General features: G+C 38.0%; 2 protein-coding genes across 6 annotated transcripts in view; both read right to left on the bottom strand.

The window, feature by feature from the left end:
* Positions 1–12707, bottom strand: part of slc71a1-2 (solute carrier family 71 member 1-2) — a 17722-nt gene extending 5015 nt beyond the window's left edge. The window contains exons 1-7 of the mRNA XM_087811154.1: positions 12460–12707; positions 8299–8394; positions 4525–4587; positions 2911–3038; positions 1220–1334; positions 939–1157; positions 588–701 (exon numbers count right to left, since the gene is read on the bottom strand). Coding sequence (XP_087667280.1) covers positions 588–701; positions 939–1157; positions 1220–1334; positions 2911–3038; positions 4525–4587; positions 8299–8394; positions 12460–12543 — 819 coding nt within the window. The 5' untranslated portion in view covers positions 12544–12707. The remainder of the gene's footprint in view (positions 1–587; positions 702–938; positions 1158–1219; positions 1335–2910; positions 3039–4524; positions 4588–8298; positions 8395–12459) is intronic.
* Positions 12708–14381: 1674 nt separating this feature from the next.
* Positions 14382–56059, bottom strand: LOC148064134 (unconventional myosin-IXb-like). 5 transcript variants are annotated; one of them, XM_087810295.1, is made up of 42 exons: positions 55977–56059; positions 55689–55942; positions 54012–54794; positions 48962–49056; positions 48837–48899; positions 48674–48773; positions 47567–47667; positions 44271–44388; positions 43438–43527; positions 43268–43384; positions 43074–43208; positions 42903–43024; positions 41426–41561; positions 41060–41249; positions 40905–40983; positions 37264–37357; positions 37145–37180; positions 36963–37076; positions 36826–36906; positions 35522–35632; positions 35333–35458; positions 35127–35276; positions 33010–33155; positions 31312–31659; positions 28187–28268; positions 27878–28057; positions 26236–26345; positions 26092–26174; positions 25851–26029; positions 24390–24497; positions 21998–22168; positions 21872–21913; positions 20960–21071; positions 20796–20869; positions 20544–20736; positions 19318–19446; positions 17742–17847; positions 17528–17659; positions 17344–17467; positions 16136–16230; positions 15955–16079; positions 14382–14948 (listed from the first exon to the last, which is right to left on the bottom strand). In XM_087810295.1, exons 3-42 carry the CDS (start codon positions 54753–54755, stop codon positions 14689–14691), a joined length of 5601 nt encoding a protein of 1866 aa, XP_087666421.1. In that variant the 5' UTR covers positions 54756–54794; positions 55689–55942; positions 55977–56059; the 3' UTR covers positions 14382–14688. The 5 variants fall into 5 exon arrangements, with proteins under 5 accessions (XP_087666421.1, XP_087666422.1, XP_087666420.1 ...); XM_087810296.1 differs by lacking the exon at positions 55977–56059 and having other exon boundaries at positions 55689–55746; positions 55800–55963; XM_087810294.1 differs by lacking the exon at positions 55977–56059 and having other exon boundaries at positions 55689–55963.
* Between the last annotated feature and the right edge of the window lie 16030 nt (positions 56060–72089).

The raw sequence follows: 72089 nt of genomic DNA, 5'->3' as shown, positions 1-72089 counted from the left end.
TGAGGACGAGAGGATACAGTGAGTCCAGCAGCTTTTGAAGCTGATGTTTGGACATATTTTGGTTTGAAAACAGATGAAAGCAGTTACGACTGAGGACGAGAGGATACAGTGAGTCCAGCAGCTTTTGAAGCTGATGTTTGGACATATTTTGGTTTGAAAACAGATGAAAGCAGTTACAACTGAGGACGAGAGGATACAGCGAGTCCAGCAGCTTTTAAAGCTGATGTTTGGACATATTTTGGTTTGAAAACAAATGAAAGCAGTTACGACTTCGTCAAGAGTCATGTGGTCTGTAAATACTGCAACACCAGAGTCAAGTACTGGACAATACTACACATATATACTTGTTACTACAGTATCATAATATATAGTATCGTTGACACTGTATCGTGAAACATATTATTCTTGACGATACACACTTTTACTAGTTGATAAATCTTCTGATTTCTTGTCGTTACTCATTTGGTTTTATCCGTCAAACATCCACGAAAATGTCGTCAAATCAACCAGGAGATGAAAACACTGATGATCGTGGGATGAAGAACACATGTGGGGTTTGACGAGTGAGTGACAGGTGGAGCACAAACCTGTCTGAGATAGAGGAAGAAGCTGGAGTACTGGCCGGCCTCTGGGAGGTAGGAGAGAAACACCGTGATACAGATGAGCAGCACCGTCGAGTCCTGACCCACTTTACGCAGCGACTGGAGGAGACGCACAAGACACACACAGACACACACAGACACACACAGACACACACAAGTCGTCACTTTGTTGGACTCTTTAAAACAAGAGTCAAACTATACAAGAGACGCAAAGTCTTTCATTTATTTTTTAACAGGAAGTACAAGTTTAATATTGACTTTGAGGCTAAAACCCAGAGAACTTCCTGTCCAACATTCCCCGCCCACGACTAAAGGTCGCCCGTCGGGGTCACTCACGGCGAAGGGGTCGGCCTGCTCCCAGGAGATGGGGGCGCCCCACGACGCCGGCCTCATCTTCTCCGGCAGCGACTCGGGCACGGCCACCAGGATGAAGCAGATGTCCAGCAGCGCGATGGCCGTGGCCAGGATGACCACCAGCGTGTCGCCGTAGGTCACCGACAGGTAGGCGCCGATGGCCGGGCTGGTGACCAGGCTGGCGGCGAAGGTGGCCGACACCTGAGGAGCGAGAGAGGATGACCGAGGAGCTCTTCGGGGCCAGAAGCTCTTGAGATACTCACCAAACCGTACGCCGTGCTGCGCTCGTGCTCCTGCGTGATGTCGGCCACGTACGCGAAGATCACGGAGAAGGTGACGGCGAAGACGCCGGACATGGATATGACTGCGAAGTACCACCTGGAGGAGAGAAATACTTGAATATTTCCACAGCAGATCAGAGGAGTTTAACCTTTTTAACGCCAGATTAATGCGGGTTATATTAGTTCAGATAAAATAAGCCATGAAGAGTTTGAGTTCCGTAACTAGTTTTGCTCAAAGGTAACTAGCTACGCTCAAAGGTAACTAGTTACGCTCAAAGGTAACTAGTTACGCTCAAAGGTAACTAGCTACGCTCAAAGGTAACTAGCTACGCTCAAAGGTAACTAGTTACGCTCAAAGGTAACTAGCTACGCTCAAAGGTAACTAGCTACGCTCAAAGGTAACTAGCTACGCTCAAAGGTAACTAGCTACGCTCAAAGGTAACTAGCTACGCTCAAAGGTAACTAGCTACGCTCAAAGGTAACTAGCTACGCTCAAAGGTAACTAGCTACGCTCAAAGGTAACTAGCTACGCTCAAAGGTAACTAGTTACTCTCAAAGGTAACTAGTTACGCTCAAAGGTAACTAGTTACGCTCAAAGGTAACTAGTTACGCTCAAAGGTAACTAGTTACATTTGAATAGTTACGCTCAAAGGTAACTAGCTACGCTCAAAGGTAACTAGTTCCACACAAATGTAACTAGTTCCACTCCAATGTAACTAGTTCCACTCCAATGTAACTAGTTCCACTCCAATGTAACTAGTTCCACTCCAATGTAACTAGTTCCACTCAAATGTAACTAGTTCCACTCAAATGTGACTAGTTACATGCAACTAGTACAGGTTTATTTCTCGACTAAAACGAGCGTCTTGACGTGACACGAGTCACAGACGTCAGAGAAAATCCAATCTTTTATCAAAACAAAACACACTCGGTCAGAAATGATCAATAGAAGAGAAGCCGAGTCAACTTTTCTGTGTGTAGTTAGTATGTTCTCCCCGTGTTGCGTGGGTTTACTCCGGACACTCCGGTTTCCTCCCACAGTCCAGAAACATACAGAGGTTGATTAAGAACTTGGGGAAATTGTCTATAGGTATGAGTGTGTCTGTGAATGGTTGTCTGTCTTTGTGTGTCCTGAGACAGACTGGCGTCCTGTCCAGGGTGTCCCCTGCCTCTCACCCTATGATACTGGGATAGACTCCAGTCTCCCCGCGACCCCCACAAGGGATAAAGCGGTAGAAAATGAATGAATGTTTTCCTTCTGTGCAGTTACAAATGTGTCAATCACAATAAATAGATTAAACTTTGTTGTTTAATGTTTAATTGATTTTTGTTTAGTTTCTCTGTTCATTTGGGCAAATTAATGTCTAATATTACATGTTTGTTTATATCACTGTAACTAAATAATCAAAGCTGTATAAATAACATTTGATGGCTTTTATCTCTGAACCATCTGATGTGGAACCAAAATGACTCGTTTGTCCTCAAACAAACTTCTGTTCCTAAAAGACAACGACAACACTTTCGCACAAAAAACACGCATCAAGTCATGTTTGATCAAAGCTCACAAACAAAGGGTTCAGAGAGTCGAACAACCTTTGAGCAACACGGGAGGAGCTGGAACCAACATGCTCTCCACACTTCAACTTATGTATCAAGATGATGGGTTTGCTCACCAGGGGCTGATCTTCATGAGTGGAATGGGCGCACAGGTGAAGAAGACGGTGAGCAGCAGGAAGGACTTGCGCCCCCACACGTCCGACAGCGCCCCGATGAGGGGAGCGCTGAGGAACGACAACAGACCCTGGAACAGGAAGTGACATCGTCAGACGGCGACGTACGAATGCGGCTTAAAAACATGATGTTCACGAGCGTTTGGATCAAAAGAAACACGATGAAAAATAATGAAAACCCTTCAAGTAAACACGTGCAAAACTAAACTTTAAACAAGACAGTTTAAGATATTTAAAGTTAAAGTCTCTCTTCTCCCTTCCTGGGTCTGGTTCTGCTCGAGGTTTCTGCCCGTTACAAGGACTTTTCCTTTCTCACCACCGTCGCTCATTCAGTTTGTCCGTGACCCGTTTAAATAAAATATAAAATGTCCTTTAAAACTGTTTTGAAGTAACTATATTACTCTTTTAACGCTTAAACCTTGATTTTACGTCTTGAGCAGGAAACAGGATGTCGAGTTAAGACGACCCGTTTCCTGCTAAAAGTGACACATGACACGTCAGTACTAGAATGTCCTCTGTTCACTGGTTTCCTTTGAATTCTCACAGTTCTTACAAATGTCGCACGATTTAACGGTTTTAAATTATAATTTAAAACTAGGAATTTGTTTTATTTAAATGTTGTTTTTAAGGCATTTAACCATGTTTTGAAGAAATTAATTAAATTGTGTGTGTATTAAAAGGTTGAATTCGTTTTTCTTAATATATTTTCCTAAAAAAAAAAGAAAAAAGAAATCAATATACATTCAAGCACTATTATGCCAACATTTTATATTATATTTAAAAGGCTACAGATCTAAAAAAAAAAAAAAGAGTATTCTTTTTAATCATTGGAATGATTATCTATAAATGTTATGAATTTTTTTAAACATACTCAACCTTTAAAACAAAAATAACTGAATTGAACTATAATTATTTGAATAATAAAATACATAAAAATAACAAGATTTCAATGAAGAGAATTCCAACTTCATTCAACGATTTAACTATTAATTTAATATTCTGGTGGCACTGATAAACTTTCATTCTTTGTCGCTCCTTGTGTGAGAATCACAAGATATTGGTGAGAATCGCTGGATTAGTTTTGCAGACGATCTTTTAGATATAAATCTGGTTTAAACGGCACAGTTTATATTTAGACTGTACATAGACGTGCATGCCTCTTATGTCTCCATCTTGTAACATATTCTGGAGCTGCTGAACTGTGAATTTCTCTGTGAGATGAATAAAGTATCTATCCATCTATCTATCTATTTGTCAAACTTCTATTTCACTGTTGAGCTCGACATCATGTCTTCGTGTGTGAAACACATTTGAATCACTGCCTCCACCTGCAGCCGTAGATGAACCGGAGTCGCTGCAGGAGTCAGTCGAGCGTAAATCATTTGAGAAGAAACCATATGGCAGCAGGGAAGGGCGTGGCCGGACAGGAGCACACATGCCCGGAGAATCGTCCGCAGGCAAATACAAACTAGTCAGACGTGCAGCTCTGCAGCAGGACTCCATCCCACAGAGACTAGTTTAAACTGACAGACTCTGGAGCAGATGTGTTGGACTCACCTTGACTCCATGGATCAGCCCGTTCATCAGGAATGTGTGCTGGGGGAATGTCTGATGTAGAACCTGGAGAACAGACGAGAGAAAACACCTGATCAAGCAGTTCTTTGGAAACGGCTGCATTCCTGACAAACGCCGGCGTGCGCCGCGGATTCAAACTCATGATCGCACACTTTGTTACCTTCACCACTTCAGAACTAAAGTGAAACTTTGGGCGTTTCTGTGTCGCCGCTGTGAACAATATTTCAGTGAGTAACTAATGTGTAACAGCAGCCACGCAGACTCACTTCAGTCCCTGAAACTTCACATCCAAACAAGAACATTCCTGGACCAAGACCAGGTGGAACATCTTTGTAGTCAACTACAGTATTTCAATAATAATAATAACACACTTATAAAACTCTTCACTGGCTTCCAGTTTCTTTCAGGATCAACTTTAAAATTCTGGTTCTTACTTTCAGATCTATTCATGGTCAGGCTGCTCCTTACATCACTGATCTGATCCAGACTTACACCCCAGCTCGGGCTCTGAGGTCTGTGGATCAGAATCTACTTATGGTTCCACGCACACGGTTCAGGACCAGAGGAGAGAAATCTTTTCAGGCTGTTGCTCCTAAGCTTTGGAACGATCTTCTCTCTCTTTGCTCTTGATGATCTACTGACTCCTTTAAGAAACATCTTAAGACGTTTCTATTTGTTCAGGCTTTTCCTTGATTTTCTGGAACTCCTGTGTTGTTCTCAGTATTATCTTGATCTTTAAAGTATGTACTTTTTTGAGTATTGTTTTGTTTGTTAAAGCGCTTTGTGACCCTGGTCTGGAAAAGCACTATATAAATAAATATTACTTACTTACAAAAAGTATTTGGTGTGTTTACTCATCATCACGTAACTGTCTCAGGGACGATCACTAAATTGAAGGACAATTTAAACGAGTGCGAATAAAAGTAATAATAAAGAGGCTTTTAACAGTAGATGTTCATTTTTTGCTTGGATTTATTAATATTAAATGATATTTTTTTGACAAACATTTTAAAAACTAGCTCACTTACTTTGGTCAGTACGATTAGACCAGGAAGGTTTTTATTTCTACAACCTTTATTGGACTGAAAGTCAATAAAGAGCAAAAGTATTAGTCAAACTTACACAAACTTCTGGTAAGAAAGCAGCTACAAATGAACATTATCGAGTCACTCGTTGTGTTTTTAATCAACTTCCGCAGTCAGGTGACATGAAACGCTCCGAAACATTGATCGTAAAGGTCAGTTTCGACTGACCCCACATGTTGTCATAGTGACGAGAATCATTGTTTTTGGTCGGAGGGAAGAGACCGGACTTTGTCCTCGTGTCTGCTACACTGACTCTCATTCCGCTCCGATGACAGAACACACTTCCTCTCAGTGACGGTGAGCTTCAGTCGAGCCTCGTCTTTGTTCCGATGTTCTGCGGCTGATAAGTTTGACAAAGTTTGAATTTCTCCTCCTAGGAAGAGAAATAAAATCATATTTTTACGATCATTAACGTCCACACGAGCAGGTGCGTCTCACTATTGTCATAGTTCTGCCGTGAAAACATCAACAATCACCGACTAATTCAGCTCTAAACTACACAATGAAAACAATAATTATAATAATTGCTGGATTATAATGACAAAGTGATGTCATCACACATCTACACAACTAAGAAGTATTCTTTGCATGTCGATCGTTCGGCTGAAGACGCTCCGGGCCATAGATCCTCGGGGATCACGTTAATAACCAGCAGACTGCGGTGCCGTGGCGACTGTTGCCGCGGGAGACCGACCAGTCCAAGCGCTTCCTCTCGTCCGCCGATGAGTCCGAGATGCAAATCCTGCCGCCGCCCAGAGATTTGCGTTGCAAAAACACCCGGTAATCAATACACAACACACACAAGCATCTCCTCGACCGCTGGTGTTACACAAGTGTGTGTGTGTGTGTGTGTGTGTGTGTGTCTCGTCATGAGGAGCAGATGTTGCTCGTCTTGTGTCTGAGATCACAGGTGTGAGGACGAGCAGGTAGTCGAGCAAACGCTGGTTTAACTGTAACGACTGGAGGAGTTTATTGTCAAGAATCTGTTGATATGATACGTATTATAATACAGGGTCAACGATACGATATATTGTGATAGTGTAGTAACAATATATATATGTGTAGTATTGTCCAGTACTTGACTCTGGTGTTGTGATAGTGTAGTAACAAGTATATATGTGTAGTATGGTCCAGTATTGACTCTGGTGTTGTGATAGTGTAGTAACAAGTATATATGTGTAGTATTGTCCAGTACTTGACTCTGGTGTTGTGATAGTGTAGTAACAAGTATATACGTGTAGTATGGTCCAGTACTTGACTCTGGTGTTGTGATAGTGTAGTAACAATATATATATGTGTAGTATTGTCCAGTACTTGACTCTGGTGTTGTGATAGTGTAGTAACAAGTATATATGTGTAGTATGGTCCAGTACTCGACTCTGGTGTTGTGATAGTGTAGTAACAAGTATATATGTGTAGTATTGTCCAGTACTTGACTCTGGTGTTGTGATAGTGTAGTAACAAGTATATATGTGTAGTATTGTCCAGTACTTGACTCTGGTGTTGTGATAGTGTAGTAACAAGTATATATGTGTAGTATTGTCCAGTACTTGACTCTGGTGTTGTGATAGTGTAGTAACAAGTATATATGTGTAGTATTGTACAGTACTTGACTCTGGTGTTGTGATAGTGTAGTAACAAGTATATATGTGTAGTATTGTCCAGTACTTGACTCTGGTGTTGTGATAGTGTAGTAACAAGTATATATGTGTAGTATTGTCCAGTACTTGACTCTGGTGTTGTGATAGTGTAGTAACAAGTATATATGTGTAGTATTGTACAGTACTTGACTCTGGTGTTGTGATAAATAAAAGATAAAAATTTGATATTCAAGTGTATCGACATTACCTTACACGGCTAATCTTAATCTACCGCCAAGTGACACCATTCTTCGGTATCGTCTATCTTGTTTGCATAAATAGCTCTTATAACGCTTTTAGGTCACAGAAAAAGTAGACTGTATCCTCTCGTCCTCAGTCTTGAAGGGATCTCATGGGCTTTCATTGTTCCTTTAGCTGCGAAAGACGTAATGACTGCTGCCATCCAATGGCCGGAAGTTTATTTGCAACACAAACGCTGCGAATATTTGCAAGTTAATTTCAAATTAATCCAATTATTTTATTACAGAACCATCAGTTTATAAACTGGCATTACAGTAATTAATTTCTAATACAGTTCATTGAAAGAACCTTTAATACATTTGAAAGCCAAAAATATACATAATCATTTTATAAGTATTTTTTGTTTAAAACGACACAGAATTGTACAAAAAAGAATCTACGTTAAAGTGTTTCGATGTTTTCTGGTATTTACTGCATGATCAGATACACACGACAATCTTGTCCACACACACACACACACACACACACACACACACACACACACACACACACACACACACACACACACACACACACACACACACACACACACACACACACACACACGAACACACACGAACACACACGAACACACACGAACACGAACACAGACCACCTGGCATTGAAGCGTCTGACAAATTAAGTGACGCTCATTACTACTTCCTGTCTAATTAGTGCCTCGTAACACAACACTCGACAACTACACACTCAGCCAAGTGCGTCACCTGACGACCAGAGACACCGAAGCGTCTCGATGCCGGTCAAACGTACACATGTGTGCGGAGACTCACCGTGAGCATGGGGGTGGTGAGGAGACCCCATGCGAAGAACTCCAGGAAGATGACCACCACAGCATGGTAGACGCTGGGCTCGCCGATCCCCTGAGGCTGGAGGGAGACGAGAAGAAGAAGCGATGTTAGAGAGAGAAGTCGAGGGGAAACTGATGGATGGAAGTCATTAATGTTTCATAAACAAATCGTGAGATCGATTCAAAGACGATCAGAACCTTGAGCTGCCAAAGGTTGAGCTGGAATTGAAAAGTATGTTCATGATCACGGTTCTTTTAAATACACTTTATGAAGCAGAGGTCAGGAACAGAAAATCTCCTCTTCTTTGTCCACACGCTTACAAACATGTGATTTATTTGAACGGCAGATAAACTTCAACACAAACACCTTGTTATGTTGCTAACAAACCAGTCCCATGATGCCTTTCTCAGGACTGATTGGTAACTCAAACATTGCACTCGGGTTATACGTCCATGTTGCTACGTCAAAAGTGATCTACAGCGCCGATTGTTGGGCTGGGCGGCAAAGCATTATAGGAGTTCTTCAGGTCACCGTTACTGAAAGGGATGGCACCACTGATGCAATATTGAGTCTAGATTTAATAAATGACGAAATGTTCACCATCTCTCTGGGGAATTGTTTAATGCGTTTTAGAAGTTTTTATACATTATTCTGAAATATTCACATTCGTTTCTACATTTCTAACGGCAACTAATGTAAAACTACAACATCCTCCTGACATGTGGTAAATGTTAAAGTCTTCTTCAAGATGCAGTTCCTCATCATGACCATGTTTTAAACCCATTACTATATAAAGGTTGCTCTGAAATCTGGGCTAATGAGAGGTTACGAGAGTCCATGATGACGTAATAATGGCTTCACTCCTCCTCCACTCCTGTAATCACGGCCTGCTTTGTTTATACAACGAGTCCCTCGGAGGGGGAAGACTTCCGGGGTTGGTGACCCGCGGTGACAGACCTCCAAGCTTGACCAATCACAGTAGAGTGGTTGAGGTTATGGTCGACAAGATTTCATCTCCAGAACAACAAAGTGCTTTCAGTGGGCGGAGCTTAAGATCATTTTCTAACGTCAATATTTCCATGAAAAGAGAGTTTTGTACAAACACACACTGATGACACAATATAGTCACACATCACACACACTCATGATATTATAGAGACACACAACACAACAACACACTCATGCAATCATCATCACAGTGAGCGTGGGGTCGCACAGAGGGTCGTCCTGAATGCACGAGACAAATAGACGTTTATCCTGCAAACTACTCTCAGGGGACGTCGTTGTCACTATGGATCCATAAAGGTGCAGGAGAGTGAGACGGAGCAGGAGCGACTGCTGAGCGAGACGTTCGGCTGGACGTGTGTCAAGCGGGCCTGGATCAGCACCAGGACCAGGACGACAAGTCGTGCTTCAACTAATCACACTTCCTGATCACCTTCTTAAATCAGGCAGACGTTCTGTGACTTAATCCAGGAAGGACGGACCAGATGTGCCCGGACTGAGTTAAAGATGGCGACAGATTAGCTTCATCACACACTTTTGTTTTGACCTTTATAAAAAAGAGAACTTAAGACACTTCCTTCGTCACACATGTTCCCTTTTTGAATGAAACCGTTAAACTCACACACGACTTGTAGATCTGTTTTCCACGTGTGATTTAACGAGCGACGCGTTTGATAAAAGACGATTCTACTCGACAACGAGAGGGAAATCCAGACGATAGATTAACTCGGTTATAGTTCCGGTGTTGCAGCAGCACAGCATAGGTTTTATACACGTTTGATGCTGTTGTGCAATATAATCAAGACATTGCAACTTCAGTTAAAAGTTGACTCTTTATGGGAAACTAGTAAGTGGATGATAAATCTAAGTAGTAGTTCAGGGGAAATGTATTGGATCACTTTTTTGTGACTAACTTCCTTGTTTACAATTACAACTGCAGGGAGCATAAAACCACTTACTACACAAAGAACTACAGCAGTTGAATGTGATAAAAGGATTACAAGGATCACATGACAATCATGACAGATAAAAGGTTCCATTAAAGTTGCCCTCGTGTCTGGCACAAGTTTCAAGAAACACAACGAAAAAGGGAGAAAACAATGCTGGGCAAACAGCCCGTGGTTCAGGGAAGGAAAGTCAAACAACATTCCATTTTGATCCAAATTGGAAATAAGACGTGTTCTTCAGAGAAAGGATATTCAAGTCATGCACGTTTTAAGAACACATTTCTGTGGATTCTGGATCCGGGTACATAAAGTTCCACTGGAGAAATATTTGCCGGCTCCATACAGTATGAGCGAATGGAACATTGTGTGCGACTATATAAACTACACACAATAGCGACGATAAACGTACGGGAGTTTACATAAACAAACAATGGAGTTTGACAGACGTGCAACAACGTTTCATTCAAGTCATATAAACTTGTCATGAGACTTTTATCACTCGGATTAAAAAGACAAACGCCAAAAAAAGGGAACTACACAATCGACACCCTTTGTGTGACACACATCGAGGATGACTGACAGATAAGAAAAGGCAGGTGGCACATGTTTGCGAAACCACGTGTGGAGACTTGACAGATGAAGTGATGCTTGCTGGGAGATTAGCAAAGAAAAACAAAAGCAAACGGACTGAATAGACGGGATTGTTTGCAGGAGCCAGAGGGCCAAACTGTAGTCCAGATCGAGAGTCGGGTCAGGGAAGACGGAGCGGTCTGCGGGGTAGACCGGGTCTGAACCGCTTTAACTCCAGCTCATCGTATATTCCACGGTCTTTGATGACCGGATGTTTATTAACTGGTTTCAGTCTTTACTCAAAGCTTTTTATATTTGTATACAGTAAAGAATGTTCTTTAAAGCTCTTTATTCTTCAGATACACATCTTTACCTTTAGCACGAGCTGTTTGTACTTGAACTAAGATTGTTTACTTAAAACATACAACAAAACGTTTGTTTGTTTTTTAAAAAACATCTCAGAATCACCAGCCGATCGATCGTAAGCACGAACCACGTGTCGGACTCTTCAGAGAGTAACAAGTGACGGATGCAGGAAATGCAAGAGTGTGAACCTGCTGGAGCACTTGTTGACATAAACTCACCTCAGCTAGTCCAGGACAGGAATGTTACACAACTGAGGGCCACTTGGAAACACACAACTTACACTGACACTCACAAAATAAAAACACATTTTGTCCAGTAATTATTGTGTAACTGCGATTGATGGTTTTGATTTTAGTGACATCAGTGAACTAGTAACATTTTTTAAATATCGTAGAGCTTAAAATAATCGATATATAAAGTAAAGTTAGTTATAACGTAAAAGGATTAACATTACAATAAGATAATGATATAAAGCTATTATAATATGAATTAACAATATAATTAGTAATGAGACAATAATAAAGTAACACAATATAAACATTAGTACAGAAGTGGGGGGGCATCATATACACACACTAAAAGCACATTTTGTCCAGTTATTATTGTGTAACAGCGATTGATGGTTTAATTTTGGTGTTATCAGTGAACTAGTTACCTTTATTTAAATAACGTAGAGCTTAAAATAATGGATATAATAGGTAAATACATAATATATATTAGGTAAATATATAAGACATATTGGGTCAATTTAGTCAACGTAAAAAGATTACGTTAATAAGTTAATGATATATGAAGCTATTTGAATATGAATAAAGAATATAATAAGTAGTAAAACAATATTAAAGTACCATAATATAAACATTAGTACAGGAGTGGGGGGGGCATCATAAACACTCACTGAAAACGTATTTCTAACGATATATTGTGAGCGCAGTGATCCTTATTTAACGTTGAATCTCAAAGCGACAGTTGTGTGTGTTTCAGCGGCAGGTTTGTGTGTTTCAGCGGCAGGTTTGTGTGTTTTTCTTCTGTCACTCTTGTCAATACCTGAGCTGACGTGTAAACGACGATGCTAGCTCTAGGCCGCTAACGCTAGCAGCTAGCTTAGCCCAACACCCGAGCTAACGGTGACCATCATGCACCGGGACAAACACACGAACCGAACCCGAAACACGGCTCGGAAAATGAGAATAAAATGCGACGGAAGCAGGCGCCAGGTGAGCAAGGAGGACACGGATATAAATATTTAACTCACACTTCCTCCATCTTTTATGATAATTTTCTTGGCCAGAAGAATGCTGCGGTTCAGCCGCTTCTTCTTCTTCTTCTCCCCCGTCATCGTTAACTGATGTCCATCCTTGAGGTCAGCGGGTCATCGTGGCCGGGAGGCGAGACTCGACGAGCGGCTTGTTTTGGCCACAACAACACGGGAGGCTAACGGACGAGCTAACAGACGAGCTAACAGACGAGCTAACAGACGAGCTAACTGTGCTGCTCGTTCATCTGCGCGTCGAGCCTTCTTCCTCAACCCGAGCCAGGCCCCGCCCACCGGAGCCAGGCCCCGCCCACCGGAGGGGGAGTGCGACGCTGCCATTGGTGCGCGCGCTGCTGGTGACACGACCACGTGGTGCTGCCGCTCGCGCTGATGGGGGAAGTCCCTTATATGGCGTTTGTCGGAACGTAAACAAATATGAGAATTTGAGTTTATGAAGTTTATGAAGTTAAAAAGTGGTCGATTAATTAAGTGTATTTAATTAAAATCTAGTCAAAAGGGAATCACTTTCTTGTAACTACAAATGTAAATAAACAAGCTAAAATATTTTTTGTTTTATTTATTATTCGATTGTTTCTTATTGCTATTTAATTATTATTATGTATGTTGTTATTATATTTCATGTGTACTGCATGTCTTAATAGTATGAATATATAATACAATCTTTAATCTTTTTGTTTTTGTTGTAACAACTTAAATTTCTTCAATGTAGGAAAAAATAAATGTGTATCAATCAATCAATAATTCCGAAGTTTACAATTAAAAATATATTTGATTAATTTTAATAGAAATCTTTGTAGAAAATCATCACTTTCTCACTTTTTCTACCTTGATTTTTCCTGAATACTTTGATAAATTAAATCAGCAAGATTTTTTATTTTATTCCATCATTATGGTACTATTATATATTGTTATTTATTATTACTATTGTGTATTTGTGTTATTATTTTCACACGTGTACTGCATGTCTTAATATAATATGAACGTGTAGTTGATCTTTTCTCTTACAAAGAACATTCAAATATTCACGACGTTTGTTCATTTTAGTGTTGTAACTAAAGTTCCGGCCATTAGATGGCAGCAGTCATTTCCTCCTCTGATGAACAATAGATCCAGTAAGATCCCGTTGATGACTGAGGACAAGAGGATACAGCGGACTCTAGCAGCTTTCAAAGATGATGTCTATAAAGTTCTTGTATGGAATATAATTCAATAAAGTTTTCATAGAAAAAATAGTGGATTTTGTTTTTAACAATTAACATGCAAATATTTACTGCGTTTGTTAATTTTGGTGTTGCAATTATACTTTCGGTCATATAGTTAATCTTTTTTTCTAAATTGCTGTAACAACTTGAATTTTTCTTTATTGTGTGAATAGTTTATAACTCAAGACTTTACCATCTAAATATCTATAAAATACTTTATCATTTTTTTCCTGGATATGATGAGCATTGATCGCTGATCCCTTTGGTAAACATTTATTTAGTTTAATTGTGTCAAAACTCAAGAGGCTGAAATATTTTAGCACAATTAGTTCTGCATCCAAACGAAAGGTGTGTAACAGGAAGTTTGAATCTAATTGTAAATAATTCCTCTTTTATTCTTACAATCTATTTTAATTGTCTTTGTCTTTCAACAAATACAACTATTTACTCACCTGGTGAGTCACATAAAACGGGCCTGACTTTTAGGTCCAAGTCTCTTATAAAGATTTTGTCTCCGCCCTGTCTGCACTCTCTTCTTCACCCATGTTCCTCTCCGCTCATGAAAGATACAACAATCCTTGAGCGAGTATAAATGTTTTAAACATCATTATTATCATTATTTACACATTTTTATATCCAGTTACTTCATGACTTCCGCGGATGCTCCGCCACTAGGGGGCGCCACTGGTCACAAACTCATTTTCTCCCTCAGACAAGAACGACTTTTATTTTCCACAAAAGAACATTCATCCCGAAGCCAAACATGCAGACGAATGAAAAACTTTCAGTCACTGTGTGAGGCAGCAACACCCGTATGTACAACACATTCAGTCACAGAGTTGTATTTGTGTATTTGGCCTAAAAACACAGTAATAAGAAATAAAGTATCGTCGTTAAGACTCTTGTTACTCGTCGAGATCAAATAAAAAAAGTTAAAATCTGAAGGTTTGCCGTTAAATCCTCTGGACTCTATAGCAGCAGCGGCAAAGGTAGAGTTCTTTCTGGGTCAAGACTCTTGGTCCTCATCGATGTAAGGGATGTCCAGGTGGTCCAGGTGGTCCGGGTGTTCCAGGTGTTCCAGGTGGTCCGAGCACGCCGTGACTGACTCCCCGGCGCTGGATTCTTCTGGACTGGCCTGGAATCCCGCGATTTCTTCTGGTGTCTTTGGTGCCGGCGGCGTCTCCTCGGGGTCGGCCAGACCCAGCAGACGTCGGATCCTGTGGGCCAGGTCTGAAGGTTTGTGAGGTCGATCCGGCTTCACCTTGACTGAGGAAGAAAAGTCAAGACTAGTCAATTGATCAATTATCGATCAATTATTAACTACATCAGCGAAGAAAATACAGTATTGATCAAAATGTATAAATACATTGGTTTATTTTTTTGGGTTTCAAATCATATTCAATTCATATGGTTATTATATTGTTGTTAAATTGTGTATAAAATATAATAATTACATTTTTATTCATTTACAAAGACCATTTAAATATTCAAGGCATTTGTTCATTTTTGTGTTGCAACTAAACTTCCGGCCATTAGATGGCAGCAGTCCTTACCTCCCTAGATCCAGTAAGATTCCGTTGATGACTGAGGACAAGAGGATACAGTGGACTCTACAGCTTTAAAACTGTTAGAGTCTAACAGCTCTAAAGCTTTTTTTTTTACAATTAACATTCAAATATTATTATATTATAATATTATTTTTTTATGTTGCAATTATATTTCCAGTCCCTAGATGGTAGCAGTCATTACGTCCTCTACAGCTAAAGGAACAATTAAATTAATGGGGAATGACTGAGGACGAGAGGATACACTGACTCCAGAAGCTTTTAAAGCTGATGTTTGGAGATATTTTGGTTTGAAAACAAATGAAAGTAGTTACGACTGAGGACAAGAGGATACAGTGAGTCCAGCAGCTTTTAAAGCTGATGTTTGGACATATTTTGGTTTGAAAACAAATAAAAGCAGTTACGACTGAGGACGAGAGGATACAGTGAGTCCAGCAGCTTTTAAAGCTGATGTTTGGACATATTTTGGTTTGAAAACAAATAAAAGCAGTTACGACTGAGGACGAGAGGATACAGTGAGTCCAGCAGCTTTTAAAGTATCAAATATACTTGTTACTACACTCACTATCACAGTATATCATATCATGACATGTATCGTATCAACAGATCCAACATTGTCGCCCCCTAGTGTCCCACAGGTGTATCTACAGGTGAGGAGGAGCTGGTGGACTCTCAGCAGCTGAGATGTTCTTACCTGTTCTACTGACCTTCAGAGTCCAAACTACACAGTCGATCGTCCAGACTGTCGGAGCTCATGGACGACACAGAGTCCATGTTGTCGTTGTCAGAGTTCTCCTGCTCAAGGTCGGGTAACGTGCAGGCCAGGTCCACTCTGAACAAACACACATGTTCACACACATGAACACACACCTGTGGAGAGACACTCACTTCTCCTGCTTGATGGACTTGATCCTCTCCATGAGGGTCCTCTCATCAGAGTCCACCTGGTCCATCACGTCCAGCTCGCAGGGTTTCTCAACCACCTGCAGGAGAGAAGATGAACTACATCAGTGTCATCAGAGTATTGCTTTTACTTAACATTTGACATTTTTATTAATGAAATGTTGTTTTAAAATTAAATACTGTTTTTATTGTTTAGTTAAATAATAAATAAATAAATTGTATTGAACATTTTGAATATTTTCAACTTTAAAATGTATATTTAAATTGTATTGAACATTTTGAATAATTTAAAATGTATGTTTAAAATGTATTAAATATTTTCAAATTTATATTGTAATTGTATTGAACATTTTGATTAATTAAAAAAATATATTTAAATTGTATTGAACATTTTGAATAATTTAAAATGTATGTATAAATTGTATCGATATATTTTGATTATTTTTCTAATTCAAATTTAGATTTAAATTTGATTAAATATTTTAAAATGTATATTTTAATTGTATTGAACATTTTGAACATTTTGAATAATTAAAAATTAAAATTGTATTGAATAATTTGAATTTAATATTTAAATTGTATTAGATATTTTAAAATGTACATTTTAATTGTATTGAACATTTTAATTAATTCAAAATTAAAATGTATATTTAAATTGTATTGAATATTTTTGAATAATTTAAATTAATGTCGTATTGGACATTTTGACACATTGAGCTTGATGATATTATATATTATATATATTGATATTCTAATTCCAATAGTTGAAACATAAGTTTTCTAAACATAATATTTATTGATTTGTCACCTTTTAAATTCAACAGAAAAATAATACTTCACCAGACGAGTAACAAAATACTCGATTGAACTTTCAGCGAATTAAGTCGCACTATTATAACAACATTTTTATATGGAATTAAAAAAATGAATAATTGTCTCTAGAATATCAAACTCTGTGTGTAAAAAATATATAAATAAAAATAAAATAATACTTAAAATATTTGATATATTGGAATATTTGAACTTAATTATTAAAAGAAAAAAATAATTCACTCGATATAGAAATGATTAAATAAAGTAATTAAACCTTCAATAACATTTCCAAAAGAAAATGAATAGTTTACACGTTATATTCAATATTCTAATCATATACGTATAATTTACGATGTATATGTTCTTCCGATCAAACTCACCGTGTTCTGCCGCCTCAGCCTCAGTTGATTGACAGCCAGCGCCTCGGCGTACTCCAGCTCCTGGATGTTCTGCATCTTCTCGTTGTAGCGCCTCAGCTGCTCCGAGATCAGGATCTCCACGCACCTGTGCACCCAACACACCTTAGACACCCGTGATCTGCGGGTCAAAGGTCGCCGTCCTCACGTGGTGGTCTTGCCCACGTCCCTCATGCCCAGGAAGGGGTCGTCGACGTGGGGCGAGCGCAGGATGCAGGGGGCGAAGATGATGGCGAGCGAGCTGGTGGACATCTTGTTGTGCGTCTCTTCTTTGGTGACTCTGGAGGAAGAACTCGATGATAATCCCGGGATCCGTTGATATACGTTGATATAATATTATAATATAACGCGCCGGACGTCACCTGACGAGGTGGAAGACCAGGCGCTCCAGAGTGTTGTAGTTGGACGGAGGAAGCTCGTCCACCTTCTGGTAGACGGCGCGGATCCTCTCCGGTCGCTCCGGCAGCTCTGAGGGGAAAAAACACGCCGGGAGGTTTGATCACATGATCACGTTATGATTGACAGCGCCCCCCCGGGGGCCACATGTGGACGTTCGCCTGCATTCATGAGGCCATGATGATGAAAGTTAATTCACGAACACATATCAATAATAATAATAAAACAGCATTAGATGGCAGCAGTCATTACCTCTGCAGAACAATAGATCCAGTAAGATCCCGCTGATGACTGAGGACAAGAGGATACAGTGGACTCTAGAAGTTTTTAAAAAGGACATAAGTAATGTTCTAATTATAGTTATTGTATTGTATATAATTCAATAAAGTTTCCTTTAAAAAATTGAGAATTTATTTTATAATGAACATGCAAATTTTTACTGCGTTTGTTCATTTTTGTGATGTATTATTATATGTTATATATATATATGTTGTATTATTATATATTATATATTACATGGATTGTAGCTCAATCGCATATTTCATTCATGTGGTTTATATTTCAATAAATTGTGTATAAAATATAATAATGACATTTTTATTAATATACAAAGAACATAAAATTCACAGCGTTTGTTTATTTTAGTGTTGCAACTAAAGTTTCGGCCATTAGATGGCAGCAGTCATTACGTCCTCCGCAGCTAGAGGGACAATTAAATGAATGGGCAATGACTGAGGACGAGAGGATACAGTTACTCCAGCAGCATTTAAATCTGATGTTTGGACATATTTTGGCCATAAAGATCGACGGGGGCCCGGGGGCCAAATGCGGACACTCGCCTGCATTCATGAGGCCATGATGATCAAAATTCATTTAATTTCCGAACACATGTCTTTTTAGGATTTAAATGATACATTTATCTTTCATATTGTGTACTTCTTTAGATACTGTAATGAATACTTCATTTTTAATATAATTTAATATTGAATAAAGTGTCGAAATCAAGTCAAAATTAACATTTATTTTTTAATACAAATAAAAACAAGGGGAAAATCTAATAAAAGTGTTTTTTAAAATAATAAAATGATCTATATTTTAACATAATTTCCATAACGCCAAAATATATTACACTTGTTAATACAGTAATTTCTTTCTTTTTTTTGTCATCATTTATTATTTTAAAAAAGTTTTTCCTAAAGATAATAAGATAAAACAGGGAACTCTTATTTTTCTCATGTGTCAGCAGATCACAGAACTATCTAAACACAGTATGTATATAATATTTACATCAATAATAATAAAAAAGCATGTATTGACAGGTGGCAGGAAGGAACAACTATTATTTATTTATTTTTCTTATCTTTGTTTAGACTTGACAGCCTCAAAACATATGAATATATTTTTTAACTTAAATCTTTAAAAACAATCAAATAATGAAACATCATTTTTAAACTGGTGGCGCCACCTACTGACCTCTGAACAACATGACACTGTTTCGTGAAGCTTCATCAACACATCACTAGTTTAATAACTCAAGCTCACCTGCCGCGTGCAGGAAGTCGCTGTAGAGGGCAAAGGTCATCAAGGGGTCGGGCAGCTCCCTGAGCCAGCGCTTGACCAGACCTGTGATGGTGTGGATGGGATAGTTGTCCAGACACACGGACTCAGGGTCTGAGGTCAGAGGGGAAGATGGATGTGTGACCTTCAGGATCTTATTAGATCAGAACTGATGCTTCAAAATGACAAGTGACTTGAACTGCTGCTTCAACAACGTTACACACAAAGTAAATATATTTCAAATAATACATGTGTATCAAAGACTGAAACTTGTTTACGAAGAAAAAATAATATATACTTTTTATTTTTATTTCCTTTAAATTTTGAAAAAAAAATATTTATAAAAAAACCTGTATTTTTTTTTATGTTTCAAAAAGTATTGTCATTTAACTGGTACTACAAAATCTACACATAATGTAATTTTTTCATTTTGAATTACTTTTCTCATCCTAACCCACAAAACAATGTATTATTTATTTATTTAATTTATTTGTTTAGATGTATTTGAAATTAAAAAAACTTGAAAAATGACATTCATTCTTTATTTTCTTTTTAATGACTTTTCCGATCCTAACTCTAACAGACGCATATATATATTAATTTATTTTCTATATTCATATTTAAAAACAGTTTTATTTAAGAAAAAAACTTTCTTAGGTTTTTGAAAAATAAATGTAATGTAGTTACTCTAACTATATAAATACAAATTACTAACCTACTTACTTACAACAGGAAAAATATATATTTTACTTTTAGTGTATTTTGGTAAAAATTATTTACTATAAAGTATGAGTTGATTGTCATTTAATTTGAATTTATTTTATTTTAATCTCATATTTTTGTAACATATTTGAAGAAGTTTCATTAAAAAACAAGTGTATTTTTGTGAAATGTATGAATTATACAGTATTTGAATATCATTACATTTTTCTTTTTTTTAAATTGTATATTTTTGTAACATATTTGAAAACGTTTAATAAAAAACAACTGCATTTTGGTAAAATGTATGAATTATACAGTATTTGATTGTCATTTAATTTCAATTCTTTTTTTAAATCTTACATTTTTGTAACATATTTGAAGAAGTTTCATTAAAAAAAAGTATATTTTGGTAAAATTATCCAACATTTGATTTGTTGTCTAATTTAAATTGTCACTAATAAAAGTTTATAAATAAAACCATCAGCATCTGCTGATAAAAACTCTCGTACTGGTCTCCAGGATCTGGTGCAGCTCCCGGGCTCGGGTGGTGGACCCGGACTTCCTGTAGATCCCCTCGGTGTAGAGTCCGTTCAGCTCCACGTGCATCAGCAGCAGCTCCACCACTTTGGGCACCGGGTTGGCCTTGCTGGTGAGAACACACACCTGGACCCCGAAGTGCAGTGACCCCGGCGTGTTCTCGTCCTGGAGGATCAGATCCAGACCGTGAACTTCAGCCGGACCTTCACACCTGAGGCTCTCACCTGTCGGGCGCGGCGCGTGGAGCAGTCGGTGATGATGTTGTTGAGACACTTCTTGTGGCAGATCAGCTTGCAGGCTGGAAGGAAAACACACCGCGGGTCACACACACACACACACACACACACACACACACACACGGGTATAGAAGTGTGTGTGACGCTCGTACCGCTGCACATGTAGGCCTTCTCCATGCCCCAGATGTAGGAGCCGCACAGGTCGCAGGACTGCATGATGTTCACCTGGGAGGTGCTGAACAGGTGGTCCAGGGGGCCGTCGGGCTGCAGAGAAACACTTGGACCAGTTAAAGTGAATCAGTGGCTTCAGAATATTCATTTAATTTGACATTTCAAATGTTGAAACTTTGAATTTCTTATTGAAAGGATGTCGTTTTTAAGCGTTTTCCTCCATTGGTTTTATTTGTTTATTAAATTATTTTAATTAATCATGTCTATATGTGAGTTTTCTTTAATAATTAAGAACAAAAATATTAATATTTTTAAATTGAATACATATATTTTAACATGTGGCGTTTTATCTTCTTATTCATATCATTAAAAAACAAATTAAATTTAAAAGTTTAAATCCTATCTTATCATATTAAATATTGCTATAAAATTTGCGACCAGACCGAACCAACAGAGAACCGAGTTAACTGATCGAATTCTGGGCCAATCATGTGACGCGCATTCGATCATGTGACTCAGCTCGGTGTGAATTTAAACGTTAGATCGAGTGACTCTGTGTTCGATTGGATTGTTCTGGTGAAATTATGGCACATTTTAACATTGAATTTAAAAGACTAGGAATTAAAAAATATATATATATTGAACTTGGATCATTTATTTTTGAATTATTGGAAACAGAAGATCAAACTGTATGTGTACATTTAAAAGAATGTTCCAATATTTGAATTAAAGTATATATAAAATAGTAATCTTTCAATATATAAATGATTTAATACATTATTTAAAAAAAAAGAAGCTTAAAAATACCATAACATTTCAATAAAACATATTTTAAAGTTGAATATAAACATTCAAATATTGTGATGTCACTGAAAAAAACTTCATTTTCGTACACATTTGTCTTTTTTCCGTCTCTTCTTGGTCGTCTTTGTCGCCTGAAACAACAACAACAACAACAACGATGAGTCGACTGAGACACGACAACATAAATTAATAACATAAACAAAAAACCCTCCGACCTTGACCGGCTCCGACTCGGTTCTCTTGAGCTCGCCCCGGATGAACCCGTCCAGCACCGACTGGAACAGATTCACCACCAGAGACACCTCGTTCCTCTGCTTGGGTCCGGCCAGAGAGTGGACCTTGTTCTGGTACCCCTTCATCAGGTCCTTGTAGCCGATCTTTGGCTTCTTCAGGGAGAGAGAGAAGATCCACCTTTGACCTCATGACTTCATGACTTCATGACTTCATGACTTCATGACTTCAAGACTTCATGACTTCATGACTTCAAGACTTCAAGACTTCAAGACTTCAAGACTTCATGACTTCATGACTTCATGACTTCAAGACTTCAAGACTTCATGACTTCATGACTTCATGACTTCAAGACTTCATGACTTCATGACTTCATGACTTCAAGACTTCAAGACTTCAAGACTTCAAGACTTCATGACTTCATGACTTCATGACTTCATGACTTCAAGACTTCATGACTTCATGACTTCAAGACTTCAAGACTTCATGACTTCATGACTTCAGGACTTCATGACTTCAAGACTTCATGACTTCATGACTTCAAGACTTCAAGACTTCAAGACTTCAAGACTTCAAGACTTCATGACTTCAAGACTTCAAGACTTCAAGACTTCATGACTTCAAGACTTCAAGACTTCATGACTTCATGACTTCATGACTTCAAGACTTCATGACTTCATGACTTCATGACTTCATGACTTCATGACTTCATGACTTCAAGACTTCATGACTTCATGACTTCATGACTTCATGACTTCAAGACTTCATGACTTCAAGACTTCAAGACTTCAAGACTTCATGACTTCATGACTTCATGACTTCAAGACTTCAAGACTTCAAGACTTCAAGACTTCATGACTTCAAGACTTCAAGACTTCATGACTTCATGACTTCATGACTTCAAGACTTCATGACTTCATGACTTCATGACTTCATGACTTCAAGACTTCATGACTTCATGACTTCATGACTTCATGACTTCAAGACTTCATGACTTCATGACTTCATGACTTCATGACTTCAAGACTTCATGACTTCAAGACTTCAAGACTTCAAGACTTCATGACTTCATGACTTCATGACTTCAAGACTTCAAGACTTCAAGACTTCAAGACGTCATGACTTCATGACTTCAAGACTTCAAGACTTCAAGACTTCATGACTTCATGACTTCATGACTTCATGACTTCAAGACTTCATGACTTCAAGACTTCAAGACTTCAAGACTTCAAGACTTCATGACTTCATGACTTCAAGACTTCATGACTTCAAGACTTCATGACTTCATGACTTCAAGACTTCAAGACTTCAAGACTTCAAGACTTCATGACTTCATGACTTCAAGACTTCATGACTTCAAGACTTCAAGACTTCAAGACTTCAAGACTTCAAGACGTCATGACTTCATGACTTCAAGACTTCAAGACTTCATGACTTCATGACTTCAAGACTTCAAGACTTCAAGACTTCATGACTTCATGACTTCATGACTTCATGACTTCAAGACTTCGAGACTTCGAGACTTCGAGACTTCATGACTTCATGATCCATCAGTCACAGCTGAAGACGTCGAGAAGAACCTGATCAACGCTTTCCAACAATTTCCCCAAACATGTCAAGGGCCAGAAGGAACTGAACAAGCCCGCCGGAATTAATGAATCGCTTCGTTTATCTCCTCGATTCCTCGTCCATTTCTTTAAACTGCTTATCCGGGTCACGGGGGCAGCAGTGGACGCAAAGAGGCCCAGACTTTACCTTCACCAGAAAAACCTCCTTTGACCAAGCAAAAAACCTCAAAGTTTTCCCAGATCTACGGAGAGTGATATCCCTCAGTTATTTTCTAGGTCTGCCCAGGACCTCCACCCAAAAATTAAAACTGATTTACACTGTTGAGGAGAAATCTTCATATTTACGACGAGCAAGTTATTGTTTTTTAGTAAAAAGGAAGAAGGTTCCAGTCCCTGAAGAACATCATACAATCCTGAGATGATCCGACTTTACTTCTCAGAGTTCTCTAGACGTCTGCGATCACTGCTCTACTTTGAGTCCCTCACGGATGGCTCAGCTCTTCTTTCTCTCCGACTCTTGTAACCACAATCAGGTCACTTTAGCCTTTTGGCTCAGCTCTTTCTTTATCATGCCTTTAGCATTATTTTAAAGGATCCTTTTTGAAGTTTTTATTTACGTTCATGGAGCCACAAACATGAAGACAAAGAGCCAGAACTATTATGACTAAAACTTAACATCAGTAATTAAAGTAGGATAAGAAGTTTGATTGACTGACAGGATAAGAAGATGATTGACAGCGAGAAGCAGAGGCGAAGACACAGATTAAACCCTGAGTTTCCTCAGAGGATCGAGCGCCTGGACACTGACCTGCACCGAGTACATGCCTTTGATGGTGTGACGGAACTCTCTGGTCGCCGTGAGGAAGATGCTCTCGGTCGCCGACAGCTGCTTGATCCTGGTGTGCAGGTCGTTCACCTGCGGGTCAAAGGTCACCATCACATCGTCAGACAAAGATCTTTAATGACGAACATGTTCAGCCTCTCGTTATAGACGATGTTGAGTTGAATTCTTTTGAAAACCTTTCAATAATTTACATTTCAATGCCTGTGAAATGTTTCTGCATCAAGACGGTTCTTGTCGATCAGATAAATAGAACTTTTTAGATCCTTGAGGAAAGAAAATATTTGGGAAATTATTAGATTATTATATAAATAAAAAGAATATTGATTTGCTATTTTTGGGTAGTTTTAACATTGTTTTTATAATTAAAACTTGCATTTATAACATTTGACTTTTTATTTTACAACTGCAAAATTGTGAAAACAAAAGTAAAATGTTAAACTTTTTAAAATACATAACATACAGAATATCATGATATGGATTTAAATCATCTTCATCTTAATATTTTTACAAGCAGATACATGTTAGAAAGAAAACCAGAAAAACAACCTAAAAATACAATTATTCCAATAATCTGGATACCCCTTTTCAGGGTGACCCCTCGCCTCTTGCCCGGAGTAGCTGGGATCGACCTCTCGTCCTCCCTGAGACCGCGACGCAACATAAAAAAACTGATATATATCCGACATATATTTTTTCACAATACTCATACTGATATTCAACAGCAACATTTTTTTGTAAATGTTTTATTTTTGGCTTTGAAATAATATATTCCTTTAATCAAAGTACTTTTATTGTATATATTTCAATAAAGTTCTATTAAATCATTCAATATTTTATTATCATGTAAATATTCACAGCGTTTGTTCATTTTTGTTGCAACTAAACTTTTGGCCACTAGAGGGCAGCAGTCATTACGCTCTTTGTACCTAAAAGGAACAATGAAGGCCTGCCGATGACTGAGGACTAGAGGATACAGCTCAGAGTCCATTTGCTTTTACAGCTGATGTTTGGATACTTTATTTCTAATAAATCAACCAAAAGAAAGCGGAAAAATCACAAGACGTGACGAATATTCAACATCAACGAAAATAATTCAGAAAATTATGCAAGTTTATCGAAATACATCGTTTTTTAATTCAGCTCCAAGAGTTATTAAACTAAGAAGCCAGTGTTAAACTTGACGCAGGTGCATCTGTTCTGTGTTTGGAAGACCCTCACGTAGAAGTGCTGAAGTCTACCGTAATGACCAGTTTATAAGTGCAAACCCACTGTTTCAGACGCTCTTTGAAGTATCCAGGTGGATCAAAACTTCAGGGAGTAAAAGTGAATTGAGATCGGGGGGTGACAGCACCGTCAGTGAAGGCGTTAGCCAGGCTAGCATTAGCCAGGCTAGCATTAGCCAGGCTAGCGTTAGCGTGTCCTCACCTGGTTGCCCAGGAACTCGTCCAGGCTGCGGAGCTCCTTGGGGTCTGTGATCTCGCGGTCCAGGGATGAGTTCCACTGCAGGGCTCGGGTGGCCCGGCTGATGTGGATGGTGGGGTTCCGGGTGACCCGGTTCTGGTCCGGCATGTGGTAGGGGTTCGGGGTGAAGCCGCGGAGAGTCACTGCCAGACCAAACCAATCGATCAGAGAAAGACTCGGACGTGGATTTGAGATGTTTCAGTACCAGCTTTGTCGGGCGACAGCGGCTCGTTGCTCAGCGTGACCTTCGGGGTTTTCTTCCTCAGGAATCTGCTGAGGAACCAAACTCTGCAGGAGGAACATCACGAGTCAACAATCCTTCCTTATCTTAGCTCAAGACCAGCTTTACTTCTCGGGGGTGGTGAGTTGCGAGTCCCTGTTGGATCCCTGCTGCTCCGAGTCTTCGTTGCCGGACATGGCTGGAAGACTGAACCTGGACCCGTCCGGTTCCGTCAGCGCCTGGACGGAGTCGTGAAGTTTTTTTTAGAAAACTTGTAGATGTACGTGAGGTCACACCACCGGTCAAGACACACCCACGCCACATGCCTAGAGTCGCCGTCAGCCTTCCCGCCACCAGACGCTGAAGCAACAAACGCTGAACCTCAGCAACAATCGTTGAATCTCAGCGACAATCGCTGAACCTCAGCGACAATCGCTGAACCTCATCGAAAAATGCTGAACCTTAGCAACAATCGCTGAACCTCAGCGAAAAATGCTGAACCTTAGCAACAATCGCTGAACCTCAGCGAAAAATGCTGAACCTCAGCAACAATCGTTGAACCTCAGCAACATCGCTGAATCTCAGCAACATCGCTGAACCTCAGCAACATCGCTGAACCTCAGCAACATCGCTGAACCTCAGCAACATCGCTGAACCTCAGCAACATCGCTGAACCTCAGCAACAATCGCTGAACCTCAGCAACAATCGCTGAACCTCAGCAACAATCGCTGAACCTCAGGAGCAATCGCTGAACCTCAGCAGAAATCGCTGAACCTCTGCGACAATCGCTGAACCTCAGCAACAATCGCTGAACCTCAGCGACAACTATTCAGCGCTAGAGTAAGCAGATGTGGCCCCGATGTATTTGTGTGGCCCTTGTGCAGAGAAAATGTAAACAAAAAAACAAACGTTTATTTAGAATATAATTTAAAGAGTTTCACTGTTGTAATTTTTTTTTAAATATATAAATTATTTATGACTAAAAAATGGGTAAAAAAATATATATACGTTTGATTTGTTTTTCTATGTAACAAAAAAAACAAACAAAAACCCAATAAAAAATTAAAACCAAGATGAGAATGAAAATGTTGTTTTCTTCAAAATAGGTAAATCATTTTTTCATAGTATTACATTATTATTGTGGGACACATTTTTTTGTTTTTAATCCATCTTAGATGTTTACAATAAAATTAAGTGTTTCCTTTAAAATGGCCATTATTTCTTATTATATTAAAATACTTTTTGCAGTTTTCTTCCGCTCAAGTACAATAGAAACATGTTTATAACAAGTAATATATATTATTATTCGTATATTTAGAGAATATCTCTTCATGCAATATATATATATATATATATATATATATATATATATATTTATACACATTTGTTGTATATGGTTTCAGGAGTTTTAATTACCATCATCTGCAGTAGATCATGTGTCAAATGTCAAAAATGTCATTTATCTTGGTTTTAACTATGAAAAGAAACAATTGCTAAAGAGCTTAAGAATATTATTGTTTAGTATTTAGTTCTTAATTTGAGAAAAGAGGTTTATTTTCAAAACGTCTGCAGTAAAAAAGCCTGTGAATGAATAAATAAATACATTTAAAGTTCATTCATTCTTTGACACAAAAGCTTCTGTAAAAATCCAGCACAAGCAGTTTCTCGCTTCTCAACACGTGCGAAGCGCAGACGAGGCCGACGGCGTCGGTGGTTCCGGGAGCTTCCGCATGCAAGTCCGGCGTGCAAGAGAACCGTAGCCGCTCGAACCTTCCTCCGGGTCTGCACCTCGCCCTGGAGGTCTCGGACGTCCACCTGAGGGCTCATGGGGGGCAGAGGGAAGCTCCAGTACTCGCTCTCCTTAGAGCCGGCGAAGTTAAGCATCAGACCGCTGCGAGCGTACGCTAACCGCCGCTTGCGCTTGGGCTGCCTGCGGAACCGCACCCGACCCTAACGTGCCGGGAAGAAGTCACGATAGAAGATCTTCTCAGCAAGACCTTCTCAGGAGATCCACTTTGTTTTTTGTTTGGACAGAAGACAAACCACATCCTTCAGAGTCGAGTTCACACTAATATTTACCTCTCGTGTGGAGGGGGAGCTGTCGGAGCCCGAGGAGCTGATCTTGGAGAGTTCGTCCACAGACATGGACTTCCCTTTGAACCTGTGGCCGATAAAAACAGGAAACTTTAGGAACAGAGGTTCTCAACCAGGGTCATGAGGAGGCTTTAAATAGTCAAAAATAAATCATTATTTTAAAGGGAACGGCTTTAACAGATTGAATAAATAAAATAACACATTAAAATCACACAATTGACTCAAATTCAAAGTAGTGATGTGTTGATGAAGCTTCATGAAACAGTGTCATTATCTTCAGAGTCCACTAGATGGTAGTGATGTGTTGATGAAGCTTCATGAAACAGTGTCATTATCTTCAGAGTCCACTAGATGGTAGTGATGTGTTGATGAAGCTTCATGAAACAGTGTCATTATCTTCAGAGTCCACTAGATGGTAGTGATGTGTTGATGAAGCTTCATGAAACAGTGTCATTATCTTCAGAGTCCACTAGATGGTAGTGATGTGTTGATGAAGCTTCATGAAACAGTGTCATTATCTTCAGAGCCCACTAGATGGTAGTGATGTGTTGATGAAGCTCCATGAAACGGTGTCATTATCTTCAGAGTCCACTAGATGGTAGTGATGTGTTGATGAAGCTTCATGAAACAGTTTCATTATCTTCAGAGTCCACTAGATGGTAGTGATGTGTTGATGAAGCTTCATGAAACAGTGTCATTATCTTCAGAGTCCACTAGATGGTAGCGATGTGTTGATGAAGCTTCATGAAACAGTGTCATTATCTTCAGAGTCCACTAGATGGTAGTGATGTGTTGATGAAGCTCCATGAAACAGTGTCATTATCTTCAGAGTCCACTAGATGGTAGCGATGTGTTGATGAAGCTTCATGAAACAGTGTCATTATCTTCAGAGTCCACTAGATGGTAGTGATGTGTTGATGAAGCTCCATGAAACAGTGTCATTATCTTCAGAGTCCACTAGATGGTAGTGATGTGTTGATGAAGCTTCATGAAACAGTTTCATTATCTTCAGAGTCCACTAGATGGTAGTGATGTGTTGATGAAGCTTCATGAAACAGTGTCATTATCTTCAGAGTCCACTAGATGGTAGCGATGTGTTGATGAAGCTTCATGAAACAGTATCATTATCTTCAGAGTCCACTAGATGGTAGCGATGTGTTGATGAAGCTCCATGAAACAGTGTCATTATCTTCAGAGTCCACTAGATGGTAGTGATGTGTTGATGAAGCTCCATGAAACAGTGTCATTATCTTCAGAGTCCACTAGATGGTAGTGATGTGTTGATGAAGCTTCATGAAACGGTGTCATTATCTTCAGAGTCCACTAGATGGTAGTGATGTGTTGATGAAGCTTCATGAAACAGTGTCATTATCTTCAGAGTCCACTAGATGGTAGTGATGTGTTGATGAAGCTTCATGAAACAGTGTCATTATCTTCAGAGTCCACTAGATGGTAGTGATGTGTTGATGAAGCTTCATGAAACAGTTTCATTATCTTCAGAGTCCACTAGATGGTAGTGATGTGTTGATGAAGCTTCATGAAACAGTGTCATTATCTTCAGAGTCCACTAGATGGTAGCGATGTGTTGATGAAGCTTCATGAAACAGTGTCATTATCTTCAGAGTCCACTAGATGGTAGTGATGTGTTGATGAAGCTCCATGAAACAGTGTCATTATCTTCAGAGTCCACTAGATGGTAGCGATGTGTTGATGAAGCTTCATGAAACAGTGTCATTATCTTCAGAGTCCACTAGATGGTAGTGATGTGTTGATGAAGCTCCATGAAACAGTGTCATTATCTTCAGAGTCCACTAGATGGTAGTGATGTGTTGATGAAGCTTCATGAAACAGTTTCATTATCTTCAGAGTCCACTAGATGGTAGTGATGTGTTGATGAAGCTTCATGAAACAGTGTCATTATCTTCAGAGTCCACTAGATGGTAGCGATGTGTTGATGAAGCTTCATGAAACAGTATCATTATCTTCAGAGTCCACTAGATGGTAGCGATGTGTTGATGAAGCTCCATGAAACAGTGTCATTATCTTCAGAGTCCACTAGATGGTAGTGATGTGTTGATGAAGCTCCATGAAACAGTGTCATTATCTTCAGAGTCCACTAGATGGTAGTGATGTGTTGATGAAGCTTCATGAAACGGTGTCATTATCTTCAGAGTCCACTAGATGGTAGTGATGTGTTGATGAAGCTTCATGAAACAGTGTCATTATCTTCAGAGTCCACTAGATGGTAGTGATGTGTTGATGAAGCTTCATGAAACAGTGTCATTATCTTCAGAGTCCACTAGATGGTAGTGATGTGTTGATGAAGCTTCATGAAACAGTGTCATTATCTTCAGAGTCCACTAGATGGTAGTGATGTGTTGATGAAGCTTCATGAAACAGTGTCATTATCTTCAGAGTCCACTAGATGGTAGTGATGTGTTGATGAAGCTCCATGAAACAGTGTCATAATCTTCAGAGTCCACTAGATGGTAGTGATGTGTTGATGAAGCTTCATGAAACAGTATCATTATCTTCAGAGTCCACTAGATGGTAGCGATGTGTTGATGAAGCTTCATGAAACAGTGTCATTATCTTCAGAGTCCACTAGATGGTAGCGATGTGTTGATGAAGCTTCATGAAACAGTGTCATTATCTTCAGAGTCCACTAGATGGTAGCGATGTGTTGATGAAGCTTCATGAAACAGTGTCATTATCTTCAGAGTCCACTAGATGGTAGTGATGTGTTGATGAAGCTTCATGAAACAGTGTCATTATCTTCAGAGTCCACTAGATGGTAGTGATGTGTTGATGAAGCTCCATGAAACAGTGTTATTATCTTCAGAGTCCACTAGATGGTAGTGATGTGTTGATGAAGCTTCATGAAACAGTGTCATTATCTTCAGAGTCCACTTGATGGTAGTGATGTGTTGATGAAGCTTCATGAAACAGTATCATTATCTTCAGAGTCCACTAGATGGTAGTGATGTGTTGATGAAGCTTCATGAAACAGTGTCATGTTGTTCAGAGGTCAAAAACAAAAACGTTGACCTCTGGTGACCCCGCGGCCCTATAAAGTATCAAAAAGTATGATATAAAGACTAAAAACCTACTTCAAGCTTTCCCTTCTGTCGGCGTCTCTTCTCCTCCGGACCTCCGGGCTGGACTCGTCCGTGGGTTCCCCCTCGCTTATCCTCTCGCGCCACTTCTCCGCCTTCTCCTTGATGCCGCCGTCCGTGTAGCGCTGCAGCGAGCTGCTCTTGGACGGACTGACGGAGTCAGCGTCCAGTCTGGCGTCCAGTCGGGCGTCCAGAGGCACCGAGTGGGGTCTGCTGAGGGCCGGAGGAGACCCTCGACCCTCCCTCGTCTCCTGACCGTTGACCTCGTCCGTGGTCGGCTGCGTTTGTCTGTTGGGGCTCACTTCGATCTTGTGCTGCCTCCTCAACCCTCTTCTGTTCAGGCTGTCGGAGGAGGATGGAAGAGCCAAAACATTACGACCAAGAGTGTATTGGCAAGAATGGGTCGATACGCATCACGATACAGTTTCAATGATACAATATATTATGATAGTGTAGTAACAAGTATATATGTGTAGTATTGTCCAGTACTTGCTTTAAAAGCTGCTACTGTATCCTCTCGTCCTCAGTCGTAACTGCTTTCATTTGTTTTCAAACCAAAATATGTCCAAACATCAGCTTTAAAAGCTGCTGGACTCACTGTATCCTCTCGTCCTCAGTTGTAACTGCTATTATTTGATTTCAAACCAAAATATGTCCAAAGATCAGCTTTAAAAGCTGCTGGACTCACTGTATCCTCTCGTCCTCAGTCGTGACTGCTTTCATTTGTTTTAAAACCAAAATATGGACTGTATCCTCTCATCCTCAGTCATCGCCAGGATCTCACAGGATTTTATTCTTACTTTAGCAGCGGAGGACATGATGACTGTTGCCATCTAGCGGCCAAAAGTTTTCCATTTGTTTTATCAACACACATTTATTTAATCCAATTAAAAGGTAAAATTTGATATTCCAGTTTATCGACATTTCCTACAGCGCTAATCTTAATCGAGTGCTGAGTGAGAAAAAATGTGTATCTCTAAATTAGTAAAACATTTGGAAAAGTTCTTTTTTTTAGTTGCTTAAATTGTTTTAAAAACATTTATTAACAAGAACAACAGGAAGTCTCAGCACAAGGTTTGCATGTTGGCATCATTTGTAGCCCAAATAGCTCTTATACGACTTTAAATCACAGAAAGGTCGACTGCATCCCCTCGTCCTCAGTCATCACTAGGATCCCATGGGATTTCATTCTTCTTTTAGCAGCCGAGGACGTAATGACTGCAGACGTGATGACTGCGGTCGTTTAATTGCGACATAAAAACCCAGAATATTTGCATGTTAATTGTTAATTAAAAGAAATCTGATTATTATGAATCTTTTTAAAAACTTTTTTGAAATATAAACATTAAAAACTAAAATAAATAATAATATAATATAAAAATTAAACGTATGTAAGAGTTGATGTATAAGTCGAAAATAAGGTAACATGTAAAAGTGACTTTGTTTTGTTGTTAATATTGTCAGTCATTTAAAAAATGTTAAAAAGAATAAAAATGAAATCAACGAAATGAAGCAACGATATTGGCTCTCGCTCATCTCACTCTTCATGACCATCACAACAGGAGCTTTAATGAACTTTAAAGTTGCAGTTTTAGAAAGTATGTGTCTTTAAATAAAAGAATATTGTTGCAGAGCCACAACTGTGGATGACAGCGACCCCTGAAAGGCCCCCGAGCCACATGGATCGCTCACCTGTCTCGTCCGTGTCGTGCTTCGCTCGCTCGTCCTTCTTTATCTGCTTCGTTCAGCTGCGACGACTTCTTCAGTGAACTCCTCCAGGCCGACTGGATCACTGTGGCGGCTCTGCTGCGCTGGTCGTAGAACTCTCTCCAGCTCCTCTGTAGTGAGACGCTCGTCAGTACAGCACCGGGACATTTAAACCTCTACTAAATACATCAAATACTGAATATATACACATAAATATATACACATGTCTTAGAGTAACTTGATCAGCTCAAGATAAAAATTCAAAATAAAGCCAAATGTTCATGATATTTAAACCATATCTATGACATTAACCCCCTGAAGATTCAACAAATAAAATATAAATATAAATTAATACAATATTTAATAATGGTGAAAATAAGACCCACAATATACCTGAACGTACTACCATTCTCCTCTCCCTTTTTTAAAAATGTTTTAAATTTAGTTTTTAAACACGAGGATTGTGGGTCATTTCAGCTGAAGTCTACTTAAAAAAAAACAGTTTAGATAAACATGAAAAAAACACTTGAAAGACTTGGGAATTAAGTTGGTTCCTGATAATACTTTTTTTTTATGACTTTAACAACAAACTACAAACTCATACAATTAAATCAAGATCACGTACAGCATGGATCATATTTAGAAATACCTGGTTTAAAGAGAAATAAAGATGAATATTTGATAGAAGCTCAGTCACTTTGGCTCCGTGTTGCTAATTTTGCTCTTTAGGCGTCATAAAAGTTCCTTTTTAGTGTGTTTTGGCAAGAATCTGTTGATACGATACATGTATCACGATACAGGGTCGACGATACGATATATTATGAAACTGTAGTAACAAGGATATATTTGTAGTATTGTCCAGTACTTGACTCTGGTGTTGTAGTATTTACAGACCACATGACTCTTGACGAAGTCGTAACTGCTTTCATTTGTTTTCAAACCAAAATATGTCCAAACATCAGCTTTAAAAGCTGCTGGACTCACTGTATCCTCTCGTCCTCAGTCGTAACAGCTTTCATTTGTTTTCAAACCAATATATGTCCAAACATCAGCTTTAAAAGCTGCTGGACTCACTGTATCCTCTCGTCCTCAGTCGTAACTGCATTCATTTGTTTTCAAACCAATATATGTCCAAACATCAGCTTTAAAAGCTGCTGGACTCACTGTATCCTCTCGTCCTCAGTCGTAACTGCTTTCATTTGTTTTCAAACCAAAATATGTCCAAACATCAGCTTTAAAAGCTGCTGGACTCACTGTAGCCTCTCGTCCTCAGTCGTAACTGCTTTCATTTGTTTTCAAACCAAAATATGTCCAAACATCAGCTTTAAAAGCTTCTGGACTCACTGTATCCTCTCGTCCTCAGTCGTAACTGCATTCATTTGTTTTCAAACCAAAATATGTCCAAACATCAGCTTTAAAAGCTGCTGGACTCACTGTATCCTCTCGTCCTCAGTCGTAACTGCTTTCATTTGTTTTCAAACCAATATATGTCCAAACATCAGCTTTAAAAGCTGCTGGACTCACTGTATCCTCTCGTCCTCAGTCGTAACTGCATTCATTTGTTTTCAAACCAATATATGTCCAAACATCAGCTTTAAAAGCTGCTGGACTCACTGTATCCTCTCGTCCTCAGTCGTAACTGCTTTCATTTGTTTTCAAACCAAAATATGTCCAAACATCAGCTTTAAAAGCTGCTGGACTCACTGTATCCTCTCGTCCTCAGTCGTAACTGCTTTCATTTGTTTTCAAACCAAAATATGTCCAAACATCAGCTTTAAAAGCTGCTGGAGTCACTGTATCCTCTCGTCCTCAGTCGTAACTGCTTTCATTTGTTTTCAAACCAAAATATGTCCAAACATCAGCTTCTATCTAGCGGCCGGAAGTTTAATTGCAACACAAAAACTGATTCTGAATATTAAGATGATGAATGTAAATTAAAAATAAATAAATAATATTGTTTTTTACAAAAACTGTAAACCAGGAAAAACTAAAATTAAAAAATTAAATATAAATTATAAGAAAATATTAATTGTTTTTAATTGTGATATTTTCTAACCCAGTTCTTACTGGGCCACAAGATGGCGTCACCCTCAGAACCGTACCTGGATGATCAAGGTGGCGTCTTTCTTGTGCAGGAAGTGCGAGCGGATCAGGCAGGAGCGGAACCATCTCTGCAGGATGACGATGCGTCGCATCACTTCCTTGTTGAGCGTGTCCTGCAGCATCTGCCGCTGCTCTTGCTTCAGGAAAACCTGCCGCGACAGAACTCGTCAAAACCCATCGTTCGAAGTCCTTTAAAGAAACATACTTTGGTTTTTCCTATTTGGTACGAGTTCTTGTCCAGACGCAGCTTCTCCAGCAGCTCGCCCACGAGATCCGGGTTCGATTCCGACGATCCTCTGGGGAGCAGCAGCCGGAACTTGTGGAAGAACTCCTGCGAGGATCAGAGGCTCAGCTTCTCTTTCGAGATCAGATCCTTTCAGTGGTTTCTGTTCACCTGGAAGGTGAAGCTGGCGCTGTAGCCGGCCTTCTGGATCCGAACCACCTGCTTCAGGCCCGTGTACTTGATCTGACGCAGCACCAGGTCATCGTCAAAGAGCAACTCTTTCTGCGGAGGAACATGAGTTCATGATCAGATCTTCCTTGAATGAACCAAACTAGAGGAAATGATGGAAGTAATATAGAACGGCTGAATTTAACTTTTTAAATGTTGCAACATTTCATTTGTTTTATTAGATACATCCATTTATTTTCTACCGCTTTAACCCTCATTGGGGTCACAGGGAGACTGGAGTTTATCCCAGTATCATAGGGCGAGAGGCAGGGGACACCCTGGACAGGACGCCAGTCTGTCGCAGGACACACAAAGACAGACAACCATTCACACACACACCTATGTATAATTTCCCCAAGTTCTCAATCAACCTCTGTATGTTTTTGGGAGGAAACCGGAGTGTCAATTATTAAATTATTGAATAATTGAATATATATATTTAAATATTTTCTAAATTAATTACATAATTTTTCACACATTCAGTTTGATATTTTTATTTAAATAATTAAAAAATAAATATTCTTTATTTAAAGTTTGTTTTTTTACGCAAAGCTTTTAAAATTCAATATTAAAAAAAGTTAAATCTTTCAAATTCAATATAAATGCTGGTCCTTCAGTTCCGCCAGACAAAACCAAACGAGTACCGAGCTACTTGATACTTTCAGCCAATCAAGCGACGCATAAACGATCACGTGACCACATCGAAGTGCTGACGCTTCAATTTAGGTATTTTCCTGACAAACTGTCAACTTTATCACGATCAATCGTTCGTCGAAAGCCCTCGTTTAAAGGAGCTCGGCACTCGTTTGCTTTTGTCTGGCGGCACCGTTAGCGGCGCGTTTTTATATTGAATTTGAAAAGGCTTCGAATTTAAAAAATATTGAATCTAGAAACGTTTTATTTTTGAATTATTGAAATTAAAATATCATGAAAATATTCAGATTTTAGAAATTAAATTATTCAATAATAAATTTCAACCTATTTATATTTTAATAATATAATTTAATAATTAGATAAAAACAAATTCGACCTTTCAACAATAAAACTATTGAATTAATAATATAATTTAATTATTAGATAAAAACAAATTCGACCTTTCAACATTAAAACTATTGAATTTAATTATTCAAAAAACGAATTAAAAATGGAAACATTTGAAATGTTAAATTCAACCGTTACATACTAATAACAATATACAATATTACAATATTTCACACTGAAATACTCAAATAAATCACAAAAATCACCTTCTCTGCATTTGAGCGAATGCAGAAAATGAAAGAAGGCTGCGAGGCGTTCAAGGTCTGCATCAGTTTCTCCAGCGACGCCTGCCAGAGAATCACAATAAAACCATCTGAAGGAACGACGATGAACGAGTGAGAACCTGGAAGCGAAAGCCGACGGTCGGACGAGTGAAGTCCTGCCGAGGCTGAGAGAAGGTCTGGTCGTGTGAGGTCAGACCCACGATGTGCTGCAGGGACTTCAGGTCCATCAGGTTCTGTGGATCAGAACATCGGGTTCAACTCAACGGAAGAAGAAGAAAGTTGAGAAAAGAAAACGTTTCACCTTCGGAATGAGCTGCTTCTGCCGATTGCCTCGACTCTTCCTTTGAGACGAAAACAGAAAGAAAGTTAGTTTTTGTTTGAACGGATCGATAGAAGAAGAAGAAGAAGAAGAAGAAGAACTCGCTTTCTCTTTTCGTAGTTGGTGAAGATGTCGAACACGTCGAGCGGATGTTCGTCCGAGCGATCGAAGGAGAACTCAAGCGTCAGACTTTGGCTGGAAAATAAAAAAAGATTTTTAAAAACCAACCAAATTACCAGCATTCTCACTTTGACTGTTAGTCTGTGTATAACTAATTAATAATAATATTGATCTCATTATTTTATTACGCAAGATTCTGCAAATAGATCGAACAAAACCTGGATTCATTCATCATTATGACATTGAAGAAGCTAAATAAGCTACAATAAGTTATCTGTATTTCTTTGATCTATGTTCTTTATATTTCCACTTTGTCATACCTTGCTCTATGTTCTTTATATTTCCACTTTGTCATACCTTGCTCTATGTTCTTTATATTTGAACTTTGTCATCCCTTACTCTATGTTCTTTATATTTGCACTTTGTCATCCCTTACTCCATGTTCTTTATATTTTCACTTTGTCATCCCTTTCTATATGTTCTTTATATTTGCACTTTGTCATCCCTTGCAGTATGTTCTTTATATTTGCACTTTGTCATTCCTTGCACTATGTTCTTTATATTTGCACTTTGTCACCCCTTACTCTATGTTCTTTATATTTTCACTTTGTCATCCCTTGCTCCATGTTCTTTATATTTGCACTTTGTCATTCCTTGCACTATGTTCTTTATATTTGCACTTTGTCACCCCTTACTCCATGTTCTTTATATTTTCACTTTGTCATCCCTTGCTCCATGTTCTTTATATTTGCACTTTGTCATTCCTTGCACTATGTTCTTTATATTTGCACTTTGTCACCCCTTGCTCTATGTTCTTTATATTAGCACTTTGTCATACCTTGCTCTATGTTCTTTATATTTCCACTTTGTCATACCTTGCTCTATGTTCTTTATATTTGCACTTTGTCATACCTTGCTCTATGTTCTTTATATTTCCACTTTGTCATACCTTGCTCTATGTTCTTTATATTTGAACTTTGTCATCCCTTACTCTATGTTCTTTATATTTGCACTTTGTCATCCCTTACTCCATGTTCTTTATATTTTCACTTTGTCATCCCTTTCTATATGTTCTTTATATTTGCACTTTGTCATCCCTTGCAGTATGTTCTTTATATTTGCACTTTGTCATTCCTTGCACTATGTTCTTTATATTTGCACTTTGTCACCCCTTACTCTATGTTCTTTATATTTTCACTTTGTCATCCCTTGCTCCATGTTCTTTATATTTGCACTTTGTCATCCCTTGCACTATGTTCTTTATATTTGCACTTTGTCACCCCTTACTCTATGTTCTTTATATTTGCACTTTGTCATCCCTTTCTATATGTTCTTTATATTTGCACTTTGTCATCCCTTGCAGTATGTTCTTTGAATTTGCACTTTGTCATCCCTTGCACTATGTTCTTTATATTTGCACTTTGTCACCCCTTACTCTATGTTCTTTATATTTGCACTTTGTCACCCCTTACTCTATGTTCTTTATATTTGCACTTTGTCATCCCTTACTCTATGTTCTTTATATTTGCACTTTGTCATCCCTTGCAGTATGTTCTTTATATTTGCACTTTGTCATTCCTTGCACTATGTTCTTTATATTTGCACTTTGTCACCCCTTACTCTATGTTCTTTATATTTTCACTTTGTCATCCCTTGCTCCATGTTCTTTATATTTGCACTTTGTCATTCCTTGCACTATGTTCTTTATATTTGCACTTTGTCACCCCTTACTCCATGTTCTTTATATTTTCACTTTGTCATCCCTTGCTCCATGTTCTTTATATTTGCACTTTGTCATCCCTTGCAGTATGTTCTTTATATTTGCACTTTGTCATTCCTTGCACTATGTTCTTTATATTTGCACTTTGTCACCCCTTACTCTATGTTCTTTATATTTTCACTTTGTCATCCCTTGCTCCATGTTCTTTATATTTGCACTTTGTCATTCCTTGCACTATGTTCTTTATATTTGCACTTTGTCACCCCTTACTCCATGTTCTTTATATTTTCACTTTGTCATCCCTTGCTCCATGTTCTTTATATTTGCACTTTGTCATCCCTTGCACTATGTTCTTTATATTTGCACTTTGTCACCCCTTACTCTATGTTCTTTATATTTGCACTTTGTCATCCCTTTCTATATGTTCTTTATATTTGCACTTTGTCATCCCTTGCAGTATGTTCTTTGAATTTGCACTTTGTCATCCCTTGCACTATGTTCTTTATATTTGCACTTTGTCACCCCTTACTCTATGTTCTTTATATTTGCACTTTGTCACCCCTTACTCTATGTTCTTTATATTTGCACTTTGTCATCCCTTACTCTATGTTCTTTATATTTGCACTTTGTCATCCCTTGCAGTATGTTCTTTATATTTGCACTTTGTCATTCCTTGCACTATGTTCTTTATATTTGCACTTTGTCACCCCTTACTCTATGTTCTTTATATTTTCACTTTGTCATCCCTTGCTCCATGTTCTTTATATTTGCACTTTGTCATTCCTTGCACTATGTTCTTTATATTTGCACTTTGTCACCCCTTACTCCATGTTCTTTATATTTTCACTTTGTCATCCCTTGCTCCATGTTCTTTATATTTGCACTTTGTCATCCCTTGCACTATGTTCTTTATATTTGCACTTTGTCACCCCTTACTCTATGTTCTTTATATTTGCACTTTGTCATCCCTTTCTATATGTTCTTTATATTTGCACTTTGTCATCCCTTGCTCTATGTTCTTTGAATTTGCACTTTGTCATCCCTTGCACTATGTTCTTTATATTTGCACTTTGTCACCCCTTACTCTATGTTCTTTATATTTGCACTTTGTCACCCCTTACTCTATGTTCTTTATATTTGCACTTTGTCATCCCTTACTCTATGTTCTTTATATTTGCACTTTGTCATACCTTGCACTATGTTCTTTATATTTGCACTTTGTCATCCCTTGCTCTATGTTCTTTATATTTTCACTCTGTCATCCCTTGCATGATGTTCTTTATATTTGCACTTTGTCATACCTTGCACTATGTTCTTTATATTTGCACTTTGTCATACCTTGCACTATGTTCTTTATATTTGCACTTTGTCATCTCTTACTCTATGTTCTTTATATTTGCACTTTGTCATCCCTTACTCTATGTTCTTTATATTTGCACTTTGTCATCCCTTGCACTTTTGTTTTTATATAAGCACTTTGTCATACTTTGAACTGTGTTCTTTCATTTGCACTTTGTCATCCCTTGCTCTATGTTCTTTATATCTGCACTTTTGAAATATATAGAACATAGAACAACGGATGACACTTTGTAATACCTTGCACTATGTTCTATGTATTTGCACTTTGTCATCCCTTGCACTTGAACTATAATTGCCCCCCCCCTGGTAATAGAGTTTAAATAATAAAATTTAATTTAATTTGCAAATATTGTGCAAATGATGTCAAACAATAAAATAAATTAAAATAATTCTAGTTACGTCTCATTCTGTGATAATCACTATTTACTATTTATACAAAGTTAAGTTGATTTTAAAAATAATTCCATGTCTTCAGAGACGGTTCAAGCAGGACGATGTGTTATTTTGGGTTAATAAAGCATCTGTCAATCATCTGTCAATCACCTGGATAATCTGTCAAATCTCTTGCTGCGTCTCTGCTGCAGCTCTTTGAGGGACTTCTTGCTGCTCCTCCTCTCCAGCACTGACCCGGGAACACATTATAGAAACATTAATTCATATAAAACCAACGTTGCAAACGCTCAGGACTCCACACTCACTCCTCTCGGTGCGTCTGCGACCCAGACTCCTGAAGACGGCCAGGATGCGGACCGTGGCCCGGAGGACCCCCCAGCGGAAGAGGGCCCGGGGGCTGGAGGTGACCAGCTGGTGCAGGAAGCCCTTCTCGCTGCTGCGCAACAAGGACACCACCACTGGACTCACCTGCTCACAGTTCTTCTCACGGAAACCCTGACAAATCAAACAAGTCCGAATTAAACACTTGATTCTTCCATTGTTTTTCTTCAGCAACAACAACTTTGGTGTAATCTTTAAACTGTGGATCAATAAGAGTTTGAAGGACGTTAACGATTAACCGTCAACACTCTTATCTAACAGGTCGATGACTGACAGACGTGTTGGTTCACCTCCACCTGGTACGTCACACTTCCAGCGAAGTGTCTGACGACGAACGTCTGATCGCAGGTGCAGAAGAAGAAGGGATCGTCCTGGTGCTGCTGCTGGAACTTCTGAGTCAGGCTTTCATGCGAGGCCTGCGGGTCGCTGCACACACACGGATACACTTCATAATCAGCAGCAGTTTTTTAGGAAAAAAACTACTTTGGAATTTGATTCAAGGGGAAAAAAAAAAAAAAAAATTTTGAATATATTAGATTTATAAAATAAATAATAAAAAATGTATTCATTTTGAATATATTCGATTTTTTAGTTAAACTATATAAAAAAATCCTTCATTTTGATTATTTTAGATTTTTTAAAATTAAATTAAATTAATAATTCATTTTGAATATATTCGTTTTTTTTATAAAATTATACAAAAATAATTCAATTTGAATATTTCAGATTTTTCAATTAAATTATATATATATATAAAAAATCATTCATTTGAATATATTAAATTTCTCGTATTCAGTTATTTAAAATAAAAAATTAATTAATTTTGATTATTTTATTAAATTATTTTAAAAATTAATTCAATTTGAATTTATTAGTTTTTTAAATTAAATTATACAAATATCATTCAATTTGAATATTTTAGATTTTTTATTTGAATTATATATATAAAAAAATCATTCATTTTGAATATATTAAATTTCTCGTATTCAATTATTAAAAAAAAAATTTTTTTTGGATTATTTTAGATTTATTTTATTAAATTATTTTTAAAAATAATTCATTTTGAATTTATTAGTTTTTTTAATTAAATTATACAAATATCATTCAATTTGAATATTTTAGATTTTTTATTTGAATTATATTTAAACAAAATCATTTTGAATTTCTCTTATTCAATTATTTTAGATTTATTTTATTAAATTATTTTAAAAAATAATTCATTTTGATTATTTTAGATTTTTTAATTAAACTATTATTTCTTTTTATTAATTCTGAATATTTTGGATTTTCTAATTAAATTATTTAAAAAATGGATTCATTTTGACTATATTAGATTTTTTTATTAAATTATTTTAAAAAGATTTGAAAAATTCCCGGAATTAAAATAAACATTTTTTCGTCATAATGGTTTAAAACGAGACTTTTCTTCATCAACCAACACTCACCCCCTCTCATTGAACTCATTAATTTATATTAATTTTCTTTGCCACTTAATCCCTTGTGGGGGGGTCGCGGGGGGGTTGTTTGAATGCTTGTTCGGGCGAGAGGCAGGGGACACCCTGGACAGGACTCCAGTCCGTCTCGGGACACACAAAGACAGACAACCATTCACACACACACTCATACCTACGGACAATTAACGACAAGTTCTCAATCAACCTCTGTATGTTTCTGGACTGTGGGAGGAAACCGGAGTGCCCGGAGTAAACCCACACGACACAGAGAGAACACACGACCTTGAATATACACGTCAATAAAGCGACGTACTTGCTCTCCTCGTCCAGCAGGTGGAACAATCCCGTTTCCTTCTGACCCAGCAGCTCCAAACACTGGCTGTTGTCCATGTAGTAGATGCTCTCCCAGACCAGGTCCTCCTCCAGGTACCCCTCCTAGAACACACGGTGAGTATCTACCGTGAGGTCGGACCATGATCTCCACCTGCTGAAGCTGGAACACGTGTCTGTTGACGTAGAACGTCAGCGTCTCGCTGGTGTAGTTGATGCACAGCTGCTCGAAGCGGTTCCTCTGCAGGTTCTCGAAGCCGAACATGTCCAGGACTCCGATGGACAGACACTGAGGAGACCTTTAGAGTCAATACTGGAAACATCTGCGAGTGAGTTTGAAGGACCTACAGACACCGACTCCTCCATGTCACGTCTGTTGAACAAGGCGTGGTTGATGCGGAGAACGATCCAGTCGAACAGAACCCCGTACAAGGACTTGGCCATGGAGTCTCGAGCCACCGTGGCCTTGAGAGAACGACGAAGTTAGAAGATAAAAACAAGATCAATGATGTCAGTACCTCTTCCAGTGTGTGTGGAGAGAAGACGCTTCCATTGCTGGTCTGGACTCTCTTGTGGGTCAAAGCTTTCACCAGGAGCTCCTTCTTCACCTGAGAGTTTAAACCATTATTTTTATTCGTACTTTCAGCCAAAAATACACCATTATACCTACAATTTTATGTTGGATTCAAGAGATTACCATTTAAATAATATTTAATTTTAAACTTTTATTTTTTGTAATTGTAGTATTAAACTGCATGTGTAAAACAATTTTAATTTATTTTGAATATATAAGATTTTTTTTAAATTTAATATAAAAAAAGATTAATTTATTTTGAATATTTAAGATTTTTTTAATTTAATATAAAAAAAAGATTAATTTATTTTGAATATATTACATTTTTTGATCAAATTATAAAAAAAGAATGACGTTGAATATATTTAAAACATTTTTTATTAAATAATAAAATAGAAAAAACATTTATTTTGAATATATAAGATTTTTTTGTTGAATTATTAAATTAATTTTCTTTTTTTTTTAATAGATTCGATTTTTTTAAATTAAATTATAATAAAAAAACATTCATTTTGATCAAATTATATTTAAAAAAGTATATTTTCTATATATATATATATTTTAATTAAATTATAAAATAAAATAAAACATTTGTTTTGAATATATTCGTTTTTTTTATTGAATTATTAAATGAAAAAAAAAATGTTTGAATATATATTTTTTATTGAATTATTTTTTAAATACATACATTTTGAATAAATTAGATTTTTAATTAAATGATAAAAAAACCAAAAAAAAACCCCATTAAATTATTTATAAAAATCCGTCTCCTCGCACCTTCAGCAGGTCACACAGAGCCGTCAACACGTCTCCAGGTCCGACCTCCAGGACGTCGGCGTTAGGCGTGAACGTCACGTTCCCGACGTGCAAGATGGCCGAGAGGACGGAGAAGATCCTGCAGCAGAAAAATGACAAACTGTCTTAATACTTGTTGTCGACATCTTTGTGCGAGTCGTTTGTGCGTCGCTGATCCAAGGTTTCATGTTCAAATAGATTAAAAAATGATTGAATGATGAAAGTTTTTGTGGAGAAAAGTGTTGAAATATTAGCAAGAATTTAAAGATATGATGAAGTTTTTATAAATAACAATTATATTCACTGAACAAACGAGAACTGAAAGAAAACACAGCAAACGTGAGGTAAAAGTTAGACTTTTCTATTTTGACTTACGACTAAATATTTATATTTTTTCTTGTTAACTCAATTTTCCTTCTTTTTCTTAAAAAAAAACAAAACACAACTTTTGTTCAACCCCTGTCAGTTTTCTGTATGGTTTATAATATTGTATCTTTCTTTTCCAAAAGACAAGACAAAAGATCATTTTTATGTAATTTAATAAAACTTTCAACTATTAATTTAGGACAAAACATTCCCCCCTAAATATTCAATTGCATTTTTAAACTTTACAATGACATGGACGTCTACTTCAAAGTGTCTCACATTGAAAACGATCTGGCCAATTTTCTCAGACATGAGTATTATTTTTTGTTATTTTTTACATACATTTTGTTTTTCATTCTGAGCTGCTCTAGTAGGAGAACTCACATTTCCCCAATCCTTTTTATTTGTGCTTTTTTCCTAGTTTTCTGGGACTCCTGTGTTTGTCTTATGTTGTCTAAGACTTTTAGAGTTTAGTTTTTAAATTTGTATGTATTTTTAACTGTATATTGTTTTTGATTGTTCGATTGTTTGTGACCCTGGTCCAGAAACATCTTTACAAATAACCTTTACTTTACTTACTTTTATTTCCTAATCCTTGGATCAATCCATGGATCCCAGTCAGTTCTTTTGGACGAATTTTTAAACTTTTGATTTTTGTCTTATGAATATATTGAAACTTCGAGGTTTGAGGGCCAAATAGAGTTCACCAAGAGACTTCATATGGCCACAAACAGTTTATTATGAGTTGAAACTATCAAAACCATAAATAAAATCATGAACAGCTTGTTTCAAGTGGAAAATATAAATGATGGAAAAATGTAAGTTTCCAATAATAATCACTGAGGAAGACGAAGGAATCGAAGAAAATGAGGAATTTCTATGAAATAAAACAAATGTAAGTTTGTGTAACAACTGGACCAGGAAGAGACTAAACTGAACTAGTTAAGAACACATTAACCGTTAACTGTTTAAGTTCTGAGCGTCTGTAGTTAAACCTCCAGTGTTCGATCAAGAGTTGAAGGTTCAACTCCAGCAGGGAAAAGAGCCAGAGCAGGTTTTTAACATTTTGTCCCGAGGCTGTCGGCTGCATTTTTCCTTCGACTCCACGAGCTCAGACTTGTATGAGACGAGCAGTGACTCTGTACTTCAACGACACATGAGGTTCTAAGACACATGTAAGTGAGGTTCTAAGACACGTGTACGTGAGGTTCTAAGACACGTGTACGTGAGGTTCTAAGACACATGTACGTGAGGTTCTAAGACACATGTACGTGAGGTTCTAAGACACATGTACGTGAGGTTCTAAGACACATGTACGTGAGGTTCTAAGACACGTGTACGTGAGGTTCTGAGACACATGTAGGTGAGGTTCTAAGACACGTGTACGTGAGGTTCTAAGACACGTGTACGTGAGGTTCTAAGACACGTGTACGTGAGGTTCTAAGACACATGTACGTGAGGTTCTAAGACACATGTAAGTGAGGTTCTAAGAAACATGTACGTGAGGTTCTAAGACATGTGTACGTGAGGTTCTAAGACACATGTACGTGAGGTTCTAAGACACATTTACGTGAGGTTCTAAGACACATGTACGTGAGGTTCTAAGACACATGTACGTGAGGTTCTAAGACACGTGTACGTGAGGTTCTAAGACACATGTACGTGAGGTTCTGAGACACATGTACGTGAGGTTCTAAGACACATGTACGTGAGGTTCTGAGACACATGTACGTGAGGTTCTAAGACACATGTACGTGAGGTTCTGAGACACATGTACGTGAGGTTCTGAGACACATGTACGTGAGGTTCTAAGACACATGTAAGTGAGGTTCTAAGACACATGTACGTGAGGTTCTAAGACACGTGTACGTGAGATTCTAAGACACATGTACGTGAGGTTCTCAGACACATGTAAGTGAGGTTCTAAGAAACATGTACATGAGGTTCTAAGACACGTGTACGTGAGGTTCTAAGACACGTGTACGTGAGGTTCTAAGACACATGTACATGAGGTTCTAAGACACATGTACGTGAGGTTCTAAGACACATGTACGTGAGGTTCTAAGACACATGTACGTGAGGTTCTAAGACACGTGTACGTGAGGTTCTAAGACACGTGTAAGTGAGGTTCTAAGACACGTGTACGTGAGGTTCTAAGACACATGTACTTGAGGTTCTAAGACACATGTACATGAGGTTCTAAGACACATGTACGTGAGGTCCTAAGACACATGTACGTGAGGTTCTAAGACACATGTACGTGAGGTTCTAAGACACATGTACGTGAGGTTCCAAGACACATGTACGTGAGGTTCTAAGACACATGTACGTGAGGTTCTAAGACACTTGTAAGTGAGGTTCTAAGACACATGTACGTGAGGTTCTAAGACACATGTACGTGAGGTTCTAAGACACATGTAGGTGAGGTTCTAAGACACATGTAGGTGAGGTTCTAAGACACATGTACGTGAGGTTCTAAGACACATGTAGGTGAGGTTCTAAGACACATGTACGTGAGGTTCTAAGACACATGTACGTGAGGTTCTAAGACACATGTACATGAGGTTCTAAGACACATGTACGTGAGGTTCTAAGACACATGTACATGAGGTTCTAAGACACATGTACGTGAGGTTCTAAGACACATGTACATGAGGTTCTAAGACACATGTACGTGAGGTTCTAAGACACATGTACATGAGGTTCTAAGACACATGTACGTGAGGTTCTAAGACACATGTACGTGAGGTTCTGAGACACATGTACATGAGGTTCTAAGACACATGTACGTGAGGTTCTGAGACACATGTACGTGAGGTTCTAAGACACATGTACGTGAGGTTCTAAGACACATGTACATGAGGTTCTAAGACATGTGTTGACCGTGAGAAGAACCGAGGAAGAACCAGTACCGTCTCTTGGTGGACGTGAGGAACCCGACCATCTCCATGGCCTGATGAAGCCTCTTGTATTCCTGCCGGAGTTTCTCCTCCTCCAGAGACTCGCTGTGATCCTGCAGAGAAGAAGATTCAACCTCGTGTTGATGAGTCTCTTGGAATCATTGACTTTTATTTGAATTTACACTAACATGGGAAATAATGAGATTTTTTCTTTATAATGTTTTTATTTTTATTTTTATTTTTAAAAATATTGTATTAATATATATATATATATATATATATATATATATATATATATATATATATATATATATATAGCACAAGTTTACTCTAGCTGAGACAAAAATAAAAGAAAGAAAAAAGAAAAATAAATAAAGCCAGAAAAACTGAAAAAGGGAGAAAAAAAATGGAATATTAAATATTCCTTTAATTTTTTTAATAATATTCAGTTGAATTTACACTCACTAATAAATAATGACATATATTTGCTTGGAAAAATATATATATTTTCCTCAATTTTCCACATTTTTATTTTCTTTTTTATACAATTTTTTCTTTTTTCTTCTCATTTCTCTTTTTCTTCGACATTGACTTTTTTATTTAATTTAATTTTGTTCACATGTACAGCAGAGACAAAAAATGGTTTATTTCAAGCAAAAAAAGCAAAAAAAATGTTTATTTAAAGATAGACAAAATGTAATAAATGTGACAAATTTTTGTTCTAAATCTAGAAAAATTAAAACTATGACACAGATAAAGATATATAAATAAAATTTGGGAAAATTAAAGTTTATTTGTACTTTAAATAAAAAAAAGAGTAACAATAAATTAAATAATTTTTAAATGGATACAATTATTTTTAGTTAGGAGAGAAAATCCAAAGTTTTTCATTTTTTCAACATTTAAATCCCTATTTTAATATTTTCAAGATCATTTTTCTTTCAGTCTTCAATATGATAAAGAAAGATAAGAAAGATTCTCTCCTGATGAACTTCAAACAGGATAAGAGTGTGGACGGAGTTTCTGGACGAGTGCAGGATAGAAACTCATCTTGAATCCACAGCTGTCAATCATCGTCGGTGAAGAAAACAAATGGTTTGACACGAGGTCTGTGATCACCTGCTGCAGGTAGAAGTAATGCTGCGGCTGCTGCAGGTGGAACTCGTTCTGCTCCTCCTTGGACGCTCCCACCAGAAGATAGTGGAACACGTGGAAGTTCCTGCAACATGGACTCAAGCTTCAGAACCTGCTGCTCATGATCAACACCGAAGCATCTCCTCACCTGTCGTGAGGGTCCCGCGACACCAGGCGAGACTTCTCCAGGAGGTACTTCTTGATGACGGCCCTGAAGGGACGAGACTCGTCAGTAGGACTTCCTGCCTCAGGGGTGGACCACCAGAGACTCACCCTCTCATGACGCCGCTCGCCAGGTAGTTGAGCTGCAGGAACTTCCCGAAGCGGCTGGAGTTGTCGTTGTCGGCCGTGCGGGCGTTTCCGAACGCCTGTTGGAGACGCACAACACAACATCAACACAACATCAACACAAATTCCTGAACAACAAGGAGTAAACGCTGACACAACACAACGTTAATCCTGGTGGATTAAACATGATGTCAGAGAACTTTCATTTTCTGTGAAGATTCATCTCATTATCACAGGAAATCATCTGTAAAATCATCCAATGCATCAGTTTGATGTCTCTGGTTATATTGCATCACAAGATAAAACATTCCTTTATTGTTACCGTACATTTTATTAATATCTTCAATAAATTAAGCAAAATATTTATTTTTTTTAGACCCATTTTCATTTTAAAAATCCACAAAAATGACATGATCATATATGTTATTAAGTCATTTATTGGGTTTAATTGCGATATTAAGTCGGATTTAAGAAACAAACATTACAAAAATGAACTAATTAATTCATTTTCTACTGTTTTATCCCTTATGGGGGTCGCGGGGAGACTGGAGTCTATCCCAGTTTCATTGGGCGAGAGGCAGGGGACACCCTGGACAGGACACAGTCTGTTGCAGGGTCAAAAATTACAAAAATATTAAATTATATTTATTACCATTTATATATGCATGAAAGTTGCACTAATTATTCTGGTAATTGGTTGAAAAAATATATATTTAAAAATATATACATTAACAGTTTTTTTATTACAAATATGTTAATGTTTAAACAGTTAATTTAGTATTCCCGAATACACAAAAATAACCATTAATATACTTTAAGTTCAAGAATGTGGAAACAATAATAATTAGAATTATTGTCACAAGAACCCTTTGAATAAATAAATATACTTTTAACTATTTAAATCTATTTAAAAAGTTTTTTTTCTAATAATAACTAAAAACTCATCTTATTATCAGTAGAAATAATCTTTGAAAATAATGGATCACATGATAAGATTCGATATTAATTTATTTTCCTCACAGCAAAATCTACTTTTAGGATCCATTTAAATTTTAAATTATTATTATTATTATCTTAAAGTTTTTTATTACATCAACAATAACATTTTATTTTGTATTTATTGGTTTTAATTATTAATTTAGAAAAAAGTTATAATTTTATGTTAAGAAAATGTTATTTTGGCAGATTTAACCAGCAACAAAATATTATTATATTTATTTGTATACGCACACAATTTGCACTAATTGGTCTTGTCTTTAAAAAAAGATATATTTAAAAAATATACATTACTAACAACAGCCCTTTTTTTAAGTACACAACAAGTACCACTAATTCAAAAGAATACGTTTTTGATTTTAATGGTTGTTTTTTGCTTTTAATGCAATTTTTAAACCAGAAAAAACACAAATAAATTAAAGATTATTTTTAAGGGAAGCAGCAGTGAGAGGCCATACAAGTTAACAGAACCTTCAAACTCTCCTTGGATCCAGATGGAACCACAGAAAACAACGTATCAATCTTTCCTAAATTCAAATGAATCCAAACTATTTAGCAAAAAATAAATCTTCCTTGTCGAGGTCAAAACCTCACGAGCAACTTCAGCTTCAAGTAAAAATGTTATTTTAATCTTGAAAACGTTGATCAAAAACATCCGAAGCGTCGACTTTTTAACCAGCTGATGAAAAACGCAAATGACGCGTCGACGCGATAAAGACACAACAACGTGATTGTGCGTCGTTATGTCAGGTATTCAAAGTCGCACACGTCAAACCGAACCACACAACTCTTTAAACAAAACATCTTCCTCATTCTCCAGCGGGTGGAACGAGTCTCAGCAGGTCCGAGTCGACCAGAGCTGCACGACCCAACCCACGTCCCTGGACCGAGACGCCTGCGAATGTGTTTGAGGTATCCCTTGTGTTGTCTCTGGGGTCAAAGGTCAACGATCTCCCTAGCTCTCATAAATACATATGCAGCGGTGGCGGTCGTTTACTTTGACCCCGAAACAACACAAGGGATAGAATAAGGGTTCCACAAATTTGTTATCGGGGCCTCCGGGTCACCTTGACCCAGAGCTAGCACGTGTGTTTAAAGGCGTTTGTGAAAGTTTGCTCGGCTCACAGAGCAAAGAGAAAGGATCCAGAGTTTGTCGTGGGATCAGCAGCCAAACCCGGACCGGCCTGTTCTGACACGACTTCACGCTCTGGATCCGCAGACAACGCCCAGAACATTCTCCAGGAGGAGCGTCGTCGTCGTGGCTCAGGATCGCAGATGTGACCAGATGTCAGTCGGCTTCGACCCAAGGTCGTCCCTCGTTCTTATCAAGAAAAACCCGGCGAAGGTCGAAGTCGCTCGATCTCTTCCCACCGAGTCTCTGTAAACATCACACATTCCGGAGGGAAAACCCGTCGGACTCGTTCGCAGGAATCCATATGTTCAGTCAGTGTTTGACCCTCTGGAGCCGAGTCCGCTTTCAGGAGACAAAGAGGGTCTCAAGCCTTTGTTGGTCTGAAGGTCTGAGGACTTGTTAAGACCCTCCGCAGTTTAACATAACATTATGACCACCTGCACAGCAGAGGACATAAATATTTAGGGGAAAAACAGCTAATATTTATTCCAACAATTTCTAGTTTGTTTGTCAGGGTCACGGCTGCTGGAGTCGATCCCAGCTACCTCGGGTGAGAGGCAGGGGACACCGTGAACAGGGTCGGAACTCGACAATTTAGACTTTTCTAGTCGAACCTCTGTTTATTCACGGGCTGTGGGAGGAAACCGGAGTTCCCGGAGTAAAGTACAGAAAGGTTGATCTACGCTTTCCTGTAACCTCTGCACCACGGTGAACCTTTGATGACAACAACTGTCAACAAGAATCAAGCAACCATCGCCAACAAATGAGTCACAGTTTGATGAAGTCAAGGTTGAACCCGACTCGGATCAGGTGGTTCTGAAAAGAAACCGTTGAAACAGAAACGACCCTCGATAGATGACAATAAAGTTTTATTTATAAATCTAGACACGGCTGGAGGTCATAATGTGAGAGCGAAGGTCAAGGTCAACACTCGGTTTCATTCTGAGGGATCTCGTGAGGAAGTGAAAGGAACGGGAGGCGTTACCGTGGCGACGGTGAATAACGATGTGAGGAGAGAGTAGAAGTGAAACTGTTTGTATGGAAGTTTAAAACAATAACTTCTGCTCCTCAAGTCACGTGCGAGAAATAAACTAAACATTGAGAAATATTGAAAATAAAAACTTGTTTTGGACAAGACAGTATTTTCTAAATTGATTTTCACAGGTTTACTGTTTTACATTGTTAAGATACTGTGTTTAAATAGTGTTTAAAAGTATTTCTTCATACAGAATAACTTACATTTTGTCAACAGTGTGATTAATCACATATTAGTGTCGTTTTACTGATTTTAAACTATGTTGAATGGGTTAGAAATCGTTATTTAATCGATCTGTGAGTTAGTGTCTACAGTATAAAAAAGTTACATTTTCCGCTCATTCTTTGTCAGTGAGCGAGTCTGGGCGAGTCAGTAAAATGTATCCTCGTGGGAAATATAAAGGAGTAAAACACATTTTCTATCTACCAAACTGTTTTCTACTTCAAATTCCTTTCCTTCAGCCTCAGTTTAGTTGAAGTCTCTGTATAAATGCTGACATCGTCTCCGTCCCTCGCAAGATAAATGATTTAAATGCAGTTTTATGTGGATTATTACTGTCTGAAATGTGTTTTAATTTGAAAATAAACATTTTTCTTTTCAAAATATTTCAGTCAAGTTTACTCTTGTTGCACAGAAACCAACTCAGCGTTATGATGCATCTTTATGTACTTAATGTTTGCTTTTTGAAGGTCGAACACATTTTATTTTTGTTGTTTTTATTTGAAGGTCGGTCTGTGAAAACAAGTCTAGTCTAGAGTATAAAGAAGTGGAACTTCTACTCTATTATTGAGTAAAAGTATCTTGTGAAATTCACCCTCGTGGTACTGATAAAGTTAAATCTTATCTTGAGGATCAACTTGAGTGTGTTTGTGTGTGTGTGTTGTTGTGTTGTTGGACTCTATTGTATCATCAGTGTGTGTGTGTGTGTTGTTGTGTTGTTGGACTCTATTGTATCATCAGTGTGTGTGTGTGTTGTTGTGTTGTTGGACTCTATTGTATCATCAGTGTGTGTGTTGTTATGATGTGTGACTATTGTATCATCATTGTGTGTTTGTGTTGTTGGACTCTATTGTATCATCAGTGTGTGTGTTGTTATGATGTGTGACTCTATTGTATCATCAGTGTGTGTGTTGTTATGATGTGTGACTCTATTGTATCATCATTGTGTGTTTGTGTTGTTGGACTCTATTGTATCATCAGTGTGTGTGTTGTTATGATGTGTGACTCTATTGTATCATCATTGTGTGTTTGTGTTGTTGGACTCTATTGTATCATCAGTGTGTGTGTTGTTGGACTCTATTGTATCATCAGTGCATGTGTGTTGTTGTGATGTGTGACTCTATTGTATCACCAGTGTGTGTGTTGTTGTGATGTGTGACTCTATTTTATCATCAGTGTGTGTGTGTTTTTGTGATGTGTGACTCTATTGTATCATCAGTGTGTTTGTGTTGTTGTGATTTGTCACTCTATTGTATCATCAGTGTGTGTTTGTACAAAACTCTCTTTTCATTGTAATATTGACATTAGAAAACTATCTTAAGCTCCGCCCACTGAAAACACTTTGTTCTTCTGGAGATGAAATCTTGTTGACCATAACCACCATATTGTCACCACGCGTCATCAAACCTGAAAGCCTCCACCTTCAAGGGACTCGTTGTATAAACAAAGCGGAGCGTGATTACAGCTGGCAGGAGGAGTGAAGCCATTATTACGTCATAATGGACTCTCGTAACCTCTCGTTCGCCCAGATTTCGGAGCAACTTCCTTAAGTAATACGTTGAAAACCTGGTCCTGATCTTGTAAGACTTCAACATCTACTCCACCCGAGTCAGGAGGGTCATAACACCGACCGGTTCCCCACAGAGACTCACCTCCAACACGGGGCTGGCTCCCAGGATGCTCCTCTCCAGGCCGCAGCAGTAGGTCTTCTGGCTGAGGGCGGTGAGGCAGTGGATCAGGAAGCTGCTGCTCTCCGTCTTCCCCGACGCCCGCTCGCCCGACAGCACCACGCACTGGTGCGCCTGCCGCTGCAGCATCGCCCGGTACGCCTGGTCGGCGATGGCGAAGATGTGCGGACTCAGCTTGCCCAGCGGCTGCTTCTCGTACATCTTCACGTACTTGGGGTTGTAGTACGCCGGCAGGAACTTGTTGGGGTTCACGGCCACCAGGACGTTGCTGGCGTACGTGTAGATCTTGTGCTTCTGGAAACGTTCCCGTAACGCCGCCAGAATGTTCTCCTCGGTCACGGGATCCAGGTTGCAGAGATCATCGCAGTCCTCCTTGAAGGAGGTCCCGTCGCCCTCCTTGGCCGGCTGCAGGACGAAGTAGTAGCCGTCGCTCTGAGGGTGCCACTTCTGGGCCTTGGGAGGCCACAGGAGGACCCGGTCCAGCGGACGGTCCTCGGCGTCCAGCGTCCTCTCCTCGGCGCCGTTCTGCCGGACCTCCAGCAGGCGGTAGCCGTGGCCGGCGCTCAAGCCCAGGGTGACCACGGCGTTGTTGATGACGGCGCTCGCCGTGTCCCACTCGTTGATCTGCAGCGGGCAGTAGGTGAGCGTGTCCTGGGACAGTCGGGGGTAGATCTGCACGACACGGACGTCTCCATCGATAGAGCTCATCCTCACGCTTCAGCATAACCTTCTGTCCTCCCGGGTCAACTGGGGAGGAGGTACGGCATCATTTAACCTTCATTTATGGAAGGACATCTTTACGTCTCAGAACCTTCTGGACCGTTACTCTAATGTTAGTGAAACCTTTTCAGTTTAGAAAAAACATCCAAGATGGAGGCTACAAGGTACTGCCAGTACCTTGTACAAGGTACTGCCAGTACCTTGTACAAGGTACTGGCAGTACCTTGTACAAGGTACTGGTAGTATCTGATGTTTAAAACACAATTATATAATTTATTATCATTTCTTGATCATTATGCTTTAATTCTTAGACACCTGGTCACAGGTGTCAAAACCTTCAACATGGATAAAATGGTGTCGTCGTGTCCCCCGAGAAAGACACCGAACCCCGATTACTTCTGAGAGCGTGCTGCGTTGCGGCCTACGGCCATCATCGTGTGATTGTATCAAGTTAATATGGAGTAAAAAAAAAGGCTGTTAAATGCATAAATTAAAAAAAAAAATCTTAAGGGATTCACTTGTTTAAATGAGCTCAGGTTTTTTATCGTAAAAAATATTTTCAAATCCCTTCATTATCAGGGTCTGTAGAGATCTTTCCCAGCTACCTGGGGTGACAGACAGACAATCACACATATCTTCAGACGATAGAACTATAAATAAAGTTAAATGGCTACTGTAGAGATCACAATAATAATAATAAAGTGTATTTAAAATGAATATTATTGTTTTATTTAATAAGAATAAAAACTAAGAAGGACTAAAACAACATCACAACAAACAACATGGATACGTAACTAAGTGACGGAACCACAAGTACGTTGTTTACTGAACTAAACACTCGCCAGGGAAAGTTTTCAGAGTCGAATTGTAAACAAAAACATCTTATAAATCAAAAAAACATTAAAAAAAAATCAATCCCACCTTCTCAGGAAAACTGCTCATTTCATTTCCTGGCTCGCCTGGATCTCCCGGGATAGAACTTGAAAGATTTAAAAATGAATAAAAATATAACCCGTAAAGGTGAGTCCACACCTGAGTCCCTGAGAGAGAAGAGGTCAGAAGTGAAACCACCGAAGAAGATCCTCAAAGGTCACGGACTTGTTCGAGCGACAGTTGGAGAAGTTGAGGGAAGAGTCTCCTCGTCGACCTGCGGTGAAGAAGTGACGCTTCACTTCCTACATTCGTCCACACACACACGCGCACACACACACACACGCGCACACACACACACACGCACGTTCACACACACACGCGCACACACACACACACACACATCCGGCGAGGAGATCCACGGACGCCACGGTTGAAACACACACACACACACGTCGAACAACACTATTCAGTTGCAAAAAAATCACTGGTGAAGAGACAGACGTCAGTTTAACGTCGAACACCTGGAGCGACTGTTGCTGACTTTTTACTGACTTACTTTCTGACGCGCACAGGTGAGCCGCGAGGATTTACCGCCCCCTAGTGGCCACATCTGGAGACGAAGAACGCTGAGTGAGCGTTTTAACTATGAATTTTGTATAAATAAATGTGATTAAATGTATAAATAAGTGTATGAATAAATGTATGAATAAATGTATGAATAAATCTATAAATAAATGTATGAATAAATGTATAAATTAATGTATAAATAAATGTATGAATAAATGTATAAATAAATGTATGAATACATGTATAAATAAATGTATGAATACATCTATAAATAAATGTATGAATAAATGTATAAATAAATGTATAAATAAATCTATGAATAAATCTATAAATAAATCTATGAATAAATGTATAAATAAATGTATGAAATAATGTATAAATAATGTATAAATAAATGTATGAATAAATGTATAAATAAATCTATGAATAAATCTATAAATAAATCTATGAATAAATGTATAAATAAATGTATGAAATAATGTATAAATAATGTATAAATAAATGTATAAATTAATATATCAATAAATGTATAAATACATGTTTAAATAAATGTTAAAAATTAATGTATAAATTAATTTATAAATAAATGTATGATTAAATGTATAAATAAGTGTATGAATAAATGTATGAATAAATGTATAAATAAATGTATGAAATAATGTATAAATAATGTATAAATAAATGTATAAATAAATGTATAAATTAATATATCAATAAATGTATAAATACATGTTTAAATAAATGTTAAAAATTAATGTATAAATTAATGTATAAATAAATGTATGATTAAATGTATAAATAAGTGTATGAATAAATGTATGAATAAATGTATAAATAAATGTATGAAATAATGTATAAATAAATGTATAAATAAATGTATAAATTAATATATCAATAAATGTATAAATAAATGTTTAAATAAATGTTATAAATTAATGTATAAATTAATGTATAAATAAATGTATGAATAAATGTATGAATAAATGTATGAATAAATGTATAAATAAACGTATAAATAAATGTATAAATAAAAGTCAACATTTATAAATGACAAAATGTGTATGTAAAATGTCTCCATTTTTGACAAAAATAAATAAGAAGTCATTTATTTATTTTGACATAATTATATTTATCAAAACATTTATTTATACATTCATACATTTTGTTATGTATTTATACATTTATTTATACATAAGTCATTTATCGTCCTTCATGTTTAACACATTGAAAGTGATACTCAAAGAAAATTTTCCAAATAGAATGTGTGTAAAATCCTAAAGTACGTTTATACAAAGAGTTCCCATGACTGAAATGTTCCCAGGTCTGACCCATGCTCTCCTCCTATCGACTCGTTTCAGCCCCACACATGTAGAATTTGTAATTTTATATCTATATCTATATCTATATCTATCTATATAGATATCGATATCTATATCTATATATATCTATATCTATATAGATGTATATATATATATATATATATATATATATAAATGAAAGACTTCTTGTCAAACATACATTGATGCTACGCCTCGTTCACAAATGTACTTCACTGACATTTCACCCTTTAAGTAAATACACACACAGCAATATCAACATTAAGTCAGTCGTGTGTAGCCTTAGGTGTAGACAAAGATACTAATAATACTTCAAAAAGGTTTTTTGGTCTTTGCACATAGTAATTACATTTTATATTATAACTTTAAGATTTGGATTCAACTTTCATTTTTTCATTTTTTATTCTGTGACTTCAGTAAAAGTTGATTCAAGCTACAATAAATGTTATTAAAATGATCTTCAAAACAAAAACTATACAATACAAAATAAATATAAAAAAAAAATGAAGCACATTACTAAGATATATTGACTAAATGCAACTTAATTTATTTTTTATATAATTTTAACAATATAAATACCATGAATACACCTCTGTTTTTCTAGAGTGAATATATGTGGACATCATCTTGGGGTCAAGGTGACCCGAAGGCCCGCAAACAAATGTGTTTGTGGTATCCCTTGTGTTGTCTCTGGGTCAAAGTGACCCGAAGGCCCCAAAACAAAAGCCAAATCCTACAGTACGTCAACAATCCAGATGTTTCCTCTCTACTTGTCCCAACACCTGCCAGATAAGGAAGTCTTGGCGACACTCGGACCCTCAAGTTGCTTCCTTTGGCTCTTCTGGTGAAACCTTCTCCTCACACGCTCAGGCAGCCTCAGCTCACTGCTGCTCTGATGAAAACAAAACATGAAATTCTGAAGAAATACAGAAGAAGACAGAGAATTGTGTTGAGCTACACGTGTGCTGTAGTTGTGGTTAAGGCCAAGCCAACCTTTCTGTGTGGAGTTAGTATGTTCTCCCTGTGTTGCGTGGGTTTACTCCGGGCACTCCGGTTTCCTCCCACAGTCCAGAAACATACAGAGGTTGATTGCGAAACCTTTGGGAAATTGTCCATAGGTATGAGTGTGTGTGTGAACGGTTGTCTGTCTTTGTGTGTCCTGAGACAGACTGGCGTCCTGTCCAGGGTGTCCCCTGCCTCTCGCCCTATGATACTGGGATAGACTCCAGTCTCCCCCGCGACCCCGACCCTAGGATAAAGCGGTAGACAATGAATGAATAATTCAATACATTCTACTTTTTATCTTTTATGCTACAGTTTTCGCAAAGTTTTTTCTGAGCATGTATTTCTCCAGTCAACTGCTAACTTTAGACACACACACCCCCCCCCTCACACACACACACAGACACAAACACAGATCAGAGTTCTGAATCTAAGAAGGTTGGGGCTCACAGCACCAGCTCTGGTCCTGAAGTCTTCACCAAATGTTCTGTTTACTCTGCCTGGAAACATGATATTCCTGAATTTTCTTTTCTTCCTATTGTAACAGTTAGATTTTCACACTATTTTCACACTATCTCCACTTTCCTTATTTCCTTTTGAAAGCACACCCTTCTAAACAAGACACTCAGAACTATCTTCTCTCTGGATTGTCCATATGACATCAATGCATCAATTTAACACAGTTTTGTATTCAAATATTTTTGGTTATTTGTGAACGAGTAAATCAAGGTTATGTGTGTACAAATAGATGATGATTCTACGTGCGTATATACTTTAGATAGGTATATTGTGATCACCTTAACACTTTTTATATTTCTCTGCGTATCTAAACACTTTCACTCACAGTAGATTCACATACTGCTCAGATTTATCTGCTTTCATCCTCCTGTATTTTTCTCACATTCACCCTCTTAGTCTAAGTTGTGACATAAATGATGCCGTAATGTTCTTGTCGAAGGTCGTGAGGTCACTTTTCTGCTTTTTCTACACCGCTTTTGTAATCCAACATTAAGGACGTGACGAACATCCATCTTTAAAACTGTGGTAACATAAATCAACTTTACTACAATTGTAATAAATAGTCTCGGTTGATTTCTTTGTGTTTTCCAGAGACAATAATGAAATATCTCGTATCTATTACAGCTGTAGATCTCGCTTGTTTAGGTAGTGACAGCCTTAACGTTATTAACTGTCCCCAGAGATTCCTGACTCCAGCATCCAGTGGCAGAATTCCAGCAGTCGTGAACGAGGTATCTCTTAACCACAACTACAGTTTTCTTCCATCAAAACTCTAAGTCCGGGCAGACACACGTGTAGCTCAACAAAATCCTCTGTCTTCTTCTATATTTCTTATGAATTTCAAGTTTTGATTTTGATCAGAGCAGCAGTGAGCTGAGGCTGCCTGAGCGTGTGAGGAGAAGGTTTCACCAGAAGAGCCAAAGGAAGCAACTTGACGGTCCGAGTGTCGCCAAGACTTCCTTATCTGGCAGGTTTTGGGACATTTAGTGAGGAAACATCTGGATTGTTGACGTACTGTAACCAAGAAGTCATGTCACTTCTCTTCAAGGGGACTGTCCTCTTTGAGGGTGATATAAAATCAGAGATCAAGTGAGGGTGTATAGATGGAAGAGTTCAAGTGAGGGTGTATAGATGGAAGAGTTCAAGTTAGGGTGTATAGATGGAAGAGTTCAAGTGAGGGTGTATAGATGGAAGAGTTCAAGTGAGGGTGTATAGATGGAAGAGTTCAAGTGAGGGTGTATAGATGGAAGAGATCAAGTGAGGGTGTATAGATGGAAGTGATCAAGTGAGGGTGTATAGATGGAAGAGTTCAAGTGAGTGTGTATAGATGGAAGAGTTCAAGTGAGGGTGTATAGATGGAAGAGTTCAAGTGAGGGTGTATAGATGGAAGAGTTCAAGTGAGTGTGTATAGATGGAAGAGTTCAAGTGAGGGTGTATAGATGGAAGAGTTCAAGTGAGGGTGTATAGATGGAAGTGATCAAGTGAGGGTGTATAGATGGAAGAGATCAAGTGAGGGTGTATAGATGGAAGAGATCAAGTGTGGGTGTATAGATGGAAGAGTTCAAGTGAGGGTGTATAGATGGAAGAGTTTAAGTGAGGGTGTATAGATGGAAGAGTTCAAGTGAGGGTGTATAGATGGAAGAGTTCAAGTGAGGGTGTATAGATGGAAGAGTTCAAGTGAGGGTGTATAGATGGAAGAGTTCAAGTGAGGGTGTATAGATGGAAGAGTTCAAGTGAGGGTGTATAGATGGAAGAGTTCAAGTGAGGGTGTATAGATGGAAGAGTTCAAGTGAGGGTGTATAGATGGAAGAGTTCAAGTGAGGGTGTATAGATGGAAGAGTTCAAGTGAGGGTGTATAGATGGAAGAGTTCAAGTGAGGGTGTATAGATGGAAGAGTTCAAGTGAGGGTGTATAGATGGAAGAGTTCAAGTGAGTGTGTATAGATGGAAGAGTTCAAGTGAGGGTGTATAGATGGAAGAGTTCAAGTGAGGGTGTATAGATGGAAGAGTTCAAGTGAGTGTGTATAGATGGAAGAGTTCAAGTGAGGGTGTATAGATGGAAGAGTTCAAGTGAGGGTGTATAGATGGAAGAGTTCAAGTGAGGGTGTATAGATGGAAGAGTTCAAGTGAGGGTGTATAGATGGAAGAGTTCAAGTGAGTGTGTATAGATGGAAGAGTTCAAGTGAGGGTGTATAGATGGAAGAGTTCAAGTGAGGGTGTATAGATGGAAGTGATCAAGTGAGGGTGTATAGATGGAAGAGATCAAGTGAGGGTGTATAGATGGAAGAGATCAAGTGTGGGTGTATAGATGGAAGAGTTCAAGTGAGGGTGTATAGATGGAAGAGTTTAAGTGAGGGTGTATAGATGGAAGAGTTCAAGTGAGGGTGTATAGATGGAAGAGTTCAAGTGAGGGTGTATAGATGGAAGAGTTCAAGTGAGGGTGTATAGATGGAAGAGTTCAAGTTAGGGTGTATAGATGGAAGAGTTCAAGTGAGGGTGTATAGATGGAAGAGTTCAAGTGAGGGTGTATAGATGGAAGAGTTCAAGTGAGGGTGTATAGATGGAAGAGTTCAAGTGAGGGTGTATAGATGGAAGAGTTCAAGTGAGGGTGTATAGATGGAAGAGTTCAAGTGAGGGTGTATAGATGGAAGAGTTCAAGTGAGGGTGTATAGATGGAAGAGTTCAAGTGAGTGTGTATAGATGGAAGAGTTCAAGTGAGGGTGTATAGATGGAAGAGTTCAAGTGAGGGTGTATAGATGGAAGAGTTCAAGTGAGTGTGTATAGATGGAAGAGTTCAAGTGAGGGTGTATAGATGGAAGAGTTCAAGTGAGGGTGTATAGATGGAAGAGTTCAAGTGAGGGTGTATAGATGGAAGAGTTCAAGTGAGGGTGTATAGATGGAAGAGTTCAAGTGAGTGTGTATAGATGGAAGAGTTCAAGTGAGGGTGTATAGATGGAAGAGTCCAAGTGAGGGTGTATAGATGGAAGAGTTCAAGTGAGGGTGTATAGATGGAAGAGTTCAAGTGAGGGTGTATAGATGGAAGAGTTCAAGTGAGTGTGTATAGATGGAAGAGTTCAAGTGAGTGTGTATAGATGGAAGAGTTCAAGTGAGGGTGTATAGATGGAAGAGTTCAAGTGAGGGTGTATAGATGGAAGAGTTCAAGTGAGTGTGTATAGATGGAAGAGTTCAAGTGAGTGTGTATAGATGGAAGAGTTCAAGTGAGGGTGTATAGATGGAAGAGATCAAGTGAGGGTGTATAGATGGAAGAGTTCAAGTGAGGGTGTATAGATGGAAGAGTTCAAGTGAGGGTGTATAGATGGAAGAGTTCAAGTGAGGGTGTATAGATGGAAGAGTTCAAGTGAGGGTGTATAGATGGAAGAGTTCAAGTGAGGGTGTATAGATGGAAGAGTCCAAGTGAGGGTGTATAGATGGAAGAGTCCAAGTTAGGGAAAGTCTGACTTCTACCTCAGAGACAGGAAGAGGAACTCTGCTGCCCTCTAGTGGTGTGTAGTTCTGCTTCTGCTACCTTTCTGGAAACCTGATGGTGGATCCAAATCCTCTGAGGTGTTTCTTCCTGATAACGGATAAACTGAGTCACTGAAAGGTCTTTGAAGAGAAAATCAAGTCGTGTGAATAAGTCTGAGAACATATTGAGTCATCAAATCAAATAGAAGTTGAAATACATTTGTTTTTATTCCACAAACAAGTCACTCTCCAGGAGCACAAACTGATGATTCACGGTCGATGCTCTGTGTTGTGTTGCTGCTGACGACACACAGGTTCATCCAGGTGTGTAACGACTGAGTTCTATCAGTGGAAGAAGCTGCAGACTCGCTGCTCATTATGAGAACTCGCTTCTTACTCAGCACAAGTCGGCGGCTGCTGATAAGGACGAATCCGTCCTCGCGGGACGAGCGTCGAGGACGAGCGTCGAGGACGAGCGTCGAGGACACACACGTGCAGCACTTTCTATCTGCTGTGAACATCATTTATATCTGGATCTCCAAAGTGTGGCGCAACGGTGTCACTCTTGTTCCTGCTGGACTGAGCCAGCTCTGCCAAGAACACACTGAATCCAGTTCAGTAGGCACAAGAGTGCAGGACCTTCAGTGACCTTCAGAGACCTTCAGTGACCTTCAGTGACGGTGTCAACGTCGTCCACGTGGATCTGGTTTGAAAGTGTTTCAAGGTCGTGTTGAAAAGGACTTCCTTCCTTAAAAGCCTCTGGTGAACAGTTTCAAGGACAAGGAGGAAGTTAAGAAGTGAGTCATCATGAGAATTATTCAATTATAAATGTTTATCGTTTTATCATTATAAATATCAAACACGATTTCAGGAAAAGGTTTGTAAAAATTATTTCAATCAACAAGTGTCCACAAGTGTCTTCGTATACAAGTGTGTTTGTCTACGAGTATATTCGTCTACAAGTGTGTTTGTCCACAAGTGTGTTCATCCAAAAGTTACCTTGTCCATGAGTATTTTTGTCCACGAGTGTCTTCGTCTACAAGTGTCTACGTCTATGGTGTCCTAAAGTGTCTTCAACCATGAGTGTCTTTGTCAAGTGTGTTTGTCCACAAGTTTCTTGGTCTACAAGTGTCTTCATCTAGAGTGTCTTCATCCACAATTGTCTTCGTCTACAAGTGACTTCGTCTACAAGTGTGTTTGTCTACGAGTGTATTTGTCTACAATTGTGTTTGTCAACAAGTGTCTTCGTCTATGGTGTCCTAAAGTGTCTTCAACCATGTGTGTCTTTGTCAAGTGTGTTAGTCCACAAGTGTCTTCAGCTAGAGTGTCTTCATCTAGAGTGTCTTCGTCCACAAGTGTCTTCAGCTAGAGTGTCTTCATCTAGAGTGTCTTCGTCCACAATTGTCTTCATCTACAAGTGTCTTCATCTACAATTGTCTTAATCCACAAGTGTCTTCATCTACAATTGTCTTCATCTACAAGTGTCTTCATCCACAAGTGTCTTTATCCACAAGTGTTTTCAGCTAGAGTGTCTTCATCTAGAGTGTCTTCGTCCACAATTGTCTTCATCTACATGTGTCTTCATCTACAATTGTCTTCCTCTACAATTGTCTTCATCTACAAGTGTCTTCATCTACAATTGTCTTCATCCACAAGTGTCTTCATCTACAATTGTCTTCATCTACAAGTGTCTTCATCTACAAGTGTCTTCATCCACAAGTGTCTTCATCTACAATTGTCTTCATCTACAAGTGTCTTCATCTACAAGTGTCTTCATCCACAAGTGTCTTCAGCTAGAGTGTCTTCATCTAGAGTGTCTTCATCTACAATTGTCTTCATCTACAATTGTCTTCATCTACAAGTGTCTTCATCCACAAGTGTCTTCAGCTAGAGTGTCTTCATCTAGAGTGTCTTCATCTACAATTGTCTTCATCTACAATTGTCTTCATCTACAATTGTCTTCATCTACAAGTGTCTTCCTCTACAATTGTCTTCATCCACAAGTGTCTTCAGCTAGAGTGTCTTCATCTATAGTGTCTTCGTCCACAATTGTCTTCATCTACAAGTGTCTTCATCCACAAGTGTCTTTGTCTATGGTTTCTAAAAGTGTCTTCAACCATGAATATATTTGTCTATGAGTGTATTTGTCTACATGAGTCTTGGTTAAGTGTATTTATCAACAAGTGTTATCTTCTCTGTGTGTCCTTGTCCAAGAGTGTCCTCATCAACGAGGGTCTTGGCTTCATGATCGAGGTATGGAGGGTCTCAGGCTGGTCCCTGCAGTCAGAGAACGGTTGTGCAAACGTTGTTGACATTGACTGTAGTCCAGGTGTTGGGACTGGTCTCATCTCGGGGGACGTTCAGGTTGGTTGACGCTCATTCGTTCTTGTCAGAAACTGAACTTAGCCACTGTGAACAAGCGCCGCTGGTTCAATGCTCACTAATGAGCTAAGTTCAGTCCTCGAGAGAAGCTGCTGTCGCGAGGAGATAAATCATCTGAGGAGAGAGAGCTTTCTGTTGAGTTTTAACTTTGTGCTTCACAATAACAGCGGCGCTCGCAAAAATACTTCAACAAATCTTCACCTGGAACACGAGCTTTAGAAAGTCAACATTCGTCTTGAGTTTCGCTCTCAGCTCCCGTCACGCGATGCAAAGAGCAGGTGAGATTCAAGCGTATCGGTGTCCAGGTGAGGTTACCTGAGCCGCGGCGTCATTATGTCATTTCTCACCGGCAGCAGGAAGAAGGACAGCTGCGGCCTTTGTCTCGCCGCCGCCTCCATCACCGCCTCATGTGATCCAGCCTGAAGACCAGGAGCAGAACACGTGATCGTCCGAGGTTGTTGTGGAACTACAGGCAGAATGAAGAGTTTTATTTGTGGAAGGAAAACAAACTGAAGACGTGACCTGAGGAGAAGAAGAAGAAGAGACTCAATTCTTCAAGTCATTTTTGTTTGTTTTTCTAAAAAAACATTTGTTGGTGTTTCTTTCTGCAGCTATCAAAAATGGTGTTCCTGTATGTATTCCCAAATAAAATGCATTTTAAAAAGCATTTACATTGTTACAGAGTGTCTTTGTGTTTTGTTCTTTAAGAACTAATTATGGGCATAATTTTTCCACTGTAGCATCTTCCAGTTTCTCATAAAATCCCCTTTAAATCTGCTTTTCAGATTAATTTCTGACATTTAAAATGTGTGCCTTTGATAAAACCGCTGTGTGTGTGTGTTTGTGTGTGTGTGTGTGTGTACCCACGATCACAAAGGAAGTGAAGCTCAAGTTATTATATATCTTCACCAAACCATCTTAGAAGATATGAAAGTATAAAACTATGAATGTTGATAAAGTTTAAATGTCGGTTCCAGTTGAATCCACAAGATTTATTGTTATGAGATTAAGTTAAATAAATAATCGTCCATGAGTTGTTTGCTTCAGACAAACACTAATCACAAATCACTAAATTTGAACCTTGGATTAAAAGAGACGCAGATAAAAAAAGAGTTAAAATTCACCTTAATGAGGAGGAGAGTTGAAGTTTCCTTTCATTTGCATCTTGTTTTTGGTCTCCTGCAGCTGCAGAGATGTCGTCGCTAAGGAGGATGTGAAGACGGAATGAGGAGGCAGAGAGGAGGAGGAGAAGGAGGAGGAGGAGGAGGAGGAGGAGGAGGACAGGTGTGGAATATACTCCCACTGCTGGTGAAAAGAAATATTGTCACGTTACCTTGATTGAACTGAAAAATCATCTAAAAACATAAAGTATTTGAACCTGAAGAGCTGATCGTTTGCATCTCAACGCGTCTAGATCTCTCTCGGTCGAGGGCAGCGAGGTAGAAAGCGGTCGGTTCTCCTCGGTGTTAAGAGCACTCTGCTCCGGTTCGCCCTCCGGCCTCTAATGGACCAGAACCATTTGCTAAAGGGCACCTGTGAAACCCAAGATCACAGGAAAGCATTTAACCCTCCGATTGATCCTGTTTTCCATTAGAGTGTTTTGACTTCTTGGATCATAACTTTGTCTCTCGGAGAAGCTTGTGGTTCTTCGTCATCGATCTGGTCGGAGTGAAGGTCGCTCATGGATGCCTTGCTAATGGGAGATCTGGCAAGAAGATCATCTGAGAGTCCAGTTTATGAGGAAACACCTGGTGGAATTCCAGACTGGACGAGGATTAAAAAAACATTTAGCAGCAAAACATCATTAACTTAATATTTGTGCTTCCAGGAAAACAAATACATTCAAACTAGCTAACTCGAGCTAACTATGGTAAAGATTTATTTAAGTTTACACAAACTTGTGGGTACATTTATAAAACCCATGGATTTTATTTTTTAAAGATAAGCAAGAAAGTGACCTTTTGGTGACCTATAAAAATAATCAAAAAGTCCAACCGCGTTCGCTAAAACAGCTGAACATTGACTTACAAACTGTCAAGAAAATGTTTAATTAATTAATAAAATAAAACAGTAAAAGTCCAACAGTGACATTGTGTTACTTTCAAATTCGTCATATTAGTTCGTTTATTTGTGTCATTTCATGATATATTTCGTTGAGAAGTCGTTATTTTGTCTTTTTTAAAAAAAAGGGTATTTAAATTGGAAAAACAAAGTGAAAAAACTTGAGCTTGTAATTCACAAAGTCTCCAGCAGGTGAGGATGTTTACAACGGGAAAGCGTGTCGTGCGAGTTAGTGACGTCACGACATGATTTTTCGTTGTCTTATTATGATTTTCAAACATGATTTGAGTAACAATTTCCATTTTCCAATATAAATTTAGAAGACTTTACTCTGTTATCGACTTTTCTCAACAGTTTCCCCACTTCTTCTTTTTTTCTTTTTTTTTTAACGTTTTTCTCTTTATTTTCGGGATAATTGATGACGTGGTTTTAAAATAAAAGTCAATAAAGAGTAAAAGACTGTTCAGCCTGGACCCTCAGATGGACTTATCTCCATCCAGGTTGACAAAGGAGTTGCTGGTTCGTGATCCATCTGCAGACTCATGGTTGAAAGAAAAAACAACAGGATTCAGGCTCAGTCACGAGCTCCTGTTTAAAGTGATGGACGTTCATTTATTGGATTAGTCCTGGAATGAATCCCGTTAGACTTGAGACATCTGCGATTCTGCTCGTTGTCTCGGCGTCCTTGTGACGTCATAAGTGGTCCAGACGTCACGGTGATGAGGGACACATGATGAAACGCTCTTAACGTCAAATGAAGTGAATTACTCTCGAGTCACCGCCTGAATGTAAAGCAACAGTTTTAGAGCTACGAGAGGAATTTAGATGAAAAGTTACTGTTCATGAATAATGCAGTGTTTGTGGAGGAGGTTATAAAGTTTGTCATTGAAACTACAGAAGAGTATTATCAGATATCATGTGGTTTAGATCTGGCTCCTAAGATAATTGATGATGCTCAAAAATATAATAATGTAGTTTGGACGTATAAAGATGTTTTAAGGTTAAGGCATCAACGTTATACATAGATTTAAAAATGATAAACTGTCTTTTAAGGTGTCAAAGGAAGTGAACGGGAATGTTTGGTAAAGAAGACAAACAAGGAGGTGATCAAGATAAGAGACTAGAAAACTTGCATTTCCAGAAGAAAATGCAGTGGCAATGCTGTTGATGTGTGTAAACTGAAATGCTGAAAGTATTGAATTAGTATTTCAATTAAAAATGTGTCGGAACAGTTGAAATGATGCATAAAAAGGAAAAGACTGATGTGAAGGCGTGGAAATAAACGAAAAAAGGTTGTGAAGAAAAAAATAAATACAAAGAGAACAAGGAAAAGAAGAAAGAGAAGAAGAAAAAAGTAGAATTTGTAGTAGAAGTAGAAGTGGGAGTAAAAGCAGAACTACAATTGGTTGCAAAAGTAGAACTACAATTATTAGTAAAAATATTAGTACTACAATTAGTAGTAAAAGTAGAAGTAGAAGTAGTAAAACTAATACGAGAATTAGAAGTAGAAATAAAATAAGTAGTAGTAGAAGTAGAATTAGTAGTAGAAGTAGAATTAGTAGTAGAAGTAGTAGTAGAAAAAGTAGTAGAAGTAGAATTAGAAGAAGTAGTAGTAGAATTAGTAGTAGAAGTAGAATTAGTAGTAGAAGTAGAATTAATAGTACAAGTAGCAGTAGAATTAGTAGTAGAAGTAGAATTAATAGTACAAGTCGCAGTAGAATAAGTAGTAGAAGTAGAATTAGTAAAAGCAGTAGTAGAAATAGTTGTAGAATTAGTAGTAGAAGTAGAATTAGTAGTAGAAGTAGTAGTAGAATAAGTAGTAGAAGTAGAATTAGAAGAAGTAGTAGAATTAGTAGTAGAAGTAGAATTAGTAGAACAAGTAGCAGTAGAATAGGTAGTAGAAGTAGAATTAGTAAAAGCAGTAGTAGAAGTAGTTGTAGAATTAGTAGTAGAAGTAGAATTAGTAGTACAAGTAGTAGTAGAATTAGTAGTAGAATTAGTAGTACAAGTACTAGAAGTAGTAGTAAGTAGAAAAAGGCTTTTTAAAATTGAATGTAGTTTCAAGGTGTGAGTAGATGAAAGAACCTGAAGGTCAAAGTGGAAGGAGTGAAAACATGAGTTGATAAAAGAAAGATAGAACACATTTCCAGAAAGGGCCGGATTGATAAAAGTTGAAATGGTTAAAATTGAATTAAACTTGTATGAAGAGATGCAGCACAAGGTTCAGGTCACAAGAGCAAAAGTGGATCTCAATAGTGTGACTGCTGTCATTCACACAATGAATCATTCAAGAATAAAAGCTAATTATTGCTACAATATTTCCTGTTGTAGAGTTTCATTAATCTAGCTTTAGTTTGGCCGTTTACCTCGAGTGTTTTATGGATGTTGGCCCCGCGTGTGAGTGACACCCCTGCTTTACGAGCTCATAAGGAGATGAGACAAAAAGTGTTGTGTCCGAGTGACTTGGGCTTGGACCGACACCGACGATGACCACTTTGCAAAATCATCCGGACCCTGTCGGCCAACTTTGAATGTCGCGTCAGCGAGTTGAACCGCAGTGTCCAGCGCTTCGTTTAACTAGCTCGCTTAAAACTGCAGAGTCGTTAAAAATATTTGACGCTCTGATCACGGAGGTAATTTTCAAATAGCACAAGCCAATATATATTTAGATCTCGCTCATTTATTGGAACAGTGTCTTGTCCACGAGTGAGGGGAAGATGGAGAGTGAGGTCCACAGAAGGACGGTCGCAGTGACTTGAGTAAACTAACATTATTAATTATTAACGTGGAAATATTCACCGCTTTCTGTTCATTTTGGTGTTTAAACTGGCAGCAGTTGTTACGTCCTCCAAAGCTGAAGGAACAATGTAATCCTGCAAGATCCCGGCAATGACTGAGGATGAGAGGATACATCTGGCCTGAGCTGCTTTCAAAGCTGATGTTTGGACATATTTTATTATATATTGAATATATCATATTGAATCGTATCATGATCTGAATATATTGTATTGAATCATATCATGATCTGAATATATTGTATTGAATTGTATCGTGAGTTGAATATATTGTATTGAATCATATCATGATCTGAATATATCGTATCATGATCTGAATATATCGTATCGTGATCTGAATATATTGTATTGAATCATATCATGATCTGAATATATCGTATCGTGAGTTGAATATATCGTATTGAATCATATCATGATCTGAATATATCGTATCATGATCTGAATATATCGTATCGTGATCTGAATATATTGTATTGAATTGTATCATGAGCTGAATATATCGTATTTGATCATATCGTGATCTGAATATATATCGTATGGTGAGCTGAATATATCGTATTGAATCATATCGGGATCTGAATATATATTGTATTGAATCATATCGGAATTTGAATATATATCGTATTGAATCATATCGGAATCTGAATATATATCGTATTGAATCATATCGTGATCTGAATATATTGTATCATGAGCTGAATATATTGTATTGAATCGTATCATGATCTGAATATATTGTATCATGAGCTGAATATATTGTATTGAATCGTATCATGATCTGAATATATTGTATCATGAGCTGAATATATTGTATTGAATCGTATCGTGATCTGAATATATTGTATCATGAGCTGAATATATCGTATTTGATCATATCGTGATCTGAATATATATCGTATGGTGAGCTGAATATATCGTATTGAATCATATCGGGATCTGAATATATATTGTATTGAATCGTATCATGATCTGAATATATTGTATCATGAGCTGAATATATTGTATTGAATCGTATCATGATCTGAATATATTGTATCATGAGCTGAATATATTGTATTGAATCGTATCGTGATCTGAATATATTGTATCATGAGCTGAATATATTGTATTGAATCGTATCATGATCTGAATATATTGTATCATGAGCTGAATATATTGTATTGAATCGTATCATGATCTGAATATATTGTATCATGAGCTGAATATATTGTATTGAATCGTATCATGAGCTGAATATATTGTATTGAATCGTATCATGATCTGAATATATTGTATCATGAGCTGAATATATTGTATTGAATCGTATCATGATCTGAATATATCGTATCGTGATCTGAATATATCGTATCATGAGCTGAATATATTGTATTGAATCGTATCATGATCTGAATATATTGTATCATGAGCTGAATATATTGTATTGAATCGTATCGTGAGCTGAATATATTGTATTGAATCGTATCGTGATCTGAATATATCGTATCATGAGCTGAATATATTGTATTGAATCGTATCGTGATCTGAATATATCGTATCATGAGCTGAATATATTGTATTGAATCGTATCATGATCTGAATATATCGTATCGTGATCTGAATATATCGTATCATGAGCTGAATATATTGTATTGAATCGTATCGTGATCTGAATATATCGTATCATGAGCTGAATATATCGTATTGAATCGTATCGTGATCTGAATATATTGTATGGAATCGTATCGTGATCTGAATATATCGTATCATGAGCTGAATATATCGTATTGAATCGTATCGTGATCTGAATATATCGTATCATGAGCTGAATATATTGTATTGAATCGTATCATGATCTGAATATATCGTATCATGAGCTGAATATATTGTATTGAATCGTATCGTGATCTGAATATATCGTATCATGAGCTGAATATATTGTATTGAATCGTATCATGATCTGAATATATCGTATCATGATCTGAATATATCGTATCGTGAGCTGAATATATCGTATTGAATCGTATCGTGATCTGAATATATCGTATCATGAGCTGAATATATCGTATTGAATCGTATCGTGATCTGAATATATTGTATGGAATCGTATCGTGATCTGAATATATCGTATCATGAGCTGAATATATCGTATTGAATCGTATCGTGATCTGAATATATCGTATCATGAGCTGAATATATTGTATTGAATCGTATCATGATCTGAATATATCGTATCATGAGCTGAATATATTGTATTGAATCGTATCGTGATCTGAATATATCGTATCATGAGCTGAATATATTGTATTGAATCGTATCGTGATCTGAATATATCGTATCATGAGC

This window comes from Callionymus lyra, chromosome 16 (genome assembly GCF_982586985.1).
Source record: "Callionymus lyra chromosome 16, fCalLyr1.hap1.1, whole genome shotgun sequence".
Classification (NCBI taxonomy): Eukaryota; Metazoa; Chordata; class Actinopteri; order Syngnathiformes; family Callionymidae; genus Callionymus; species Callionymus lyra.
The sequence above is the reverse complement of the archived record's forward strand: the minus strand, read 5'-3'. Positions and strand labels throughout refer to the sequence as shown.

What these genes read in the sequence shown, in the direction of transcription:
- LOC148064134 (XM_087810295.1), bottom strand. Translation starts at nt 54,755, where the DNA reads ATGAGCTCTATCGATGGAGACGTCCGTGTCGTGCAGATCTACCCCCGA. An exon ending in TCGCGGGACCCTCACGACAG is followed by an intron (nt 48,774 to 48,836) that starts GTGAGGAGATGC and finishes TCCATGTTGCAG; the next exon opens with GAACTTCCACGTGTTCCACT. An exon ending in GGCTGAGGCGGCAGAACACG is followed by an intron (nt 16,231 to 17,343) that starts GTGAGTTTGATC and finishes TCTCTCCTGCAG; the next exon opens with GTGGTTGAGAAACCCTGCGA.